Source organism: Jaculus jaculus, chromosome 14 (genome assembly GCF_020740685.1).
Source record: "Jaculus jaculus isolate mJacJac1 chromosome 14, mJacJac1.mat.Y.cur, whole genome shotgun sequence".
Lineage (NCBI taxonomy): Eukaryota > Metazoa > Chordata > Mammalia > Rodentia > Dipodidae > Jaculus > Jaculus jaculus.
This window is the reverse complement of record NC_059115.1, coordinates 54,651-125,030: the sequence shown is the minus strand read 5'-3', so window position 1 is coordinate 125,030 and position 70,380 is coordinate 54,651. Positions and strand designations below refer to the sequence as shown.

The 70,380-nt window shown below is 45.5% G+C and overlaps 3 protein-coding genes across 5 annotated transcripts; all 3 read left to right on the top strand.

Moving 5' to 3' along the window:
* The first annotated feature begins 14,886 nt into the window (after window positions 1-14,886).
* On the top strand, window positions 14,887-33,720 carry Hnrnpl (heterogeneous nuclear ribonucleoprotein L). 3 transcript variants are annotated; one of them, XM_045133594.1, is made up of 13 exons: window positions 16,894-17,166; window positions 20,276-20,394; window positions 20,896-21,133; window positions 21,253-21,338; window positions 25,170-25,266; window positions 25,351-25,423; window positions 28,596-28,667; window positions 28,779-29,059; window positions 30,732-30,853; window positions 31,104-31,305; window positions 32,584-32,641; window positions 32,750-32,845; window positions 33,325-33,720. In XM_045133594.1, exons 1-13 carry the CDS (start codon window positions 16,909-16,911, stop codon window positions 33,381-33,383), a joined length of 1,761 nt encoding a protein of 586 aa, XP_044989529.1. In that variant the 5' UTR covers window positions 16,894-16,908; the 3' UTR covers window positions 33,384-33,720. The 3 variants fall into 3 exon arrangements, with proteins under 3 accessions (XP_044989530.1, XP_044989529.1, XP_044989528.1); XM_045133595.1 differs by lacking the exon at window positions 16,894-17,166 and adding an exon at window positions 14,887-14,911 and having other exon boundaries at window positions 28,596-29,059; XM_045133593.1 differs by having other exon boundaries at window positions 28,596-29,059.
* A 4,592-nt stretch (window positions 33,721-38,312) lies between these two features.
* Window positions 38,313-46,596, top strand: Ech1 (enoyl-CoA hydratase 1). Its single transcript, XM_004670351.2, has 10 exons — window positions 38,313-38,487; window positions 39,404-39,608; window positions 39,728-39,816; window positions 43,055-43,179; window positions 43,263-43,311; window positions 43,488-43,552; window positions 45,602-45,672; window positions 45,756-45,827; window positions 45,995-46,145; window positions 46,306-46,596. The coding sequence occupies exons 1-10, from the start codon at window positions 38,436-38,438 to the stop codon at window positions 46,408-46,410; spliced, it is 984 nt and encodes a 327-aa protein (XP_004670408.2). The 5' UTR covers window positions 38,313-38,435; the 3' UTR covers window positions 46,411-46,596.
* A 1,035-nt stretch (window positions 46,597-47,631) lies between these two features.
* On the top strand, window positions 47,632-62,239 carry Lgals4 (galectin 4). Its single transcript, XM_004670434.2, has 10 exons — window positions 47,632-47,676; window positions 48,500-48,588; window positions 49,858-50,062; window positions 58,449-58,583; window positions 60,788-60,814; window positions 60,946-60,984; window positions 61,143-61,172; window positions 61,640-61,728; window positions 61,856-62,018; window positions 62,093-62,239. The coding sequence occupies exons 1-10, from the start codon at window positions 47,632-47,634 to the stop codon at window positions 62,237-62,239; spliced, it is 969 nt and encodes a 322-aa protein (XP_004670491.1).
* Window positions 62,240-70,380: the final 8,141 nt, after the last annotated feature.

Here is a 70,380-nt window from a genome sequence, read left to right as displayed (position 1 = left end):
ATCCTGCTTTGACAAGTCTCCTGACTCAATGTGTTTCTCTCCGGTGACTAGGAGAGGGTCTGGGTCGTTGACACCATCCCACTCAGCCGCAAGGAGAAACCAGTGGGACCAGCTCTCCTACAGCCCTACCTGCCAGAGGACCCAGCAGACTGGCGCCCAATGTGGGGCCTCTCTCCGATGGAAGAATGCTGATGGGCTAATTCATCTGCAGGTGAGTGTACCCTCATAAATTATGGGGCAGTCCTTGTCCAACCCAAATCCCTCATGCTCGCCTGAGCACTTGTATCCATTCCTAGACCCCTTTGGAAGCGCTCCTTCACCCTCTAAGGGTCCTACACCTCCAGATCCCCCTACAAATCCTTTTCAGACCCCCTCTGCACTCCGTCCTAGTACAGGGATGGCACCCCCCCCCCAGAAACAACCAACCTCTTCCCTGTCAACGTTAACCCTGGCGGTAATCACCCTGCCACTTGGTACCCCTGGGAGGCTCATGATCTAAAGGACCTTAAAAAGGCTGTGTCAGAGGATGGACCTAATTCCCCCTGGGCAGAAACCACCCTCCAGGGTTTTGCTCATCATCAGTGTACCACCCAAGATTGGAAAAACCTTGCTAAATCTGTTCTTTCTGGCCCCCTGTACATAAAATAATGTGCCTTCTTTCAGAATGAGTGCCGTACTCAGGCTGAACAGAATCAGGCCGCCCAGCCCCCAGTCCCAATCACCTTTGGCATGCTCTCAGGCACCACTGATGTGTTTCCCACGGGCCTCCAGCAAACTGCCATCCCTGATCCATACTGGGATCAGGTGCGGGCTTTGGGAATGGCCACATGGAGGAAACTGGAGGAAGGCCTATCTGGGCCCCCCCATCACAGGAATCACACAAAAAGCTAGTGACGACTTGGCTACCTTCATAGAGAGGGTTGAAAAAAGTCTAGAAAGAAAGATTCCCCCTGGTCCCCTGCGAGACCAGTTCATTAAAATGCTTGTCTGGGAAGGCATGACAAGTAACCATAAGTTGGCCTGCACTGGGCTAAAAGATCACTGTATAAGTAAATGGATTATAGCCACCAAAGATGTGGGATCCAGCTCCCATCAGGCGAGGGCCATGGCGTAGGCCTTACAAAACACCCGCGGTGAGGATATGGCTGCCCTGGTCTGTGCCCTCCAACAGACCTCAGGGGGAAAGGGGAAATCTTGTTTTGGGTGTGGCAAAGAGGGTCACTTTAAAAGGGAGTGCCCCAATCAGGCAAAAAATACCCCAACAGTCCCTCTGGCCCCTAACGAGCCTCGCACCCTTTGCCCCAGGTGCAAGAAGGGGTTCCACTGGACCAAGGATTGCAAATCCAAGTTCAGCCTTCTGGGTGAGCCTTTAAACTCCTCCAGGGGCTATCCCCAGCCCCATTAAATAAGGGGAAGAAGGTGGTTATGACACATTGGACCATACCCCTGACTTCAACAAGTCTCCTGACTCAAGTGTGTTTCTCTCCGGTGACTAGGAGGGGGTCTGGGTCATTGACACTCACCATCTTGCTCAGCCCCAAGGAGAGACTGGCGGGACCCGCTCTCCTATAGCCCTACCTGCTGGGGGACCCAGCACCTCCAGACACAAAGTGGCCTGAATATCCATGACCTCACAGTGCCTGACATTACCTACACAAGACCGTCATAATAGGAGAACAAGATGATGACATCAAAATAAGAGAGAGACTGGTTGAGAGGGATAGGGGATATGATGGAGAGTGGAGCTTCAAAGGGGAAAGTGGGGGGAGGGAGGGAATTACCATGGGACATTGTTTACATTATGGAAGTTGTTAATTATAAAAAAATTGACAACAGTAAAAGGTTTCTGAATGTGCAATGATCAGTAGTTAGTTCAAAATTAAACACATAAAAATTGTGAGTTGTTTCTGATAGCCTTTGTTCATTTTGCATTTCAAGACTTCATTGCAGCCTTTGTTTTTGTTCAAGATAGAGTTTCATTCTAGCCTAAGCTGACCTGGAACTCACTCTGTAGCTCCAGGCTGGCCTTGAACTCACAGCAATCCCCTCCTGAGTGCTGTGATTAAAGACACGTACCACCACACCCTGTTATTTTTTGAATATATTTTTACTTATTTATTTGCAAGCAGAGAAAGAGAGAAACAACAGACAGAATGGGCATGCCAGGGCCTCCAGCTACTGCAGACAAACTCCAGACACATGTGCCACTTTATCCATCTGGCTTTATGTGGATACTGGGTAATCAAACCCTGGGTTGTTAGGTAAAGGTATATGCCACCACCCCCGGCTGCTCTGCTACTTTTGTAGAGAGGAAAAAAAAAAAAAATGAATGGGCATGCCAGGGCTTCTTGCCACTGCAAACAAACTGTGGATGCATGAAACACTTTGTGAATCTGGGCAACCTTGGTTCTGAACATACAATAAGTGTACTTTGCAGTTCACATGCCACCTGCCATGCAATGCCAACAAACACTACATTTTGACTCAGATTTGAGACTATAGGGTGATATTAATTACAGTGTTTTAAACTGTACACATCATTTTCTGCTGTTATAACAACATAATGCTTTCTAGAAAACAAAGACTTCTAATATTTACCTACCATCATTCTTCAGCATATGTATTAGTGCGTCTTTGGATTGGATTGCATTGTATCAGACAAGCACATCCATCAATTTGTCTTGTCTTTCATAAATGTAAAACTATATGCCAAAATTGCTTTAAATTAAACTTCTTGGGGCTGGGGACGTGACACGGCAGGTAAGAGTGCCTGCTGCACAGGTTTGAAGGCCTAAGTCGAATCCCAGTACCCAAGTAAAAAGCCATGTGTGGCCATGCTCATCTGTCACCCCAGTCCTGTAGAGACAGAGACAAGAGTATCACCGGGGCTTACAGGTCAGCCAGTGTGACTGAAAAAATAACAGCTACAGGTTCATTGAGTCAAGGAAACAACAGGGAAGAGCAATATAGGACATCCACCATTCTACTTTGGCCTCTGCACATGTGCATACAGAGTATATGCATCTGTACACAATATGTATATGCTACACACATATGCCATATATACTAGACATATATACACAAAATTAAATTTTGTTTTTATTTTATTTTAGTGGTTTTTCGAAGTAGTGTCTTATTCTAGCCCAGGCTGACTTGGAATTCACTGTGTTGTCTCAGGGTGGCATTGAACTCATAGTGATCCTCCTGACTGTGTGGCTTTTGGCCTTTTGAAACTGATTTTCAGGAGGAATGTAGATGAATTTGAAACCTTGGCTTAAGAGATGCCTTGCAGTGCTGTGAGTACAGCTTGATGGACTATTCTGGTCAGAGGTGAAAGACCTAAATGCAATAAGAACTATGGACTGTGAGGTTTGGCTTGTGAGGGTAAGAGCTTTGTCTGGACTGGGTTAGAAGCAGTCTGTGTGGAAGGCTTGTTACATTCTGCTTGCTACATTCTGCTTGCCTGTGTCCTGGGAAGTGAAGGGTTGTACTGCATAGAAATCGACTGGCTTGAGCAGTTTTGGCCTAAAGATTTCTTTAGGGACAACACACAGCTTTAGGGACATTGGCTTTACTAGATTATCTGTTTAGTTTAATCCCCACACTTGTATAAATACTCTGTGTTGGTTTTGATTGAATGTCTATACTGCTTAGTTGAATTTTAGAATTTGCCAGTAATTTGCTTCACACAATTTACTACAACATTTGAATAGTAGGCAAATTCAACATCTAGGGTCACTTCTGTTGTTTCTCTTGGAATATAAAAGCTATATCTTGACACCTTAAACTCCTACACTGAAGATAAGGTCAGATTCATATGGCTAAGAACACTGAAGATAATTAGAAAACACAAGCATCAAATTAACTAAAGATGCAAAAATCTCTATATTAAAGCTGGGTGTAGTAGTGCACACCTTTAATCCTAGAACTTGGGGGACAGAGGTAGGAGGGTTGCCGTGAGTTCAAGGCCACCCTGAATCTACAGAGTGAATTCCAGGTCAGCCTGGGCTACAGTGAGACCCTACCTCAAAAAAAAAAAAAAAAAAAACCTTTACATTATAATACAAGAAACACAAAAAATCAAGACAATACAATCCCACAAAAATCATAAATCCATCAGAAATAACCTCCAGTGAGACTGCTTTAGATGAAATGTCTGACAAAGATTAAAAAAAAAAGATTAGCTGGGCACTCAGGAGAAGGAGATAGGAGGATTGCCTTGAGTTTGAGGTCACTCTGAGACTACATAGTAACTTCCAGGTCAGCCTGACCTAGAGTGAGACCCTACCTCAAAAAAAACAAAAAACCAATACTACCTACACAAGACCATCATAAGGGGAAGAAAAGATCATGACATTAAAATAAAAGAGAGGGGCTGGAGAGATGGCTCTAGCGGTTAAGTGCTTGCCTGTGAAGCCTAAGGACTCCAGTTTGAGGCTTGGTTCCCCAGGTCCCACGTTAGCCAGATGCACAAGGGGGCGCACGCGTCTGGAGTTCATTTGCAGAGGCTGGAAGCCCTGGCGCGCCCATTCTCTCTCTCCCTCTATCTGTCTTTCTCTCTGTGTCTGTCACTCTCAAATAAATAAAATTATAAAAAAAAATAAATAAATAATAAAAAAATAAAAGAGAGACTGATTGAGATGAGGAGGTGATATGATGGAGAATGGAATTTCAAAGGGGAAAGAGGTGGGGGAGGGAGGGTATTACCATGGGATTTTTTATTTATTTATTTATTTATTTATTTATTTATTTATTTGAGAGAGAGAGAGGAAGAGGCTGAGAGAAAGAGAGAATGAGCACACCAGGGCCTCCAGCCACTGCAAATGAACTCCAGACACATGCGCCTCCTTGTGCTTACGTGGTTCCTGGACCATGGGATATTTTTATAATCATGAAAAATGTTGATAAAAATTGAGAAAAAAAAAAAAGAAAACTTAAAACAGGGGTAGTCATGAGCCCTAGGGGTATAAGTTCTGCTGCTGTCTGGCTAAATGTATAATACTATGCTTATCAAACTGCCCAGTAAGCACTTCTCTTAATGTTCATACCCTTATATTAATGCTACTCTCACTTTTGGTACAGAATCTTCTCTTTTCAGAAGGCAGTGACCTTGGGATGATTCAGAAGGTACTATGGTGCTAGAAAGAAGTGACTGGAGTGCTCAGTACTGTAGTATCTTTATCACACCTTCCAAGGCTCAGGGTCTAATGCGGAAGAGGTGGCGGAAAGAATGTAAGAGCCAGAAGAAAGGTAGAACTCCTTACAATGTGCTCCTCCAGACACAAAATGGCCTGGGTAGCCATGAGCTCACAGTGCCTGACACTACCTACACAAGCCCATCATAAAAGGAGGAAAAGATCATGACATCAAAATAAAAGAGAGACTGATTGAGACGGGGAGGGGATATGATGGAGAATGGAGTTTCAAAGGGGAAAGTAGGGGAAGGGAGGGTATTACCATGGGATATTTTTTATAATCATGGAAGTTGTTAATAAAAACTAAAAAAAAATAAAAATAGAAAAAAGAAAAAAAAAAAAGAAATCAGCCGGACTGGATGTGGTAGGGCACACCTTCAATCCCAGCACTTGGGAGGCAGAGGTAGGAGGATCCCTGTGATTTTGAGGCCACCCTGGGACTACACAGTGAATTCCAGGTCAGCGTGGGATAGAGTGACACCCTACATCGAAAAGTCAAAAAAAATTAACTAGAAAAGTTTCAAGCAAACAACTTAATGCTTTGCCTTAAGGCCTTGGGAAAAGAAGAACAAGGTAAGTCAAAAATCAGTAGATGGAGCTGGGCGTGGTGGCACACGCCTTTAATCCCAGCACTCGGGAAGCAGAGGTAAGAGGATCACCGTGAATTCAAGGCCACCCTGAGACTACATAGTGAATTCCAGGCTAGCCTGGGCCACAGTGAGACCCCCACCTAGAAAAACAAAAAAACAAAACAAAACAAAAAAATCAGTAGATGGGAAGAAATAATAAAGATTAGGGCAGAAATAGAACCCCCCCCCAAAAAAATCCAAAGAATTAATGCAACAAAGAGTTGATTCTTTGAAAGGGTAACGAAGATTGATAAACCTTTAGCAAATCTAACCAAAGAGAGAAGAGACACAAATTAATAAAATTAGAGATGAAAAAGGCAACATCACAACAGATGTCAGAGAAATTCAAAAAATCATAAGGACATATACTCTACTAAGTTTGAAAATCTGAAAGAAATAGATGATTTCCTTGACTTATATGACCTACCAAAATTAAATTAAGATAAGATTAACCACTTACATAGAACAAGAACAAGTATGGAGATCCAAGCAGTTATGAAAAATCTCCCAACTAAAAAAAGTCCAGGTCCAGATGGATTCACTGGTGAATTTTACCAGACCTTCATGGAAGAACTAAAACCAATACTTTTCAAACTTTTCCAAAAAATAGAAAAGGAAGGAATCCTACCAAAACTCCTACAAAGCCAGCATTACCATAATACTGAAACCAGACAAAGACAGAACAAAAAAGAAAATTACAGACCAATCTCTCTCATGAACATAGATTCAAGAATTCTGAACAAAATATTGGCAAACAGAATACATCAGAAAGATCACTCATCTTGACCAAGTAGGCTTTACGCCAGAGATACAGGGTTGGTTCAACATATGCAAATCGATAAGTATAATATACCATATAAATGGACTGAAGGACAAATCACATGATCATCTCAATAGATGCCAAAAAACATTTGACAAAATCAAACATTCTGGGGTTGGAGAGATGGCTTAGCAGTTAAGCGCTTGCCTGTGAAGCCTAAGGACCCCAGTTCGAGGCTCAGTTCCCCAGGTCCCACGTTAGCCAGATGCACAAGGGGGCACACGCGTCTGGAGTTCATTTGCAGAGGCTGGAAGCCCTGGCGCGCCCATTCTCTCTCTCTCCCTCTATCTGTCTTTCTCTCTGTGTCTGTCTTTCTCAAATAAATAAAAATTTAAAAAAAAAATCAGACATTCTTTCATGATAAAAGTACTATAGAAACTAGGAATAGAAGGAACATATTTCAACATAATAAAGGCCATTTATGGACAAGCCTACAGCCAACATAATACTAATTAGAGAAAAACTAGAAGCTTTTCCATCAAAATCAGGAACAAGACAGGGTATCCACTGTTCCCACTTTTATTTAATATACTACTGGAAGTCTTAGCCATAACAATAAGGCAAGAGACACACATAAAAGGGATGCAGATTGGAAAGGAAGAAATTGAGTTATCATTATTTGCAGATTATATGATTATATACATAAGGGACCCTAAAGACTCTACCAGCAAACTGTTAGAGCTGAAAACACTTATAGTTGTGTAGCAGGATACAAAATAAACACATAGAAATCAGTAGCCTTCCTATATTGTCTATATGCTAAACAACAAACACACAGAGGATGAAATCAGAGAATCACTCCCATTCACAATTGTCTCAAAAAAATAAATAAATAAAGGACCTTGGAATAAACCTAACCAAAGTAAAGGATCTCTACAATGAAAACTTTAAAATACTCAAGACAGAAATTGCAGAAAATGGAATGACATCCCTTATTTGTGGATTGTAAGAATAAATACTGTGAAAATGGCAATTTTACTAAAAGCAATCTACACATTTAATGCAATCCCCATGAAAATGACAATGGCAAGCCAGGCATGGTGGCACATACCTTTAATATCAGCACTTGGGAGGTAGAGGTAGAAGGATTGCAGAGAGTTCAAGGCCACCCTGAAACTACATAGTGAATTTCAGGTCAGCCTGAGCTAGAGTGAGACCTTACCTTTGGGGGGGGGGGGATAAAAAATAAAGCAGACTCTCACAGAAATAGAAAAAACAACTCCAAAATTCATTTGGAGATACAAAAAACCTTGAATGTCTAAAACAATCTTAAGAAACAAAAATAAGGCTGGTGATATCACCATACCTGATTTTAACCTATATCACAGAGCCATAGTAACAAAAACAGCATGGTACTGGCACAAAAACAGACATGTTGATAAATGGAACAGAATAGAAGACCCAGATGTAAGTCCAGGTAGCTACAGCCATCTGATCTTCAACAAAAATACTCATTGAAGAAAAGACAGCCTCTTCAACAAATGGTGCTGGGAAAACTGGATATGTATCTGTAGAAGGATGAAAATAGATCCTTATCTCTCTCCATGCACCAGAATTTAGTCCATATGGATCAAAGACCTTAATATCAGACCTGAAACTCTAAAATTGCTAGAGGGGAAAGACTTTCTGAATATAACTCCAATTGCTCAAGAAATAAAACCACTAATCAACCACTGGGACCTCATGAAATTGCAAAGATTTTGTACGGCAAAGGACACTGTGAATACAGCAAAGAGGCAACCTACAGAATGGGAGAAAATCTTTGACAGCTATATATCTGAAGAGGAGTAATATCCAGGATATACAAAGAACTCAGAAAACTAAATAATAAGAAATCAAAGAACCCAGTTAAAAAATGGGCTATGGGGGCTGGAGAGATGGCTTAGCGGTTAAGCGCTTGCCTGTGAAGCCTAAGGACCCCGGTTCGAGGGTCGGTTCCCTAGGTCCCACGTTAGCCAGATGCACAAGGGGGCGCACGCGTCTGGAGTTCGTTTGCAGAGGCTGGAAGCCCTGGCACGCCCATTCTCTCTCTCTTCCTCTATCTGTCTTTCTCCCTGTGTCTGTTGCTCTCAAATAAATAAATAAAAAATGAACAAAAAAATATTTAAAAAAAAAATGGGCTATGGAACTATACTTCTCAAAAGAAATACAGATGGCATGTAAACATCTAAAAAATGTTCTACTTCTCTCACCATCAGGGAAATACAAATTACAACTAATACTGAGATTCCATCTCACTCCTGTCAGATTGGCTACAATCATGAAAACAAATGACCATGAATGCTGACAAGAATGAGGAAAAATAACTTTTCTACATTGTTGGTGATAATGCAATCTGGTCCAGCCATTGTGGAAATCTCTGTGGAGGTCCCTGAGACAGATAAAAATAGATTTACCATATGGCCCAGCTATAGCACTTCTAGGCACATATCCTAAGGACTTGTTGCACTACCTTAGAGATACTTGCTCAATTAGACATGTTTATTGCTGCTCTATTCACAATAGCTAGGAAGTGCACCATGACTAGATGTCCCTCAACTGATGACTGGATAATGAAGATGTGACACATTTATACAATGGAGTTCTATTTAGCAGTAAAGAAAAATGAAATTTGCAGGACAATGAATAGATATGGAAAGGATTACACTTAGTGAGGTAACCCAGGTCCAGAAAGCCAAATGTCACATTTTTTCTCTCATATGTGTATCCTAGCCACAAATGTTTGGACTTCTGTGTGAATTGGAATAAAACTCAGTAGCAGAGGCCAATAAGCTAGAAAGGGGATATCAAAGGAATAGAAAGGGAGGGAGGGCAGACTCAATAGGATGATATTGTATGTATGTAAGTAGAACAGATTAATGGGGGTGAAAAGGCCTAAATGAGGTCAGGGGAAGAGATTGAGTAAAACAAAGGTGGAGGGAAGGCTAATCAAAATCTAAGAGGGTATGAATAAGTTATATGGAAACCTACTTTTTTTTTTTAATAATGGAACACCCTAAAGCCATAGATTGTTACTAGAAAATTTTCAGTGCCAGGGATAAGATACCTTCCAGTGAGTTGTTGCCCAGAGAGATTCCTGATGCCCCCAAAACATTATAGGCCATTGCCAAGGCTCTTGCTTTCCCACCAGGAATAGATGGTAAGACCCTATTGCTGAAGACTCCACATACTTGGGCTGCAAGGTCACTGAGAAATCTTTCTGGAGCTGAGCTGCAAACCTCCTCCAGGTAGAATAGCTGACAGAAAGCTGGAAAAAGCTACAATGCATGCAGATCAAGGGGAGAGAAAGAAATTACCAATGGAGATACTCAACAATGGACACTGCAAGCCTTAAATTTGGTCAGCCAGGCCAAATGAGCCAACGGGTCCAACAGTGGCATGTCTGTTATGGGGGAAACCAACTGCTCTCTAATTGGAATGGAGGCCCGCTCCATGGAAGGGAATACATCCCTGATACTGAAAACCCACAACAGGGCTAGTAATGAGCTCTAGGGGCATGTCTGTTGCTGTCTAGATAAATGTATGTACTATGCTCACCAAACTGCCCAGTAAACACTTACCTTAATGTTCATATTATTAATATTACTCTTACTTTTGTCTGGAGAAGCTTCTCTTTTCAGATGGTGATGACCTTGGGATGACTCAGAAGGAATATTGGTGTTGTGAAGAAGTGACAGAGGAGTGCTCAGCACTGAAATATCCGAATCACACCTTCCAAGGCTCAGGGTCCATTGTGGAAGAGGTGGCAGAAAGAATTTAAGAGCCAAAGGGTAGGACTCCTTACAAAGCACTCCTCCAGACACAAAATAGCCTTGATCTCCATAACCTCACAGTACCTGACACTACCTATACAAGACCATCATATTAGGAGGAAAAAAATGATGACATCAGAATAAAAGACAGACTGATTGGGAGGGGGTAGCAGTGGGATGGAGAGTGGAGTTTTGAATTGGAAAGTGGGGGGAGGGAGGGAATTACCATGGGTTATTGTCTATAGTTATGGAAGGTGTCAATAAAAAAGTAAAAAATTATGAATTGGGTGAGGTGGCACATGCCTTTAATACCAGCATTCAGGAGGCTGAGATAGAAGGGTTACTGTGAGTTCGTGGCCAGCCTGAGACTACATAGTGAATTCTAGGTCAGTCTGAGCTAGAGTGAGACCCTATCTCAATAAAACAAACAATGGCAACAAAAAAGAAGTCAAAGAAGGTAGAACACAGACACCCTGAAATTGTTCACAGACCTTTACACACACACATAGCACACCCATCAGTCAATTTAATAGGGAAGGTAAATTTATTAACAAGGCCAAATACCTAGTGGAGGCTGCCCATACCAAGAGTGCTGCTCTGACATGCTGCTACTCTACCCTCCCCCCACACTATCACTACAGGGGGAGGAGCTTAAATTTTATTTGTTTGTTTTGTTTTTGGAGGTAAGTTTTTGCTCTAGCCCAGGCTGAACTCAAGGTCATTCTTCTACCTCTGCCTCCTGACAGCTGGGATTAAAGACATGTACCACTATGCTGGGATAAACATTTGCTTTTAATTTTGGGGCTGTGGATGGAACCCAGGGCCCTGTTCATGTTAGGCAAGTGCTTTATCACTAAGCCAATTCCCCCTAGGCCTTCACTGTGAATTTTAAGCAAGGGCTCTACCACTGTAACACATCGCTAGTCTTGGGAAAGGCTATTTGTTTATTGAATAAGGTCTCATCTCTAAACTGAACTCATGATTCTATCTTCCAAGTGTAGGGTTTCTGGCATGTACTTCATGCCTAGCTGGGAGAGGGGCTGAAAAGGTTAGACTACATAAGCAGTGACCTTAGTTTTTCTGCTTTGTCTTCCAACACCAGAATTCTAAGAAAAAGATAACTTAGCTTGCAGGCAGAAGAAAGAGGTAACACTAGTTTTTCCCAATGTATTCCCTTATATGAAAGGGAGTCTGAAGCCCTCCAGATAACCCTTATCCCAAGGTTTGGTTCTCAGCTTGCTAGGCCCACTACCATTGTTATCTTGGCTGAGCTAGAACCTTGGAAATGAAAAAGGGGAGTCTAAGGGACATGAGTCATAGTTAAACTCTGTATAAAGATAACTAGGGTGGAGTGGTCAGGATGTAAATATTCATATAAAAGGCTGTCAGATCAAAAAGGAAAGATTTAGAAGAGCATCCATGCAGAGGGATCAGCCAGTACAAAGGCCCTGAGACAAGAATGAGCTTGGAAATTGGGTGTGGTGGCACATACCTTTAATCCTAGCACTTGGGAGGCAGAGATAGAAAGATCACCATGAGTTCAAGGCCACCCTGAAACTACATAGTGAATTCCACCTGGGCTAGAGCAAAACCCTGCTTAAAAAAAAAAAAAAAAAAAAAAAAAAAAAAGTGCTTGGAGCATTTGGCAAATAAAAGGCAAAATAGTTTGTGCCATGTACAGAACAAGCAGAATGCATAAGTGTGGGTGCTTTGCAGGGTGTTAAGAATGAGAGCAGTTATGTGTATGTGTATTAAGTGTTTGAGGAGGTATACATATATATTTTTTAATTTTATTTATTTATTTGACAGCGACAGACACAGAGAGAAAGACAGATAGAGGGGGAGAGAGAATGGGCGCGCCAGGGCTTCCAGCCTCTGCAAACGAACTCCAGACACGTGCGCCCTCTTGTGCATCTGGCTAACGTGGGACCTGGGGAAGCGAGCCTCGAACCGGGGTCCTTAGGCTTCACAGGCAAGCGCTTAACCGCTAAGCCATCTCTCCAGCCCTTGAGGAGGTATATTAATATGTAGACCAGGCTGGTCTCAAAATGCCACACTGTAATGTCTCAGTGCCCACAATGACATCACAATGGCCTATGGTCAAATCACAATACCTACAGTGATATCATAACATCACACTATGATGTCACAATGCCCAACTCTCCCATCACAATGTTTCACTATCCCATCACAATTTCATGCTGTTCATCACAGTATCCCACTGTCATATCAAAATGCCCTAGTGTGACATCACAATGTCATGGTGATGTCACAATATCCTCTACCTAGTATAATGCCCCAATTTGATATCACAGTGCCTCACTGATATCAGAATATTCCAGTCTCATCACAATGCCTCACTGTGACATTCCAAATACCCTTCTTGTGACATCACAGTGGCCCACTGAGACATCAAAATGTCCTCAGACTGGGCATGGTGGTGCATGCCTTTAATCCCAGCATTTGGGAGGCAGAGGTAGGAGGATCACTGAGAGTTGGAGGACACCCTGAGATTATATAGTTTATTCCAGGTCAGCTTGGCCTAGAGTGAGACCCTACCTCGAAAAACAATAAAACAAAACCAAAAAATGTCCTCAGCCTTCTGACTCTGGGGATTACTGGTGTGGTCCAGGTGTAATTTACTCCTTTTTTTTTTTTTTTTTTTCAAGGTAGGGTCTTACTCTAGCCTAGGCTGACCTGGAATTCACTATGTTGTCTCAGGCTGGCCTCAAACTCACATGGATCCTCCTACCTAGGTCCCCTGAGTGCTGGGATTAAAGGTGTGTGCCACCACGCCCGGCAGTAATTTACTCTTTCGGATGCTGCAGTGGGTTATTTCCAGCTGTTCTTCCCACTCTGCAAGCCTGTTTTAGGTCATCTGTGAAATAGTGTCCCTGTTTGCAGACGTTCCCCATGACTGTCCTAAGGAAGTTGCTATTTACTGCCCTTTAATGGGTAAAGAAATTGACACTGGAAATGACTCTGATAGGAGATAGAAATTGGCTAGGCAGTTAGGGTAACTGAACACCAAAAATGTTTTTTGTTTTTTCCTTGACTAAAACTAGGAAATGTCACTAAATTAGTACAAATATGGATGTTACACCTTCTAGTAAAGATTTCTAGCTTAAGCTTGCACCCTTCCTAGAGGACAGAAACTTTGACCTTTACCTAAGATTACATAAAAAATTGTAAAATCTGTCCTTTGTTCATAGTAACCTGCCGACCTAATCTTCCTCAGATAGTCACTCCCCATAAAAAATCCCAGATGAGGCTCAAGATGGGCTTCTCAACCCCCTCTCGCCTCCCTGAGTAAGAGCATCACTTTGTTTACTTCGCTTATGTTCTAGGCTTAAATCCCCTTCTCTTCATCCTTCTAAAGCTTTAAGCTACAATAAAATCTTTCTAAACCTTATCCTCTGGTCTGTAGATTTCATTCTTGGAATTCATAGGACAAGGATTCGGGAACACCCCAAATAATTGGTATAAGGTTCAGGAGTGACCAAGGACCACAGAGAGCACTCTGAGGCAAAGATAGCTTTATTGGGGGGGGGGGGGAGAGAGACACGAGCTCCCAGGACTGACTCTCAAGAGTGGGAGCGGTTAGTTTGGGGGTTACAGATAGTGAGCTTGAGAGGCTTTACAATTGGGGGAAGGTGAGAAAGGGAAGGAATTTTCTTGTTAGGGCAGTAAATCTCTGTTCTTTACATTAGCCATATGGTGAGACCAAGAGGGACCCGGTGAAAGATAAGGGGGAAGCAAATCTCTGTTCTTAGGGTGAGACCAGAAGTGACCTGTGAGAGATGGGGGGGCAGTAAATCTCTTCTTGGGGCATCATTAATGGTTAATTTCTTCAGGAATGTGCATAATCCATTAACTTATTTCTTTCTGTAGCCATCCCTGTTTTCTTTTGGTGACTCCCTTTTGGGAAGCCCATTTCGACCTAACAATTGGTACATTGACGCACAAGGAATCCAAAATTCTTATATTAGCTCCATATTTCCCAAAGTCACAGATCTCCTATGCATCCCAATCCGTAGGGAGGAAGAGCTCACGTGTTTAACCCGGGTTGACCTTCCACCAGAACCACAGGAATTGCTGTTACTGGTTGTGCACCAGCTCTGACATCAGACAACCCCTGAATTACTGTTTACTAGCTGGTGCTTCTTGGGTTTCTCAATTGCAATCCCTGGGCCTGAAATGGGTAACCGATCTGTACAACATACACCCTATTTAATTGAACTAACACTTGGCTAACCAGGAAAAATGACCCGTGAACTCCGAACAAACGACTGGTGGAGGGAGGATGGGATTGGAGGCAACCGGGACAAAGAGTTCGAACGTTCTTCCCATTTCTGTTCTAGTTTTAGTACTCACCCATCTCATCGTGCCCTTACTTTCCCCCCCAGGCTGAAAAGAGGTCGTGGTCCCTTTAAGAACCGCCCCTCCCTCCCCCAAAACTTCCCAGAGTCTGCTCTTTTCGATCCCTGACGGCCGGTCAGGCTCGCCGCCGAGCTGGTAGGATACCAGGGCGCGGGGTCCGGGAGGGGGCGGGAGGCGCCACCGTGGCGGACGTGGCCGTCTGCGCAAGAGGGCAGGGGAGGGGCGCAGGCGACACCCGCGCCCACCTCGGAGCCCCTCCTGGGCGCGGACCAGACAGCGGCCTGCAGCGTGCCGTGCCCACGGGTCAGGCGCATTCAGTCCGCACGCCGACGCGAAGGACTTGGGGCGGGGCGGGGCGCGGGGGCGGGGCGGGCCTGCTCCCCTCCCCCACCGCGTGCCGTGACGTCGCACGCGCGACCCGCCCTTCCGCCGAGTCCCGCCCACCCCCTAACGCTCGGCTGGCCGCAGGTCTTTGGGTGTGTAAACGGGGGCTCATTTTGCATTATTCTTTCTTCCAAAACTTTTTTTTTTCTTTCGGTGTTTTGAGAATCTGGCTCTGTGGCCCAGGCTGGCTTCTAACTCATGGCATTCCTTCTGCTTCTGCCTCCCTTATGTTGGGATTACAGACGTGGGTCACCAGTCACCTCAGGACTTTATTTCCCCAACGTTGTTCTGTTCTTTCCTACTCGTGGTCACATTTCAAACAGCTCTGTGGATCCCTACTTCTGGAAGCCTTATAAACCTGGTGGAAAGGTGTCTTTCCTATGACCGTCCTCTTTTGGGGGGTGTTGGAGATAATACCCAAAGCTTTACGCTTGCTACAGTCTAGTGTTCCCATAACGCCCTTGGACAAGCTACCGGGTAGGCACTGGTCTGAGTCTGGCCAGTGGGCTTCCCTAGGGCAGCCAGTCCCCAGAGAGCGAGCCCGTCCCTGACCGAAGTGGTTAAACGAGAGGACCGGTGATTTGAGCTGCAAGTGACAAGCCCAGGGAAGGGGCTGGTAGAGACCTGCGAAATAGAGTGCCACTTGGAGGACTCAGCCCTTAGTGCCTGCAGGAGGGGTAATGGAGGAACTGTATGCATCAGACAAGAGCCTTCCTTTTTGCAAGCTGCAGAAATTGTGAACTTACAGCTGGATTGATTAAATGCGTGGGAACTATAAAGGCCCACCAACAGACAGCACCAGTGGTTTTGTATTGAGAAAGGGTCAGGTTTTTAACTGGCTCAGGAATTCCTCGGACATCTGCGGCTTGGAAACGGGCACGCAAAAGATTGAAGCCAGGCACGGAGGCGCAAGGCTTTAGTCCCAGGATTTGGAGGCTAAAGTAGGAGGGTCGCCTAGAGCTTAAGGCCAGTCTGGGGCTACAGAGTGAGGCCCAGGTCAGCCTGGGCGAGGGTGAAACCCTGCCTCATAAGCAAACAAAAAAAATCATTTGGGACCTCCAGTACCCGCTTTCTAAGAGTCACATGGTCTCCGGAGGCCCACCTGAAAGTCAGGCGCGCATGCGCCCTCAGTCAGATCCCTTCCTAGATTGCGCCAAAAAGCGCCTGTGGGCTTTTCACCCAATCAGAGCCATCAGGAGTCCTGATCTGGCGAGAGCGTACTTTCCACTCTTGATTCACCAACTGAATGGTGACACAAAGATGAGCGTCTGTGGTTACTACGCCGAGACACAGAAGGAAAGGCCTCTTTTTCCCCCTGCGGAGTGACCCGCGAAGGTAGTCGTGACTAGAGGCTAAAGACTTCCAGTTTGACGGAGTATGGAGAAAACCAATAAAAGCAGGAAGGAGGCGGAGCTTCTCAAGAGTTTTGCCAAGTTGCTTCCATTTGCTGTTTGGAGAAAGGCGGAACAATACCAAAAACCAACCTATCAAGCTGGAGTTTATTTTAAGGCGGTGGGGTTGGTAAAATGATTGGCAGAAAGCGTCCACCAATTAAGAGAGATGTAGACAAATGAGGGTGGGCTTTTGAGTAGAACGGCGCAGGCTCTAGCCAATAGGCGAACACGGCGTGCAGAGCCTACCCCTCCCCCACGACAGGGCCAGTGGCTCCCCCTATCGGGTGGGGGCGGCGAGTGACGGGCGTGTCCCTCCCCCAATGAGAGGCGGGGGGAGGCGGGTTCTGCGCCGCCATGTCGCGGAGGCTGCTGCCCCGGGCGGAGAAGCGGCGTCGGCGGCTCGAGCAGAGGCAGCAGCCGGACGAGCAGCTGAGGCGGTCGGGAGCAATGGTGAAGATGGCGGCGGCAGGCGGCGGAGGTGGCGGTGGCCGCTACTACGGCGGCGGGAATGAGGGAGGCCGAGCGCCTAAGCGGCTGAAGACTGAGAACGCCGGTGACCAGCACGGAGGCGGTGGAGGCGGAGGAGCCGGAGCGGCCGGCGGCGGCGGCGGGGTGAGGCCTAGGCTTTAGGCATGGGGAAGGGAGGGAAATTTTGTACTTAGAGGGCTATATTTTGGGGAAGGCTCTATGCGCACGCGCTCAAGCCCTCGCTTTTTGGGCGGTGTGGGGGAGGGGTAGGCCTTGAGCAAACGGCGGGGTTTGCTCGAGGACTTGCGCGTGCGCGCAACCCAGGGGATTGTGGGGGCGGAGGAAGCCGCTTCGCGCTGCGGGGGTCACCAGTGCGCAGGCGCGCCGGATGGCGTGTGGGGGTCGGGCACGCGGTCGGGCCGTTTTTTCCCCCTTTATCGTTTTCTTCTGGTGTCTCTTTGCGCAGGCGCGCTTCTTCGAGCAGGCCCCGGGCGATTGGTGCGAGGGGCACCGTGGTTTTATGAAGGGGGAATTTGGGCCCATCACGATTTAATCTCAACAGCATCAAACCTTAATTCTACGTAGAAAAATACAACCTTAGGCTGGTGAGATGTCTCAGATGTTAAAGGCGCTTGTTTGCAAATAATATAAACTTGGAACAAAATACCACGCCGTTTTTGTGCGCATCGAAAATCGGGAGACCAATTTGTGAAACGCTGTGTTAATGTTTGTGAGTTGAGCCAAGCTTTGAAACTATTTATTTTCGTAGTCTTTTACTCTAAAGACCACCACTTGTGTGATTTGGGTTGAGGCCCAGTCCCCACTCCATAAAAGTTTTGAAGACCTGTGCTTTCAGAATTTAGCAACTTTGCCTTACAACAACTTTAGAAGGTGTACGTGTTTAAGAGAAATTCCCTCTTCCTGAGATGGGGATGAGGTCTAGGAGTCGTGATTTACAGAGCAGGGAAAAAGTAAAGGTTAGGTAAATTACATCATATAGCCAGTGAGGGACAGGGCAGGGTTATGGGAGTCAAAGTTCAGGGCTGATTCAGAGGTTGTACCTTCTGTGGTTTTGTAGTCCCCCGTACTCACCCCCCCTCCCGAAATAGAATCCGGTTCTGCCCCTGTTCCATAGGCATCAGTTCACTAATTCTCAGACAGGATACTTGGCCCAGAGCCCAGGAGATGGCGAAAGTTAACATTCCTCCTGAGGCCCAGAAGCTTCTCTGTAGGTGGAAAGATAACTTCCCCCGAGAAGTTGTCTTGGTTCTTAGTGGTTGGATTTGCTGCATTTTCTTTTTTTCTTCTTTTTTTTTGGTTTTTCGAGGTAGGATTTCCCTCTAGCCCAGGCTCACGTGAATTTCACTATGTAGTCTCAGAGTGGCCTTAAATTCAAGGCAATCCTACCTCTGCCTCCCAAGTGTTGGGATTAAAGGCGTGTTCCACCACGCCTGACTTCTCTTCGTTTTCATTTTATTTATTTATTTTGAGGTAAGGTCTCACTTTAGCCCAGGTATTTTATTTTCATTTATTTGCAATCAGAGATAGAAGAAAGGATGGGCACGCTAGACCCTTCAGCCACTGCAAAGGGACTCCAGGTGCATGCTCCATTTTGTGTGGCTATCTTTACATGGATACTGGAGAATTGAACTCAGGTAGTTAGGGTTTGCAGGCAGTGTCTTAACTGCTGAGCCATCTCTCCAACTCAGGTATTGTATCTTACTTGTTTTTCGAGGTAGGGTCTTATTCTAGCTGAGGCTGACCTGGAATTCATTGTCATGTCAGGGTGGCCTTGCACTTAACGGTGATCCTACCTCTGCTTCCTGAGTGCTGGGATTATTGCTATTTTGGTTTTATTCACTCTAGTCTCAGGGTGATCGTCCTACTTCTATCTCTGGGATTAAAGGTGTGTACCACACCTACCTTAGTCTCATAGTTCTTAAGTGACAAAAAAAAAGTCAAATGTTGTTAGAGAACCAATTACTTACTTTACTTGTTACTGTGACAGAATACTTGACAGGCTTTTTTTTTTTTTTTTTTTTTTTTGGTTTTTCGAGGTATGGTCTCACTCTGGTCCAGGCTGACCTGGAATTAACTCTGTATTCTCAGGGTGGCCTTGAACTCATGGCGATCCTCCTACCTCTGCCTCCCGAGTGCTGGGATTAAAGGCGTGCACCACCACGCCTGGCTGACAGGCAATTTAAGGGAAGAAAGACTTATGCTGGCCACAATTTGAGGGGACGTAAGTCCATCATGCAGGAACAGCATTGCAGTGGAACAGCAGCATAGCCTGCTTTAAGCAGACCATTGGAAGGAATAGGAAGGGAGGCCAAAGTATAAAACTCAAGGCTTGTGCACAGAGATTGTCTTTATCTGGCAATATTTCATTTCCTAACAGTCCCATCCATACACTCCCAAAATGGTACCACCAGCCCAGAAGCAAGTGATCACACACATTAACCTCACCTATAATCCTAGCACTTAGAAGGCTGAGGCATGAGGATTACTGCAAATTAAAGGCCAGCCTGGGTTACATAAGTAGCAGGCTAGCTACTACATGCTACAGGCAAGATCCTGTCTTTGAAAAAGAAGGGTGGTGTGAGTTGGTGATGTAGGTCAGTAGTAGAATACTGCCTAGAATGCACCTTATTTATTTATTTTGGCTTTTTGAGGTAGGGTTTCACTCTAGCCCAGCTGACTTTGAATTGACTATGTAGTCTCAGGATGGCCTTGAACTCAGGGTGATCCTATCTCTGCCTCCTAAGTGCTGGTATTAAAGGCAACCACACCTGGCTCCTATTTTTTTAAAATACATTATTTATATGAGGGGAAGGGAGGGAAAGAAGAGGAAGCAGGTAGAGAGAGAATGGGCATGCCAGGGTTTCCAGCCACTGCTAATGAAATCCAGATGCATGCACCACCTTGTGCTTTGGCTTTGGTGAGTACTGGGGAATTGAACCTGGATCCTAAACTATGCAGGCAAGTGCCTTAACCACTAAGCCATCTCTCCAGCTCTTGAACTGGTGATCCTCTTACCTCTGCCTCCCTAATGCTGGGATTAAAGGTGTGCACCACCACGCCTGGCTTTAGCCCAGGACTCTTAATAGGGAATGACTGATTTGTAGCAATGTTTCTGCTCTGTCTTTTCTGGGTGATACTTTACTGAGTTATCCAACAGAGTTTCCAACAGTACAGAGTACACTGACTATCATTCTTGTAAATCAGAAAATGAATTTTTGTTTATCTTTCTCAGGAGAACTACGATGACCCCCACAAAACTCCTGCCTCCCCGGTTGTCCACATCAGGGGCCTGATTGATGGTGTAGTAGAAGCTGACCTTGTGGAGGCCTTGCAGGAATTTGGACCCATCAGGTACAGAGTCTGAGGCTAGGGTTAGATAGATCTCTGAAAGCCAACTCCTTAGTCTTCTCATGTCCCTGGTTCGGTACAGGGTTCTTTGGCTAAATCTTCTAACTCCTGTACTTTGGAGTTAGCCATTGAACTTCAGTCATGTTACAGCAAGTTATACATCCTTTTTTTTTTCTCTCATGATTTCTAGTCAACATTCTTAGCTAACCCACTATTTCTTGCATAGCTGGTTGTGCTAGATACTGGGAATACAAATGTGACTGAAAGAGTTCTTTCTCACAGAAAGTTACCCAAGTAGAATGATTAGCACTGCAATACAGTCAACTCAGGGTCTCTGGGAGACTTTCTGACATATATGAGGGAGGAGGATGGGGTGTTGGGTTAAGAAACTCCAGCAGGTGTTTTGAGGAGCCCAGTTGCTGTGGAGGAGTTGGTTTACAGAAAGCTGAAGGGATTTTGTTTCCATTTCCCTGAGAGGATTGCAATCTTTATTCTCTCTGTCAGCTATGTGGTAGTGATGCCTAAGAAGAGACAAGCACTGGTGGAATTTGAAGATGTTTTGGGGGCTTGCAATGCAGTGAACTACGCAGCTGACAACCAAATCTACATAGCTGGTCACCCCGCTTTTGTCAACTATTCTACTAGCCAGAAGATCTCCCGCCCTGGGGACTCTGATGACTCCCGGAGTGTCAACAGTGTGCTTTTATTTACCATTCTGAATCCCATCTATTCTATAACCACGGTGGGTGCCAGCAGAAATTTCTGTAGGCTTCATTGAGATTTCCTTCCCCTTTCCCTAGTCCCCAAGCCAGAGTGGCCTGTCAATAAGAGCCTTTCATCTTGCCTGTCTTTGTTTTGTAGGATGTTCTTTACACTATCTGTAATCCATGCGGTCCTGTTCAGAGAATTGTCATTTTCCGGAAGAATGGAGTCCAAGCCATGGTGGAATATCCTTTGTTGGGAAACTAGAAGCTGATCTTCATTGAGAAACTGGAGACAGGTGTTAGGTTGTGGAATCTCATACGGCCAGGCAGGGGGATAGTCATTCTTTATTTTGCTTCCTGGTTTTTTGAGGTAGGATCTCCCTCCCTTTATACCAGGTTGACTTGGTATTCACTACTCAGGCTGGCCTTGAACTCACAGTAATCTTCCTGTCTGCCTCTTGAGTGCTGTGATAAAGGATGTGTGCCACCACCTGGACACTTATTTTTATTAACTTGTAGCAGGGTCTCACTCTAATGTAGCTCAGGCTGACCTGGAATTCTCACTAACCCAGGCTGGTGGCCTCCACACCTTTTTTTTTTTTTTTTTTTTTTTTTGGATTTTTGAGGTAGGGTCTTCTAGCACAGACTGACCTGGAATTCACATTGACTCTGTAGTCTCTGGGTGACCTCAAACTCAGATCCTCCTATCTCTCTGCCTCCCGAGTGCTGGGATTAAAGGTGTGTGCCACCACGCCCAGGTTTCCACACCCATTTAAAAAAAAATTTTTTTTTTTTTTTTTTGAGGTAGGGTCTCACTCTAGCCCAGGCTGACCTGGAATTCACTATGTAGTCTCAGGGTGGCCTTGCACTCACGGTGATCCTCCTACCTCTGCCTCCCCCCCAAATTTTTTTTTTTATTAACAACTTCCATGATTATAAATAACTCATGGTAATACCTCCACTTACCCCTTTGGAACTCCACTCTCCATCATCCCCCTCCCCATCTCAATCAGTCTCTTACTTTTGATGTCTTGATCTTTTCCTCCTCTTATGATGGTCTTATGCAGGTAGTGTCAGGCACTGTGAGGCCATGGATATTCAGGTCATTTTGTGTCTGGTGGGAGGCATGTTGTATGGAGTCCTGCCCTTCCTTTGGCTTTTACATTCTTTCCACCACCTCTTCTGCAATGGACCCTGAGCCTTGGAAGGTGTGATAGAGATACTACAGTACTGAGCCACTCCTCTGTCACTTCACCTTCTGAGTCATCCCAAGGTCACTGCCATCTGAAAAGAGAAGATTCTCTTCCTAAAGTGAGAGTAGCATTAATATAAGGGTATGAACATTAAGAGAAGTGCTTACTGGGTAGTTTGATAAGCATAGTATATACATTTAGCCAGGCAAAGGGATCTTGACTACTCCTGTTTTAAGTTTTCAGTATCTGGGATGTATTTCCTGCCCATGGAGCAGGCCTCCATTCCAATTAGAGGGAAATTGGTTTCCCCTGTAACAGGCATGCCAGTATTGCACCCGTTGGCTCATTTGGCATGGCTGGCCAATTATAAGGCTTGCAGTGTCCACTGATGAGTATCTTCGCTGGTGATTTCTCTTTCTCCCATTGAACTGCATGCAGAATGGCTTCTTCCAGCTTTCTGTCAGCTGGTCTACATGGAGGAAGTTAGCAGCTCAGCTCCAACAAGATTTGGCCTTGCAGCCCAAGTATATGGAGTCTTCAGCAATAGGATCTATTTATTTCTGGTGGGAAACAAAGGGCTTCAGCAATGGCCTATAATGTTTTGGGGGCATCAGGGATCTCCCTGGCCAACAACTCACTGGAAGATATCACATCCCTGGCACTGAAAATTTTCTAGCAACAATCTACGGCTCCTGAGTGTTCCATTGTCCAGAAAAGTAGGATTACATATGTATATATCTTAGATTTTGATTAGCTGTCCCTCCACCTTTCCTTTACTCAGTCTCTTCCCCAGACCTCATTTTGGGCCTTTTCACCCCCGTTAATCTATTCTTCTACTTACATACATACAAGACCATCCTATTAAGTACCCCCCCCCCTTCCTTTCTCTTCCCTTTATATCTCTTTTCTAGCTTACTGTCCTCTGCTACTGAATTTTTTTCTTCTCACACAAAATCCCAGTCATCTGTAGCTAGGAGCCACATAGGAGAAAGAACATGAGATGCTTGGCTTTCTGGGCCTGGGTTACATCAGTATAATCCTTTCCAGATCCATCCATTTTCCTGCAAGTTTCATAACTTCATTTTTCTTTACCACTGAGTACAACTCCATTGTATAAATGTGCCATATCTTCATTATCCATCAGTTGAGAGATATCTAGGCTGGTTCCATTTCCCACCTATTGTGAATTGAGCAGTAATAAACATGGTAGAGCATGTACTTCTAAGGAAATGAGTCCTTAGGATATATGCCTAGGAGTGCTATATCTGGGTCATACGGTAGATCGATCTTTAGCTGTCTTAGGAACCTCCACACTGATTTCCACGATGGCTAGACCAGATTGCATTCCCACCAACAGCGTAGAAGGGTTCCTCTTTTTCTACATCCTCGCCAGCATTTATGGACATTTCATGATGGTTCTACACCCATTTTTGAGGTGGTTTTTATTTTAGTTTTTTCCCCGTGGAAAGATCTCACTCTGTTTCCAGGCTGTCCTTCAACTCACTGTGATCCTCTGCCTCCCAAGTGTTGGAATTAAAGGTAGCTCTGAGATTATGTCTACAGAATGCTTGCTGTGTACCAACTGCCTTTACAGACATGAAGTGGTTTGATGATTGTGACAGCAGAACAAGGAACCAGACATACACTGTAAACATTAGGTTATGAGATATCTAGGTAAAGGAGTGTAAAGATGCCATCTAGGCAGGTCCCAAAGTGATACTGTTCTTTTTTTTTTTTTAAGGTATGGTCTCACTCTAGCCCATGCTGACCTGGAATCACTATGTAGTCTCAGGATGGCCTTAAGCTCTGCTTTCTGAGTGCTGGGATTAAAGGTGTGAGCAACATGCCCAGTTTAGGTTTTTTTTTTTTTTTTTAAGAGAAGAAAAGAGGCAGAGTGTGAGAGACAGAGATTGGGCATGCCAGGGCTTCTAGCCACTGCAAGCGAACTCCAGATGGATGTGTCACCTTGTGCATCTGGCTTGTGTGGGTCGTCGTGAGGAATAAAATTGTGGTCCTTTGTCTTTGCAGGCAAGCCACTTTAACCACTAAGCCATCTTGTTTTTGTTTTTAAGGTAGGATCTCTAGCCCAGTTTGATCTGGAATTCACTTTGTAATCTCAGGGTGACCTCGAACTCATGGAGATCCTCCGACCTCTGCCTCTGGAGCACTGGGATTAAAGGCATGGGTCACCCTGCCTGGCAGTCTTTTTTTTTTTTTTTTTTTTTTTAAGATGGGGAGTGATAGGGAGAATCCACTGCAAATAAACTCCAGATCCATGTGCCACTATGTGCATCTGGCTTATGTGAGACCTGGACAATCAAGCCTGGGTCCTTAGGCTTCACAGGCAAGCACCTTAAAGCCATCTCTAGTCCTGTTTTAGGTTTGTTTTTTTTTTTTAATCAAGGTGGGGGTCTTTATTTGAAAGCTGGGGGAGAGACAGAATGGGTGTGCCAGGGCCTCCAGCTGCTGCAAATGAACTCCAGATGCATGTGCCACTTTGTGCATCTGGTGTTATGAAGGTACTGAGAAATTGCACCTAGTTGCAGGCAAGCACCTTGACTGCTGAGCCATCTCTTCAGCCAATCACTTTTTTGAGATGGTTTAGCCTAGCCATGAAAGGCATTTGCTTTTTTTTGCTTTTTTTTTTTTTTTAATTTGCAAGGGGACAGAGAGAGAATATGAAAGAATGGGCATAGCCACTGCAATTTTTTTTGTATTTTGTATTATTTTTGCAATTTTTTTTTTAAAAGAGACATAGTCCCACTGTTTTTCTGAGTTGCCTTAAACTTAAGATAGTCTGCCTGCCTCAAACTTACAAGTGCTGGAATTACATGTTTGGGCCAGTGCACTGGCTTATATTACTTTCCTTAACTTAGCTCACATTTGACTCTGTGCAAAGTGCCCAGCGGGCCAAAGCCTCACTGAATGGGGCTGATATCTATTCTGGTTGTTGTACTCTGAAGATTGAATATGCGAAGGTGGGTCTGGGAAGTGACTTTCTCCTGTCAGTTTCTAGGTGAGATGGGGCATGGCCAGTCTTAGACTTTGTCTTGTCCTTGCAGCCTACACGCCTGAATGTGTTCAAGAATGATCAAGATACTTGGGACTACACAAACCCCAACCTCAGTGGACAAGGTAATCCTGATGGTCACTTTGTTCTAAACATACCTGCTTCACCTTCACTTGTGTAGTGCACTTCATAGACCTGGGCTCAATGTTATGTAATGCCATTGGGCTCCCTATGGACATGGAGGGGCTTTGGGTCAGTTCTAGAAAAGGTTCTCCAATTATAGAGGGTGAATGGAACCTCTTGATGCTGCTGAGAGTACAGAGACGAGGCTGGGACTTGGATGGCGTGGGAGCAGGGCCTCACCAAGAATCAGGCAATGTACAAGGGGTCTAGAAATCAGTAGCAGCTTCAGATTGAATTTTACTGCTTTCATTTTAGAGCCCTGTTAGGATCACTGATACCATTCTCATTCATTAAAGATCCTCTTTCTGCTGTCAAGAGGGTCTGATGGTGGGGCTAACAAGGACAAGGTGGTGAGGGCTGCTGGGATCTTGAAGCAGAGACTGACCATGCTGACCTTGTGGTGGCCTGGCACTTGGGATTGAACCAGGGCGGACATGGCCTTGCCTCATTCGTAGAGTGAACTGAACATCTTCAGAGTCCCACATGGACTATCCCATTCCTAGTATTGTCAAGAATGGTTTGTTTGCCTTTGGTAGGTGGGGAAGGTGAAAAAATTGTCTGAAAAACAGCGACACCCCCTCTGAAAATCTGCAGGACCATACATCTCTTGGTCTAATACGTCGAACTAGGCCATGGGCTGAGGGAGGAGGCTGGCTGCTGACATCGCATAGGCCCTGGGAGGCCAGAGACCCCCAGTCCTAGGCAGGCCTGTCTTGCTTGCCTTTGCAGCTGGCAACCATGGGCAGGGTGAGCTAGACTTCCCCAGGACCCTCACAATGGGACCTTCTGGGCTTGGCTTCTCCCTCCAAAAGTGAGAGGCAAATTGTGACCAAGTGAATGTACCAGAGCGGGCAATGGCATTACATGACTGCTAACAGAAACATGGCAACCAACCATTTCTTCTCCAAGGAACATAATAGAAGATGTGCAGACCATCAGGGGCTAGTGCCAGGGGCTGTCTGTGCATTTGGTTTTGATGCCTATCAGCTTTGGCTGCCCCAAGGCAGGGGCCCAAAAAAAACCGAGGGCTGATGAGGTAACCTGGAGTGAGGGCGGTGCTTCGCCACCCCCTCAGGAACCATACTTCACCGGCTATGCCTCTGCACATTGTTCACCAACACACAGGGCACAAAACCACTAGCTCTTCCTGGAGAACAGAACATGCAGCCTCCACTACGTCCCCAGAAACAGCTGCAGATTGAGCTCACTACATCAAGAACACCACACCGTGCTCCAAGGAACAGCTACAAGTACAGAGACAGAGGCAGACAGAGACAAAGAAAGAGACGCAACATGGCAGCAGACACAGCTTTTTAATTAAACATAAAAAAGTCAAAATCCAAGCAATCTTGAACCCGAGAATGTACACAGAAGTAGGAAACACAGAGAACAGAGCTCTCCCAGCCAGCCAGCGGTGCTCTTTTCGGAGAACGATTCATAGACTGGAGTAGATCATGGGCCTCCAAGACAATAGGATCTCTCTCCATTCCTCGCCATGTGGGTTTTGTTTTTTAAATCTTTTGATTTGGGGAGGGCCTTTTTTTCTGTTTGATTTTTTTTTTTCTGCAGTCACCGGCTGCCAACACAGTCTGCACCAACTGGAAATAAGAAACAAACTTAAACCACAACAACAACAACAACAACAACAAAAACAAAACAAATCTAAAACCAGGCAGCCAAACAGCTCAGAGGCACACAGCTACCTGCTGGTGGGTAACCAGGTGTGCTCCCAAGGCCAAAAGCGCGGGCATAGTGGGGCAACTGGCACACTTCATACCAGGAGACATGTACATGGAGCGCTACACAGCCAGAAGCACTGTATTGCAGCACACAATGTGAGGAGGTGACAACATGGAGGGACACTACCCACTTCATACACCTTTATTCCCACTTTTCTGGTATCTTCTGAGGACAGAACATCTGTGAGCCAATTTTGATTTAATCAGAACATTGACTTTTAAATCAATTCTTTTAAAAAATGTAGCGGATATGTACCGTAACTTGTATTTATGACTGTAAAACCATGTGATGCAGGGTCGCAGTGTATGTTTGATGGGACGCCATCTTTCAGAACTGTGCTAACTCACTGTTGAAGCGTCCAATGGTAAGAGAAAATACAGATTTTTTTTTGTGACAAATGGACATTGTACTCTGTACTTCTGTAAGTAGCCCCTTTACATCTTTGTAATGACTGTTGAAAAACAAACCTAGGAGGCAGGAAAGGGCAGTGGTTTCAAGCTCTGGGTTTGGTGCTCAGCCACTGACTTGCTTTGTGACCTTAACTGCTCAGTGAAAAAGTACTCAATTTTCTTATCTGTAAGATGGGGTTAACTCATTAGAACCTACCTCATAGGGTTGTTGTGAGGAATTCAAGAAGCTGTAATGTCTGTAAAGTGCTTTCCAGTGTCTGCCACTTAAGCACTGAACTAATGGTAATGGTTAAAAACTTGCAGCTGGAATTGGGTGGGAAGGGTGTCTGCGCCATCGTTGGGTCTGAGAATGTTAATGAATTGTATATGACTGCTTATTCAAAATGATTCTGCCATTGCCCTGTTTGTCAGCTCCTACAAATCACTTCTGGCTGGATGATGGGACTTGGGGTCAGGAAGGGTAACTGCTCTGGGTTCAGAAAGAAGGGGCCTAGAGCTCGTAGAAATTGGAGGTTTTGCAGGCTAAGTTTTATCTTGTTTCTTCCTATCCTGGGTAATTTTGCTGCCCTTATTAGCCTTTTCTCCCTTCATTGGGAACTACTTTACATAGCTGCTTTGGCCTACATAGTATAAAGTACCTTGCAGGTTCTCCACATGGCCTGCAAGCAGGGCTTCTCCTTGGGTCTCCCCTCCCATACACACATGACCAGGGCAGGGGTCACAAGTGAACACAAAAGCTGGTATCTTTAGAAAAGCAGCCCTTTAATATGGGTAAGGGAAAGTGCACTAGCTTTGAGGCCTGAGCTTTATGCTGACCTATAGGAAGGAGGAGGCCCTAGCAGCCCTTGTAAGAAAAGGGTTGCTGCCATGCTCAAAAGAGCCAAATTGTTCTAAGATTAGTCTCTAGTTAGGAAGGGGAAACTCCTCCTTGAGTTCTATTCCTAATTCTTCTCTCTGTCCACAGGTGACCCTGGCAGTAACCCCAACAAACGCCAGAGGCAGCCCCCTCTCCTGGGAGATCACCCCGCAGAATATGGTGAGGGCAGGGGGTTCCCCTCCGTGGACTCCCGTGGCTCATGTGCCCCTGCCCGTCGTCCGCCGCGCAAATTCTCACCCGTCCTCCCTCTCTTTCCTTCCCACCCCCCAGGAGGGCCCCACGGTGGGTACCACAGCCATTACCATGATGAGGGCTACGGTCCCCCCCCACCTCACTACGAAGGGAGAAGGATGGGCCCACCTGTGGGGGGTCACCGGCGGGGCCCAAGCCGTTATGGCCCCCAGTATGGCCATCCCCCACCCCCTCCCCCACCACCCGACTATGGCCCACACGCTGACAGCCCTGTGCTCATGGTCTATGGCTTGGATCAGTCTAAGATGAACTGTGATCGAGTCTTCAATGTCTTCTGCTTGTATGGCAATGTGGAGAAGGTGAGTTCCTATTGAAACAGCTGATTTCCTTGTACACTTGGATGGAGGTCCTGAGAGAGGCTCCCCAGCCTCAGATTAAAGGGCAGCAGAGTGGAAGAGCCAGCAGGTTGCTGGCCTACCTGAAGTTGGTGACTTCAGCATCAGCGTTCTGCTACAGGCAGATATTCTTTGTTCCTGAATGTTTATTGCTGTTTCAACTTTTTCAAGGTAGGGTCTCTCTCTAGCCCATGCTGACTTTTTTTTTTTTGAGGTAGGGTCTCACTCTGCCTCATGCTGACATGGAATTAACTATGTAGTCTCAGGGTGGCCCCGAACTCCTACCTCTGCCTCCCAAATGCTGGGATTAAAGGCATGCACCACCACACCTGGTTTACCAAGCTGACTTCTTAATTTTTGAAATACCAGTGTTTAAGAACCCAGGACTTCCAGGTGTGGTAGTGTACGCCTTTAATTCCAGCACTCAGGAAGCAGTGGTAGGAGGATCACCAAGAGTTCAAGGCCATCCTGGAACTACATAGTGAGTTAGTTCTAGGTCAGCCTGGCTAGAGTGATACCCTACCTCAGGGGGGGAAAATCACACACTAAAAAACCAAACCCAGAACTAAGCTGGGCACGATGGACACACCCTTTTAGTCCCAGCGGGGGTAGGGGAATTGCTGTGAGTTGAAGTCCAACCTGGGGGCTACATAGTGAATTTCAGGTCAGACTGGACTAGAGTACAATTTACAATGATTTAAGACCATGTATGCATTTCTGATGGAAAATTTTAAGATGATCTGGCAATATGGAACCTTCCTGGATTTTGTGTTGAACATAGGCTTAGGTTAGCTGGTGGCTGGCTGTCCACCTTAATTGAACCCAGTGTTTATTTATCTATCTATTTATTTGAGAGAGGGAGGGATGGAGAGAATGGGCATGCCAGTGCCTCTAGCCACTGCAAATCAACTCCAGACATGTGTGCCACTTTGTGCATATGGCTTACAAGGGTGCTAGGGAATCAAACCTGGGTCCTTAGGCTTTGCAGGCAAGTGCTGTAACCACTAAGCCATCTCTTCAGCCCACCAGTGTGTTCTTTCTTGTCAAACCCATCTGGTTTTAGAAGCCTTTCACGTATGTATCCCCAGGCTTGACCTACTAAAGATAGTAGCAATAACCTAGTGTGGAACTAAGCCTAATTAATTTTTATGTGTAATTGTATGGTTGTCCATAGTAATCCTTAATACAAAGGGAAAGGAAGGACAGATTAAATAACTGACTTGGGTCCATACATACTTTGGGTAGAAGCAAGATTTGGATAGGTAGCCTGGCTTCAAAGCATGTACCACTATTTGCAGTACTTATATTCAATAATATGTATAAAGATCTTTCAATGCTGAGGAGTGGCTCAGTGGTAGAGTACTTGTCTAGTATCTGTGAGACCTGGGATCCCATGCAGCACAAAGAAAAAGTACTTCATATTGTGACAGGATACATGGTCTGTGCTTTCTTGCATGCTGTTGTGCTTCAAGAAGTGACCCCCTTGTGGGGTCTGTCTAGACTGCAGGCCACTCTGGATTGGGCTTGCATCTTGGCCAGGCATGTTTTGGGGGTGGGGTTAACCCTTCTAACTTGAGGGGAAGGAAAAGGTCCTGACAGATGGAAATAGTGCTGACTGCATCTGCTCTCCCCCAAGGTAAAGTTTATGAAAAGCAAACCTGGGGCTGCCATGGTGGAGATGGCTGATGGCTATGCTGTGGACCGAGCTATTACTCACCTCAACAACAACTTTATGTTTGGGCAGAAGATGAATGTCTGGTAGGTGCTATGGGCCCAGGAAAAGGAGGTTTGGAGAGCTAGACAGTAGTGTGGGTCAAACTTGGGAGTCTTGAGTTTCTCATCTAGATAGCGATTGGGGTTTTGGGGGGTTTATGTTCTCTGCCTTTCCTCAGAAGCCATAGGAGAAAGTAGGTAACTTAGTTGTGAAGCAGTGTTCCCTAAAGTGCACAGCATTATTAGTCACACGAGGGCAGTTTAAGGTCTGACAAAGGCTCCCCTTCTATCCCAGTGTCTCTAAGCAGCCAGCCATTATGCCCGGCCAGTCATATGGGCTAGAAGATGGGTCCTGTAGTTACAAGGACTTCAGCGAGTCAAGGAACAATCGGTTCTCCACTCCAGAGCAGGCAGCCAAGAATCGCATCCAGCACCCCAGCAATGTGCTACATTTCTTCAATGCACCACTGGAGGTTACTGAGGAGAACTTCTTTGAGGTCAGTACCATTAAGCTGCTCAGACAGCTGGTCTTTCACCCCAGCCATATGAATAGGTCACTCATTTTTATATTTATTAGAAACAGAGAAAATGGGGCAGGAATGCTAAGGCTTTGAGCCACTGCAAATGAACTCCAGATGCCTATGACACCAGTTTTCTTGGGACCTGGAGAATAGAACTTGGGTCCTTAGGCTTCACAGGAAGCGCCTTAACTGCTAAGCCATCTCTCCAGCTCAGCTACTCTTTTTTTTTTTTTCTCCCGAGGTAGGGTCTCACTCTGGTCCAGGCTGACCTGGAGTTAACTCTGTTATCTCAGGGTGGCCTTGAACTCATGGCAATCCTCCTACCTCTGCCTCCCTCCAGAGTGCGTGTGCCACCACGCCCAGCTTCAGCTACTCATTTTTAAATTTTTTTTTTTTTTTATTAGAGAAAGGCAGATAGAATGAATGGGTGCACCAGAGCCTCTAGCCACTACAAACTTCAGACACATGTGCTACCTTGTGAATATGTCTTATATGGGTACTAGGGAATTGAACCTGGGCACTTCGGTTTCATAGGTGAGCACCTTAACCACTAAGCCATTTTTCCAGCCCTTGTTTTTAAAATTAATATATTAGAGGGAGAAAATGGGCTTGCCAGGGTCTCTAGCCACTGCAAAGTAATTCCAGATGTATGTGCCACCATGTACATCTGGAGAATCAATCCTGGGTTCTTGGGCTTTGCAGGCTAGCGCCCTAACTAACCACTAAGCCATTTATTCAGCCCAGGCCACTCATTTTTGTTGAGTAAATGATCTTTGGGGTTTGGGGGCTGACTTTGCTGTGTCCAGGTTTGGTGGAGAGATGGGACACACAGGCTCCTGCTTATAGTTGAGACAAGATGAGAATATAGCCACATTAGGAATGATTGAGTTTGCTGTGTTCCTTTGCTCTTTTGGCAAGTTGGATGGAGCTGCTGCTGGTTTGCCATGAACCCAGTGGTTCGAATGGAGTTCTGAAACAGCCAGGTTGTTGGCTGCAGGAGGCCAACTTGGACTTTGGACCTTGCTTATACCAGTGGAGCTGCTGGGGGAGGGAGTTTAAAAAACGTTTCCCGATCATTGACAGTCTAAATAGCAGTGTTTTCTAACCTTTTCTGGCATAGGATTTCCTTATGTACATGAACAATGTTTCTTTTTCTGAAACTTTTAAGCATTCAATCTTGGGGAGCTTGGACTACTTGAATTCTCACTTGTGCAATCCTTGTGTTTCTGAATTTCTTTACTGTTCATGCTGCAGATCTGCGATGAGCTAGGGGTGAAGCGGCCAACCTCTGTGAAAGTATTCTCAGGCAAAAGTGAGTCACTGCCCCCTTTCTTTGCCCAGTCCTTGGTTGTCAGTGGGAGGCAATTAGGGGTCTCCTGGGTTAGTCTAAGACCCTAATCGTTCCTTGCTTTCCAATTAGGTGAGCGTAGCTCTTCTGGACTGCTGGAGTGGGAATCCAAGAGTGATGCCCTGGAGACCTTGGGCTTCCTCAACCATTACCAGATGAAAAACCCAAGTGAGTATCTGTGTGTCCTGCAGGCATTCCCCTAGTGGCTTGATGGGTTGGCTGGCTTCATGCCAGGGAGATCCATCCTGCCCTCAAGATAGGACTCTGGAGGTTATCTCTCTCGGAGACACAGGCAGGTGAGACTTGGTTGCCATGAAAGCAGCCTGGTGTTTCTCCTGGAAGGCCATCAAGCTACTTGGTGCCACCCATCTTGCCAGCTTGGGAGCTGTTCAGGCTTGCCCCCAGAGAGCCGAAATTCTCTTTATGTCAGAGACTGGTGCAGGCAATATGGGCCACCTCCATGTGTGAAAAAAGAAAAAAGGAAGTGCCAATATACTTGGCTAATTCTCATTTTGGACAGTGATAAGTTTAGTTCCCTGAAGTTGAACTGCAGTGAGGGTGGGTTCAGAGTAAGTGTAGAATGAAGGGGGTTGGCCTGGGAGCTCCCAGGGGGGCCCAGCCAGACTTTTCTGTCCTCTCATTTGCAGATGGTCCATACCCTTACACTCTGAAGTTGTGCTTCTCCACTGCTCAGCACGCCTCCTAATTTAGGTGCCCAGGAAGAAGACCATATGAGCAGGAAATTCTCTTTATGCTGTTTTGGTTTGGGGGTGTTTTCTTTTCTTTTTTCCTTGTTTTTTGTTTTGCAAAAGTTCTTGTATTCCTTTTTTTAATGCTAGGTTAGTAGAGGCTTAACCATAATGGAAATGCTGGAAGTCTGGAGGGGGTGGGAGAGGGGAACCGATATCTCCCAGGATTAACCTTCACTTTTAAAGAATTATTGTAAATGTGATTTTTTCCCCCCGTTCATACATTCGTGCTGCCTGTGTACTCTTGGCACATTTCAATAAATTGTTTGGAAAATAAAACAACACTTGCCAGGATTCCAGAGTGTGTGCTTCCCTCTCTTCTACTGCCTTCCGAGAGTAATGTAGGTAGACAAGGAGTAGTAGCTCCAAGCCCTCAGGAGACCCAGCTTTGAGTAGGGTGGGCCAACAGACAGAAAAATGGTGTACACGTCTTTAATCCCAGCACTTGGAGGCAGAGTTAGGAAGATTGTCATGAATTCCAGGCCACTCTGAGACTACAGAGTGAATTCCAGGTTAGCCTGGACTACAGCAAGACTGCTTCAAAAAATCAAAAAGGGAAAAAAAAAATCTGCTGGGTGTGGTACTGTACACCTTTAATTCTAGCACTTGGGAGGTAGGAGGATCATTGTGAGTTCCAGGGCAGCCTGAGACTGTAGCTAGAGTGAGACCCTACCTCGGAAAAAAAAACAAAATGGAGTTAACATGAGGGTGTGGTAGTGCTCACCTATACCTGGGATCTTAGAATAGGGTTACTGGAGGCCATCCTGCACGAGAAGGTACTGTTTTACACAAAAAGTTAGAGGGATGGGGGGAAGTATAAGCTTACAAAGTCTGCTGACCCTGATTCAATTCCCCAGCTACCCACATAAAGCTGATAGGCATTAGTTTGCAGTGACAAGGAACCCTGATGTGTATGCACACAACACAAATGCGTTGCAGAGTTGTTACTGGAAGACCTCCAGAAATGAACCCTGTACCCTCTAAAATGTCTGGCCTTTTATAAATTAAAAATAAATTTTATAAATTAAAAAGCAAAACTCCAGAATGACAAGTGAAAGTCCCTATCCTTTTATGTAATCTTTCTACAACAATGTGTAAGGCTTTTATTTTTTTTAACTTCTTGACAAATCATAATTCCCTCCCACAACCCTAGTGTTCTCCTACATTTGCCTCCCAAGTGCTGGGATTAAAGGTGTGCGCCACCATGCCTGGCTAAAGAAAATCTTTTGTGCTATACCGTGTATCCTGTCATACAATAGGACCTCCTTAGCTTAGCCTCTGCATTATCATTGTGTGGGTGTATCTCAGTCTACTTTCCAGGTCTTTTTTGCTATATTTATTTTTATTTACTCATTTGTTTTTTCGAGGTAGGGTCTCACTCTAGCCCAGGCTGACCTGGAATTCAGTATGTAGTCTCAGGGTGACCCCAAACTCTCAGTGGTCCTCCTGCCTCTGCCTCCTGAGTGCTAGGATTAAAGGTGTGCTCCACCACACCCAGTTTTATGTTTATATAAATGTTAGCCAATTTTTCTGATGCTATAATCTGTAAGTAAATTCTTTGCAGAGTAATTGAAGGCTGTAAATAATTGAAGCATATGGTATGTGGCCCTGCGTTTTATTTTTTATTTATTTTTTGGTTTTTCGAGGTTGGGTCTCAGTGACCTGGAATACTCTCAGGGTGGCCTCAAACTCAAGATGATCCTCCTACCTCTGCCTCCCACGTGCTGGGATTAAAGAGGTGCACCACTATGCCCTGGTAGTCCCTCCTTTTATTTTTATTTATTTACTTATTTTTAATTTTTATTATTATTAGTATTTTGTTTGTTTTTCGAGGTAGGCTCTCACTCTAGCCCAGACTGACCTGGAATTCACTATGGAGTCTCAGAGTGGCCTCGAACTCAAGGGAATCCTCCTACCTCTGCCTTCCAAGTGTTGGGATTAAAGGCGTGTGCCACCACACCTGGTTTAGTCCCTCCTTTTAGATGGGAACCAGTGAAGGTGACTCCAGTAGAGGCTGGGCCTTAGGAGTCTGGTTTAAGGATGCTGATTAATCTTGTGGGGAGGAGGCAACCTGCAAAGAAGGTCATGCTCAATGGCACCATGAGTTTGAGGCTCCTTAAGACTACATAGTGAGTTCGAGGTCAGCCTGGGCTAGAGCAAGATCCTACCTAGGAAAACCAAAAGTAATGTGTTTGAGAGCCTTCTTTAGGAATTCAATCTTAAGATGTTACATCTTGCCATGCATGGTGGCTCACACCTTTAATCCCAGCATTTAGGAGGCAGAGATAGGAGGATCACCATGAGCTCAAGGCCACCCTGAGACTACATAGTTAAAAGTTATAGCTACTAAAATCACATGGTATTTACCAGCTTGAGCCAACATTTAAATCAATTTGGGTTTGTTGATGATAAAAAGAATTTTCTTAAAAAAGCAAGGATGGGGGCTGCAGAGATGGCTTAGCAGTGTAGATGCTTGCCTGCAAAGCCCCAGTTTGACTCCACAGAGTGGCCACAAGCATGCCCTGGTGCACCCATTCTATCTGCATTTATTTTTGAGGCAAGCCCCACAAAACTGGCCTTTTTATTTTTTCGGGTTTCTTTTTGAGGTAGAGTTCACTCTAGTCCAAGCTGACCTGGAATTCACTATGTAGTCTCAGAGTGGCCTTGAACTCATGGCGATCCTCCTACCTCTGCCTCCCAAGTGCTGGGATTAAAGGCGTGTGCCACTACACCCAGCTTTATTATTATTATTTTTTTATGCAAGAGAGGGTGGGAGAATTGGCCTCAGGGCCTTCCAGTACTACAATTGGATCCAGATGAGTGTGCCCCCCTTGTGTGCATGTGCAATAGTGTACTGTGTGTGTCTGGCTTATGTGGGACCTGGAGAATAGAGCATGAGATTTTAAGCTTCACAGGTAAGTGTGTTTGTGAGCAATCTCTGCCCCATTTTTTTTTTTGTGGAGGGGGAGTGAGGTAGGGTTTCACACTAGCCTAGGCTGACCTGGAATTCACTATATAGGCTCAGGGTGACCTCACACTCACTGTGATCCTTTTACCTTTGCCTCTGGAGTGCTGGCATTAAAGACCACCATACCAAGCCCATTTTATTTTTAAAGAAAAACCAAAGAGCTGCTGGGTATGGTGGCACATGCCTTTGATCCCAGCACTTGGGAGGCAGAGGACAGCCTGAGACTACATAGTGAATTCCAGATCATCCTGGGCTAGAGAGCAAGACCCTATCTCGAAAAAACAAAACCCCAAAAAGTTGGACTTGGTGGCATGTGCATTTAATCTCAGCATCTGAGAGGCTGAGGTAAAAAGATTGCAATGAATTTGAGGGTGTCCCTGGGCAACAGAATGAGTCCCAAGTCAGCCTGGGGTAACAGTGAGACCCTACCTCAAACACAAAACAATTTTCAAGCAGGATGTGGCGGCACATGCCTTGAATCTCAGCACTCAGGAGGCAGAGGTAGGAAGATCGCTGTGAGTTTGAGGCCACCCTGAGACTACATAGTGAATTCCAGGTCATCCATGGTGCTGAGAATGACAGAGTGCTTACCACTGAAATATCTCTTAGCACATCTACCAAGGCTCAAGGTCCATTGTGGAAGAGGTGGCGGAAAGAATGTAAGAGCCAAAGGAAGGGTAGGATTCCTTACAATGTGCTCCTCCAGACAAAATGACTTGGATACCCATGACCTCATAGTGCTTGATACTACCTACACACGACCATCCTAATAGGAGGAAAAGATAGTGACATCAAAATAAAAGAGACTGGGGCTGGGGAGATGGCTTTGTGGTTAAGCACTTGCCTGATTCCCCCAGGACCCAAGTAAGCCAGATGCATAAGGGGGCGCAGGCCTCTGGAGTTCATTTGCAGTGGCTCAAGGCCCTGGCGTGCCCATTCTCTATCTATCTGCCTCTTTCTCTTGTTCTGAAATAAATAAATAAAAATAAGCAAAATAATAATAATAATAATAATAATAATAAAAGACTGAGAGGGAGAGGGGGATATGATGGAGAGTGGAATTTCAAAGGGGGAAGTGAGGGGAGGGAGAGAATTACCATGGGTTATCTACAATTGTGAAAGTTGCCAATAAAAAATTTTTTTTTAAAGATTCACAAAGTGATGCATGCATCTAAATTCCACTTGCAGGGGCTAGAGGCCCTGTTTGAGGCTAGCTTGAAGCTACAGTGAGACCTTACTTCGAAAACCAAATAATAATAATCATAACAACAACAATAAATAAGTAGGAAGACAAGATGGGGAAGGGGTTATATGATTAAATGAGAAAGGCCAGCAGTGCTGGGGATGTATATAGGTCTCAAGCTGAAGGAATGGAGAGAGAGACTTCTGTAAGTGAAGGGGAGAATAAAGAGAGCAAGGAGGCTGTTCTCATGAAACTGGACAGAAGAAGTCACGTTTTCTTTTTGTTACAAATACGCTGTTGTGAAGAGCTTTATACAGACAAGTACACAAGTGTAAATTTTTTGTTCTTTTGATTTTTCGAGATGGGGTCTCGCTCTAGCCTAGGCTGACCTGAAATTCACCATGTAGTGTCAAGGCTAGCCTCCAACTCACGGCCGTCCTACCGCAGCCTCGGTAATGCTGGAATTAAAGGCAAGCGCCACTCCCGGTAGAAAAGGCTTAATTCTAAACTAGTTAAAAACCTGCAAGCGAAGCCATATGTGGTGGTGCACGCCTTTAATCCCAGTACTCGGAAGGCAGAGGTAGGAGGATCGCCATGAGCTCAAGGCCACCCTGAGACTACATAGTGAATTCCAGGTCAGCCTGAGCTAGAGTGAAACCCTACCTCGATAAAAGAAAACAACAACAAAAAGCAAGGGAAATGCGAACGCTATTTCCGGTTGCCCTTAGTAAAGATGGCGGAGTTGGGGCGACATTGCTGGTTTAGGAAGTGGTTTCGGTGCCCTCATCCAACATGGTGGGATTTTGTGCTGGCCCTTTTGTCTTCCTCTGATCCAGCTACTCCATAGACTAAAGATCAATGGCGGCGACAATGGCGTTTTCTCAAAGATTCCACAAGTTGCTGATACAGCGTGAGTTACCACTTGACTTCTGGGGGGTCGGTTGCTGTGTCACCGTGTCATAGCGGCCATAACACAGGGAAGCCCGACTCAGCCCATGAAACTCTGGTCTGGCCATTCGTGTTGATTCAGCACGCCTTTAATTGAGAAACAGAGGTAGGAGGCTTGTTGTGAGTTCGAGACCAGCCTGAGACTGCCTTGTGAATTCCAGGTCATCCTGAGCTAGAGATCTTACCTCGAAAAACCAAAGGGGGAAAAAAAACATATATATATATAATTTTTTTTTTCAGGTCTGGCATAACCTAATGAAGCATAGGACAGATTTGGCCGTCAGGAGTCTCTGAGAGCCAGGTGTCCCCAAGATTGGGCTATTCCCATGATTGAGTATAAAGTAGTCTCAGACTGAAGCTACAAAGAAGTGCACTTTGATCTTAAAATCTGGGGCTTGGGCTGGAGAAATGACTTAGTGATTATGGCACTTGCCTGCAAAACCTAAGGACCCAGGTTTGATTCCACAGGATCCACAGAATCCAGATGCATAAGGTGGAGGCCCTGGCGCACCTATTCTCTGCCCCCCCCCATCTCACCCTCAAAAAAAAAAAAAAGTAAATAAAACAAAACCTGGGTCTCTGAGGAACTTGTGTTCGTTCTTAATATAGTGTCCCTGAGGTGTGTGTCTTTTATTCCTTTTTGTTTGCTTGTTTTGGTTTTTTGAGTTAGGGTCTCACTGTAGCCCAGGCTAACCTGGAATTCACTATGTGGCCTCAGGCTGGCCTCAAACTCATTGCGATCCTCCTACCTCTGCCTCCCAAGTGCTGTGATTAAAGGTGTGCGCCTCACCTCTGCCCTTGTGCCTGTCCTCTATTCTTGAAGGTGTTGTCATGTCCCTGTTCTAGGGTCTCAAAGGTCCTTCCTTTTCTCTCCCCAGATCTGACAGCCCCCACCAAGCTGGGTTTCAACGTTAGTTTTTGCCCCCTGAGTTCTTCTGCACAACAAGCTTCCAGAGGATATCCCTGTGAGGCCTCAGACCACAACTATGAGTCTCTTAGGGTGACATCTGCCCAAAAGCACATTCTCCATGTGCAGCTAAACCGTCCAGAGAAGAGGAATGCTATGAACAGAGCCTTCTGGAGGTCTGGCCTGCATATACTGGGAACTTACCTGCAAGAGAAAGCACAGGAGGCTGGGGACAGAGGCAGGAAGGTTCCCACTCCTTGGTCTTTGTAACCCTTCACTCCTTGGTATACTGCAGGGAAATGGTGGAATGCTTTGAAAAGATAGCAAAAGATCCTGACTGTCGGGCTGTTGTGATCTCCGGTGCAGGCAAAATGTTCTCAACAGGTACTTCCTCTTCAATGTAGAATTATGCTTTCTTTTCTTTTCCCCTTCCTTCTCTCTCTCTCTCTCTCTCTTTCTTTCCACCTTTCTTCCTTTCTTTTCTTATTTTTGGTTTTTCAAGATAGGGTTTCACTCTAACTCAGGCTGACCTCGAACTCATGGTGATCCTTCTAACTCTGCCTCCTGAGTGCTGGTATTAAAGGCATGCACCACCACACTTGGCTTTCTTCCTTTCTTTTTAGGCAGGGTCTTGCTATGTTAACTAGGTTGGCTTTGAACTTGGCAGTAATTCTATCTCAAGCTCCCGAGTGCTGGCATTACAGGTGTGCATGCCACCATGCTTGACTATAGTACTTTTCTTCTTTTTTTCTTTTTTTCTTCCCTCTCTCCCCTACCCTTGCTTTCTCTTTTCCTTCCTTCCTTCTTTTCTTTTTGGTATTGGGATTGAATCTGGGACCTCACGCCTACTAGGCAAGCACTATACTACTTTGTGATATCCCTAGTTAGTAGTTATTTATTTATTTACTTATTTATTTATTGAGGTAGGGTCTACTCTAGTGCAGGCTGACCTGGAATTCCCTATGTAGTCTCAGGCTGGCCTTGAACTCACAGCCATCCTCCTACTTCTGCCTCCCAAGTGCTATGATTAAAGGTGTGAGCTACCATGCCCACCAGGCCAGTAGTATATTTGAAAAAAAAAAAATTAAGCTGGGTGTGATGGTACACACCTTTAATTCCAGCACTTAGAAGGCAGAGGTAGGAGGATTGCCATGAGTTTGAGGCTACCCTGAGACTACATAGATAATTCCAGGTCAGCCTGTGCTAGAGAGACCTTACCTTGAAAAACCAAAATAATAATAATAGTAATTTTATATGAACATGTGTGTGTGTGTGTGCCAGAGTCTCTTGATGCTGTAAATGAACTTGAGATGCTTCTGCTACCTTTTAGGTCTGGCTTTACATGGTTGCTGTAGGATTGAACCTGGGCCAGCAGGGTTTGTTAGCAAGATCCTTTAACCATTGAGCCATGTTTCTGTGTGTACTTTCCGTTGGTGCTTGGATAAATGAGACATGGACACACAACATGTAAAGTATTTAAATGGGTCAGGGGGATGCATTCTAGTGCTCCCCAAACTGACTGTACTTGCAGCTTTTATTCATTTTCAGGCAGTCAAACCTGTGGGGAGTCTGAGCATAGGACAGATCACGAGTTTGCATCAGATCAGATCATGAGTGGTTTAGGTTTATTTCATCAGGAAATCTTTGAAGAAGCTGTGAGTTCCTGTCTTTAGAAGCTCCACCCAAAGCATATAGTCTTCCATGTCCCCAAGTCTTAGTTTGTGTAAAGATTAGCCTTTTTCCAATTAGCTTGATCTTCACATCTCCACAGCCCCACAAGTGCCTCTTAGAGTTTTAAAATATTTATTTATTTGCGAGAGAGAGAAAGAAGCAGATAGAGACTTTAAATTATTTATTTATTTATTTGAGAGGGACGGACACAGAGAGAAAGACAGATAGAGGGAGAGAGAATGGGCGCGCCAGGGTTTCCAGCCTCTGCAAACGAACTCCAGACGCGTGCGCCCCCTTGTGCATCTGGCTAACGTGGGACCTGGGGAACCGAGCCTCGAACCGGGGTCCTTAGGCTTCACAGGCAAGCGCTTAACCGCTAAGCCATCTCTCCAGCCCCAGATAGAGACTTTAAACTTAGAGTTTTAAATAGCTTTTTAAAAATAGTTTTTGGGGACTGGAGAGATGGCTTAGTGGCTAAGGTGCTTGCCTGCAAAGCCTAAGGACCCAGGTGTGACTCCCCAGTACCTACCTAAGCTAGATGCACAAGGTGGCACATGCATCTGGAGTTTATTTGCAGTGGCTGGAGGCCCTGGCATACCAATTTTCTCTCTTTCTTATTAAAATGAAAAGAATAAAATAAATCATTTTCCGGGCTGGAGAGATGGCTTAGGGGTTAAGGCACTTACCTGTGAAGCCTAAGGATTCACATAAGCCAGATGCACAAGGTGGCACATGCGTCTGGAGTTTGTTTACAGTAACTAGAGGACCTGACATGCTCATTCACTCTCTATCTGTTTCTTTCTCTCTCTTTCTCTCAAATAAATAAATACATTAAAAAATTTTTTTTTTCCGAGGTAGAGTCTCACTCTAGCTCAGGCTGACCTGGAATTCACTATGTCGTCTCAGAGTGGCCTCGAACTCAGGGTGATCCTCCTACCTCTGCTTCCTGAGTGCTGGGATTAAAAGCATGCTCTGCCATGCCCGGCCCTAAATAAAATATTTTAAAAAATCATTTTCGGAGCTGGCCATGGTGGCGCACGCCTTTAATCCCAGCACTTGGGAGGTTGTGGTAGGAGGATTTCTGTGAGTTTGAGGCCAGCCTGAGTTTATATAAGATTCTTTTTAAATTTTAACTTTCCTGGGGCAACAAAAGAGACAGGTAATTTTCTGCAATATTCAGCTCCTTAAAAAGTTTTTTTGGGGGTCTGATGAGATGGCTTAGTGATTAAGTGCTTGCCTGTGAAGCCTAAGGACCCTGAGTCGAGGCTCAATTCCTCAGTACCCACATAAGCCAGATGCACAAGGTGGCGCATGCATCTGGAGTTCGTTTGCAGTGGCTGGAGGCCATGGAGCGCCCATTCTCTCTCTGCCTCTTTCTCTGTCTCTTTCAAATAAATAAATAAAAATAAAACAAAATTAAAAACATTTTTTTGACATAGGGTCTTGCTGTAGCCCAGGCTAACCTTGAATTTACTACATAGTCTCAGGGTGGCCTTGAACTCACAGCTATCCTCCTACATCTGCCTCCTGAGTGCTGGGATTAAAGGCATGCATCACCATGCCTGGCTAGACTTTTTACATTTTGTTGTTTGGAATAGGAGGCAAGAAAGGTCCACAGATTCCCCCTTTATGTATGTGAGGAACATTTATGGAGAATGTCTGGTTGGAGAAATACTGCGGCCACAGTGGCTCATGCCAGCATCCCCAGTAGTCATCACAAGGCTGAGGCAAGAGGATCTCCAAGTTGAGGTCAGCTTGAGCTACATAGTGAGAAACAAAATGATGAGTGTCAGAGCTCATCTATTTTGTCTCTCCAAGTCCTCTGTGAGTTGCTTTATCTTCTGTGGTGCTTGGTGGATTCTGACCACTGCACCAAAAATCTGAGCCCTGGCTGGGGTAGTAATAGATGGGACCTGAGAAGATAGGTGAGCCCCCTACACCTTCTGGACAGGTCTTGACCTCATAGACATGGCACCAGAATTCATGCAGCCCCAAGGAGATGATGTGGCTCGCATCAGCTGGAAACTCCGTGACCTTATCAGCAGATACCAGAAGACCTTCACTGTCATTGAGAAGGTGACTCTAGGGTCTGGAGAGCACCCATTGCTCAGGTGTCTCCTCTGTTAGCCTTGACCCCCAACCTTCCTGTTCTCTTCCAGTGCCCCAAGCCAGTGATTTCTGTTATTCATGGAGGCTGCATTGGTGGAGGTGAGTCTGCAGCCACTGGCCAGCCACCACTGGCTAGGCTGCCCAACCCTTCTGTTCCAGCTAGTGGCTTCCGCTTAGCTCTGTTGCTACTTAGACTTGGTTCCTAGATGCAACCACCTGTCTGCGGAGATGGGATTGAATTTTGCCAATACTCAGGCTTGGCTTCTTCTTCCCAGGTGTGGACCTCATCACAGCCTGTGACATCCGGTACTGTGCTCAGGATGCTTACTTCCAGGTCAAGGTGAATAATACTTGAGCTCTTCTGGACAACTATATATAGTGATAGGACAGAATGGGGTTCAGGAGGAGACAGGCCACCAGTCCTAAGGACTTCCTAGAAGAAGTCAGAAACAAACTACAAAATGAGATGGCCTCAGCTGGGTGTGGTGACACACACTTTTAATCCCAGCAGTGGTAGGAGGATTGCTGTGAGTTTGAGGCTACCCTGAATTCCAGGTCAGCTTGGGCTAGAGCGAAACCCTACCTTAAAAATCGAAACAAAACAAACAAACAAACAAAAAAGGCCCAGGCATGGGGGTACAGTTCAGGAAGCTGAAGCAAAAGAATCACCAGTTTAAGGTAAGCCTGGGCTAAGAAGCAAGTTCTGGGCCAACCTGAACTATATAGTGAGACCCAGTCTTAAATAATGGCTTCAGTGGTAAAGTACATGAGCAAAAGTCTCTTGAAATTTCTTCCCAGCACCACAAGGGAGAAAAAGTCAGGTTCAGCTATAGAAGAAGTCAGGGTGGGCATTCCAGGGAACTAGTAAGGGTGTGCTGTGTGCCAGAAGGTGCTCTGTGGGATAAGGAAGGATGGCTGTACTCAAAAGAGATGTAGCTGACCCTGAAGAACTGGGGCTGTCAGGCTTGCTGGTACACACATGTAACCTCAGTATCCAGGAGGCTGAGCAGGCATATTGACACGACTTCAAGGCATGGGCTTGACAGGTTCCTGGGCTACATAGTGAGAGTTCCAGGTCTGTTTAGGTTTTGAGTGTGACCCTATCTCCTACAGACAAACAACAACCACTTGGAGAGCTGGAGATGTATTTCAGTTGGTAGAATGCTAGCATAGTATACACAAAGCCCTAGTTTCAGAAGTCCTAGGTTTGACTCCAGCACCACAAAAAGTGAGCATGTTAGTGCATACTTACTATCTCAGCACTGCAGAGGTCAAGGCAGAAGTATTAGTTCAATGTCATCCTCAGCTACTAGACAAGTATAGGCTATCCTGGGCTAGATGAAACTCCATCTAAAATAAAGAGAAGTGTGGAAATTCTTCCAACATGCTGAAACTAAGTAGACTTGTTCAAAATCCACTGACCAAAGGGAAAAAAATTAGCTGGCCATGGTGGCACATACCTTTAATCCAGCACTTAGGAGGCAGAGGTAGGAAGGATCATTGTATGACTTCAAGGCCAGCCTGAGACTACATAGTGAATTCCAGGTCAGTCTGGACTAGAGTGAGGCCCTACTTTGAAAAACCAAAAAAGAAAAATAAATAAATAAGACAAAAACAAGAAGAAAAAGGAAAGTATATAGCCAATTCTTCAGTTTTTTCCTTAAGCTACAAAAATGGGGAGGGGGAAGCTGGAGATATGGCTTAGTGGTTAAGTGCTTGCCAAAGGACCCAGGTTCAGTTCCCCAGTACCCACGTAAGCCAGATGCACAAGGTGGCACATGCATCTAGAGTTCTTTGCAGTGGCTAGAGGCCCTGGAGTATCAGCTCTCTCCCTCCCTCCCTCTCTCTCTCTGCCTCTTTCTTTCTCAAATAAATAAATTAAGCCATGATGGTAGCATGCATGCACCTATAATCTTCAAATTCAGGAATTGGAGGCAAAAGAATAAAGAGTTCAAGATCAGCCTGGAGATATATAGTGAGACCCTGACTCAATATATATATAGATAGATAGATAGATAGATAGATATAGATATAGATATAGATATAGATATAGATAGATATATAGATATAAATATTATAGGGCATGGTAGCATTTCAGTAGTTTAGAGGCAGGAGAACCTGAAGTTCAAATTGCACTTGGCTACATATTGATTTGATACATGAGACCTTTCAAAAATAAGGACTAGAGGAAGAAAAATTGGCCAGCCAGCCATTCTGTGCAGACTTTACAGGGTAGCAATAGCATATTGATGGTGATGGGACAGGGGTCTGGAGGGAATCAGTGTGCAGGGTGGGCAGGTGGGACCTCTGCAGGACTTGCAAAATACTTCAAGCTTGCATGGGGACCAATACCAGACAGAGACCAAACTAATATGACTGCTCCCCACAGGAGGTAGATGTGGGCTTGGCTGCTGATGTGGGAACACTGCAGCGACTGCCCAAGATCATCGGGAACCAGAGGTGAGGGGCCATTGGGAGCCCCAGGAAGGGGACGGACTCAGGATGCTGACATAAGTCTCCTGACCTTCCTTACCCTTTTGCAGTCTAGTCAATGAGCTGGTCTTCACCGCCCGCAAAATGATGGCTGACGAGGCCCTGGTCAGTGGGCTTGTCAGGTAGAGTAGCCCTTGTATCCTCCTTCCAAGGCTGCTAGAGGCTGTCCCCACCCCTGGTGTGGGGGGGGGCCAGGGAATAGTGTTCTGCCGTAGTTCGACCTTTTGACTAGGTCTTTCATCTTTGTGTGGTGTGCTATCCCTTTTCATCTGCCTTCCTGCCCTGGCAGCCGCGTGTTCCAGGACAAGGATGTGGCGCTGGACGCTGCCTTTGCCCTGGCAGCTGAGATTTCCAGCAAGAGCCCTGTGGCTGTGCAGAGCTCAAAAATCAATCTACTGTACTCCCGCGACCATCCTGTGGATGAGAGCCTCCAATACATGGTAAGATGCTGCCTAGAATTCCAGGTCAACCTGAACTCGAGTGAGACCCTACCTCGCAAACACGGAAAAAAAAAAAAAAAGATGCTGCCTACACCAATAAAAGCAACCAATCAGAGCTTGGCACTCAGCTGACTGACTTTCCTATGCCTTCTTTATCCAGGCCTCCTGGAACATGAGTATGCTACAGACCCAGGACATCAGCAAGTCCATCCAGGCCACGATGGAGAAGAAGGACATGAAAAGTGTTACCTTTTCCAAGCTCTGAGAACATTTTGGGTACCTGCCTGGCCCAGGTGTCAGCTTTTGTGCCTGTTTCCTTACCTTGCAGAGAGGAAGAATCTATGAAGATAGTTATTTTGCTCTGGCCTTCTCAATCTCTTAGTTTATAACTTTATGACAGTCCTTCAATATATGCTTACTTTCAGTGGAACAATAAAGCTTTCTAAACAGTCTGGTGCCTTTATTGCTGGGAGTGTGGCTAAGGTGCGTGGGGCTCTAAGAAGGGCAGGAGGACATTGGGAAGGTGCAGATCTGTCTAGGGGAATAGGACTGAGGCTGGGCATTTAGGGAATCTGGGAGTGATGAATCCCGAAGTTCCTGGACTGGACTGGCTGCCTCTGCTCAAAAGCCACATCTGGTCCCTGTGCCTACTATTAGGTCAGGGTGTGTCCACCCTGCTAAGTACTTCTCCTGGAACCTCTTCTGCATAATACAGTGGGACCCCTGGGGTGCTGGAGTTGGGCTGGGTCTTTTGCTACCAATCTTGAACCAACTGTCTCATTTGTTTTGTTGTGGTGTGTGAGGTGGAAGTTTTTGTTTCAGCCCAAGCTGGCCTTTTACTCGCTCTATAGCAGAAGATGAGTTTTGAATTCCTAATCCCCCTATCCCTACCTCCTGAGTGCTAGGATTACAGGTTTGTGAAACCATGCCTAATTTTGTTCTGTGCAGGGAATGTAGCCCAAGGCTTGGGCATGCTAGGCACTCTAGCAACTGACCTATATTCTTACCCCACTTTGCTTTGTGTGTGTATGTGTGTGTGTGTGTGTGTGTGGTGTAGGCACATGGGTAGGCTATGTGTGCTGTAAGCCCCTGTGCATACGATACAGTGCATGAAGTCAGGAGGTGCAGGACACACTACCAGTCTAGGTCTTGGCACATCCTGCTTTCTCATCTGTTTCCACTGTCCACATGTTTAGCCACCACTCCTGCAGCCCTGCCCTGCCCTGCCCTGCCCACCTACTCTCATCCTCCTTCTGCCAACAAAGATTAGGGCAAGGTTTTATGGGCTCTGATAAGGCCTGGACAAGGTCGAAGTCCATGAACACACTTCCTCTTTGCAGGAGGACCTGGCAGGCTAGGGTGTGCCTTAGGGATCTCCACAAGAGAAACCTCATGAACCCTCCTCATATAAGGGCCACCCACCACCTGCCAACATTTTCTACTTCTGCACTCTTCATAGGACAAGCCACCAGCTCAGCCTCTCAAGATGGCCTATGTCCCTGCACCAGGCTACCAGCCCACATATAACCCGGTGAGATATCCACCTAAACTTCTCGCTGATTTAATTAATTCCTTCCTTTTTATTTATTTATTTGAGAGAGAGGGGAGGAGAGGGAGAAAATGGTTGCACCAGGACCTCTAACCACTGCAAACAAACTCCAGACATGTGCATCACCTTGGCTTTATGTTGTTACTGGGGAATTGAACCTGGGTCCTTTGGCTTTGCAGGAAAATGCCTTTAAGTGCTAAGCCATCTCACTATCCCCTCTTTTTTGTTTGTTTTTCAAGGTAGGGTTTTGCTCTAGCCCATGCTGGCATGGAATTCACTGTGTAGTCTCAGGGTAGCCTCAAACTCTCTGCAATCTTCCTACCTCTGCCTCCCAACTGCTGAAATTAAAGGCTTGTGCCACCATGCCCAGCTTTCATTTATTCTTTCTTTGTTCCTTTCTTTTCCCTCCTTCCTTTATCTTTCTTTTTTAACTTTTTATTTATTTATGAGAGAGAGAAAATGAGTGCACCAGGGCCTCTAGCCACTGCAAACAAACTCCAGATGCATGAGTCATCATGTGCATCTGACTTATGTAGATCTGGAGAATCAAACCTGGATCCTTAGGCTTCTCAGGCAAGTGCCTTAACCACTAAGCCATCCCTCCAGTGCCCCTCCTCCTTTTTTTTTATGGTGTTGAGGATCAAATCCAAAGCCTTGCACATGCTAGGCAAGTGCTCTATCACTGAGCTACATCCCCTGCCCTGCATCCTGAATTTTATCTCCCCTGCTTAAGGGGCATTTAGGTGGGGGGAAGGTCTGTAACAGGTGGATGGCTTCTGAGGCTCCCTACTGATCCCTTTGACAGAGTCTGCCCTACAACCAGCCCATCCCAGGTGGCCTCAGCATTGGAATGTCTGTTTACATCCAAGGAGTGGCCAAGGAGCATATGAAGCGGTGAGACTCTCCCTACCTTCTCATTCTGGGGGAAAGCCTCTCTTTCCCTATCTTTGTCCATAAGCCAGATAGACTGTCCAATGTTGGGAAGAGGCCCTTCCAACTGCATATAGAGGATATAGACAGAAAGGAACAAGGCGATTCCAGTTGAGAGGAAAAAGAAGGAAAGGATGAAAGGTAAGGAGAAGGGCTGAGTGGTCCTATCAGGATTGGTGGGGAAAGGTCAGAGAAGGATCAGCACGAGAAGTCGCCCCAGAGTTGGTATGATGCACTGGAAGAGACGGGTCTGAGAACATGAGTCCAGATCAGAAGTTCAGAACCATGTCCTGAGTTAAAAAAATTCATTTAGCAGCTGTGTGCCCCCCCAGGCTATGTACTGTGGTTGTTTCCCATCTGTAAAATGGGATAGTTCTCAGGATTCAATGTGCAAAAGAGTGAGAAGGGGCCTGGACTAGTCTTAAACTCACAGTGATCCTCCTACCTTAGCCTCCTGAGTCCTGGGATTACAGGAATGAGTCACCAAACCCAGCCAACATAGCCTAATTTATGAATTCTAGGTTCAGAAAGAGACCCTATCTCAAGGAATAAGGTGGAGAGCAACTGAGGAAAACAAGCCTCTGGCCACCACATGCACACATACACATGCACATGCACCAGCACACATGGTGCCCACATGCATGCATACTGCACACATAAACATGCAAAAAATAAAAATAAAGTGAAGGTGGCACATGCTTGCAATCCCCGTACTCAGAAGGCTGAGGCAGAAGGATCAACAGTTAGTGGCCAGTCTGATCTACACAATCAGACTTTGCCTTCCTTCTTTATTAAAAACAGAGAGAGAGAGAAATAAAAAAGAAACATAAAAGAGATATAAGAAGCCAGGCATAGTGGGTGCACACCTTTAATCCTCGCACTGGGAGGCAGAGTAGGAGGATCACTGTGAGTGAGATTGAGGCCACCCTGAGACTACATAGTAAATTCCAGGTCAACTTGGGATAAAGTGGAGACCCTACTCGAACAACCAAAAGCAGAAAGAAAGAAAAGATAAGGTAAGAGACTCTGGAGAAAAGCAGGAGAGGGACATTGAGAAGGAGAAGCAGAGAGGAGGGTTGGCTAAAGGGATCTGCCTCCTGGAACTCAGGGCAATGACTTCCCTTCTTGCCAGATTAATGGTGCTAAGGGCTGATCAGGGAACATGGAGAGAGGGTGAAGACAGAGCTTCCTGAAGGAGGTCCTATGGTGAACCAGCCCTTAATGTCCCACCAGATTCCACGTGAACTTCGCAGTGGGGCAGGACGAAGGGGCAGACGTTGCCTTCCACTTCAATCCCCGCTTTGATGGTTGGGACAAAGTGGTCTTCAACACTAAGCAGGGCGGCCGATGGGGTGATGAAGAAAAAAAGAGAAGCATGCCCTTCAAAAAGGGGGACCACTTCGAGCTGGTGTTCCTGGTCATGGCTGAGCACTACAAGGTCTGACCCCTCCCCCCCTGCCATCTTCCCTCCCTGATGATTGAACCCAGGGCCTTGGGCATGTTCGGCAAGGCTCTACCACCAAGCCATACCCTAAACCCCTCACTGGTGGTTTCTATCTAGGCTAGTGCTCTACTGCTGAGCCATGTCCCCAGCCCCTCACTGACTGGTGGGTTCTAGACAAGTTCTCTACTGATTAACCATGTCCTCAAGTTTTCTTCTTACTTTTTTTATTTTCCCAAGGTAGGGGCTTGCTCTAGCACAGGCTGACCTGAAATTCACTATATACTCTCATGGTGGCCTCGAACTCACAGTAATTCTCCTACTTCTACCTCCTGAGTGCTGAGATTACAGGTGTGTACCACCATGCCCAGTTCTTTTTACCTTCTAAAACAAGATTTCACCAAATTACCTAGGCTGTCTTTGAACTTGGGCTCCTCCTACCACAGCTTCCAGAGTAGCTGGGATTATAGATGTATACCATCACACTCAGCTTCCATTTTTTTCTTTCTTTTCTTTTTTTTTTAAATTTAATTTAATTTTTATTTTTATTAACATTTTCCATCATTATAAAATATATCCCATGGTAATTCCCTCCCTCCCCACCCCCACACTTTCCCATTTGAAATTCCATTCTCCAACATATTACCTCCCCATTACAATCATTGTAATTACATATGTACAATATCAACCTATTAAGTATCCTCCTCCCTTCCTTTCTCTATTTTTCTTTCTTTTCTTACTTCCCTCACTCCTTTCCTACCTCACCTTTTTTTTTTAGCATGTTTTTGGAATACATGTGTGTGTATATATATGTTTGCATGTGTGGGGGCTAGTGTGTATGAAGGCTAAAGATTGATCAAGGGTGTTCTTCCATTGTTCTTTGCCTTATTTACTGAGGCAGGGTCTCTCGCTTGAACCCAGGGCTAATAAGATCCCCTCTCTCCACCTACCAAATACTGGAATTAGAGGTGGTTGCCACACCCACTCAGCATATATGTGGGGTCTCGGGAATCTAAGCTCTGGTCTTCATACTTATGTGGCAGATATTTTATCCACTGAGCCATCTTTCTAGCACTCTTTTATTTTCCCTTCTTCCTTTTCCTGACTGTTCCAGTTTTTTTTTTTTTTGAGGTAGGATCTCACTCTAGCCCAGGCTGACCTGGAACTCACTCTGTAATCTCAGGCTGGCCTCAAATTTACGATGATCCTCCCACTTTATTGCCTCCTGAATGCTAGGATTAAAGGCCTATGCTGTTCCAGTTCTTGTGGCTCTTTTTCTCATCCCTTCTCTCAACTATGGAGTGCTTCCTAACCCATGTTATGCACATGATCTCATCCTTTGCTTCCTTGAAAAATGCAGGCTTTCTCTGCATTTGATCTGAACTCTGGGCACACACAGAGAAAAACATGGAGCACAAATGAGCCCATGCCTCCCATGCTCCCACACCCTGCAATAGTCCACCCTTAAGGTCCCTCCCCTTTATCTCTATAGCAATTCCTCCTCCTAGGTTCTATAAGCAAATTTCCGATGTGCTACCATTTCATTCACAAACGTTTCCGTGTTTGTTTTTCTGAGGTCCTCAGAGTCTCACTCTAGCCAGGCTGACCTGGAACTCACTCTAGTTCCAGGCTGGCCTTGAACTTATAGTGATCCTCCTACTTCTGCCTCCTGAGTGCTGGGTCTAAAGGTGTGCACCACTACAGCCAGCTATTTGCATGTTTTTAAAAAATATTTCTAATTTATTTATTTGAAAGAGAGAGAGAATGGGTGCTCCAGGGCCTCCAGCCACTGCAAATGAACTCCAGACACATGCGCCCCGTTGTGCATCTGGCTAATGTGGGTTGTGGGGAATTGAACCTGGGTCCTTTGGCCTTGCAGGCAAATACCTTAACCACCAAGCCATCCCTCCAGCCTGCATGGTTTTAAAAGCAGAGTCACTGCTCTCCCTTAATGTCATGACCTGTCCGGTTGTGTTGCAGTCATCTCATCAAGGTCAGTGTTTTTTTTGTTTTTTTTTTTGTTTTTCAAGGTAGGGTCTCACTTTGGCTCAGGCTGACCTGGAATTCACTATGTAGTCTCAGGGTGGCCTTGAACTCACAGCAATCCTCCTACCTCTGCCTCCCAAGTGCTGGGATTAAAGGCGTGAGCCACCACGCCCGGCTCAGTGTGTTGTTTTCCACAGTGTGTTTGAATCCGAGTCCAAATAAGGCCCACACAGGGTGATGAATACTAAAGTATTTCTTTTCTTTATTTTTTAAATTTTTATTTATTTAACAGAGAAAAAGAGGGAGAGAGAGAGAGAGGAAGAATGGGCATGCCAGGGCCACTGCACATGAACTCCAGACACATGTGCCACCTTGTGCATCTGGCTAACTTGGGTCCTGAGGAATCAAACCTGGGTCCTTTGGCTTTGCAGGCAAATGTCTTAACAGCTAAGCCATCCCTCTAGGCCAATACTCAGGTATTTCTTCATGCTTTCCTGAAGTGAAGCCAGATACGGAAAAGGCATACTATGTGCCTTCAGCTTGCTGGCCTTTCTTTTTTTTTATTGTTTTGTTTATTTTTATTTAAGAGTGACAGAGAGGCAGATAGAGAGAGCAAGAGAGAGAGCAAGAATGGGCGTGCCAGGGCCTCCAGCCACTGCAAACGAACTCCAGATGTGTGTGCCCCTTGTGCATCTGGCTAACGTGGGTCCTGGGGAATTGAGCCTCGAACCGGGGTCCTTAGGCTTCACAGGCAAGCACTTAACCGTAAAACCATCTCTCCAGCCCGCTTGCTGGTCTTTCACAAAGAGAACACCACTCCAGAACACTCAGTCCAGAAACAACCCTTCCAGTCCCCAGGATCCTTCATTCCTGCCCAGTTCCTTCTTCCTAGAGGATGACCTTTACTCTCAATTTTCTTGGCCCAAATCTGCATATTTCTTTCATCATGTTGTATTGCTCTGATCATAGCCTGCCTGGGTAGTGGCATCTGATGGCTGTCCAGCGCCTTTGGCTCTACTTTGTAAGCTGACCCCACCTCCTCTGGAGCAAACATCTCTCTATATTTACCAATGGTGCATCAGTGGGTCTCTAAGGTAAACTTGTCAGTAGGAAAACCTGTTAGACTGCTCCTGACCTTGGGTGGGCATCAGACTTCTAACATCCTCACCAGAGGGGTTGATATTAGACAGCCTCAAGTTTGTCTAAAATCACACTTTGTTGTTTTTGGTGGTCCTGGGAATTGAACCCTGGCCCTTGTGCATGCTAGGTGAGTGCTCCATCATTGAGTTATATCCCCAGTTCTTTTCTTGTTTGTTTTGTTTTTTGAGGTAGGGTCTCGCTGTAGCCCAGGCTGTCCTAGAATTCACTATGTAGTCTCAGGCTGGCCTCTAACTCACGGTGATCTTCCTACCTTAGCCTCCCAAGTGCTGGGATTAAAGGCATGCACCACCATGCCTGGCTCTCTCTCTCTTTTTTTTGGGGGGGGGTTGGGTCTCACTGTAGTTCAGGCTGATCTGGAATTCACTGTGTCATCTCAGGATGGCCTCAATCTCATGGTGATTCTCCTATCTCTGCCTTCCGAGTGCTGGGATTAAAGGTGTGCGCCACCATGCCTGGCTTTCTTTTTGTTTTTGTTTCATTTATTTATTTATTAGGGAGAGAGAGAATGGGTACACTAGGGCCTCTAGCCACTGCAAACGAACTCCAGAAGCATGTGCAACCTTGTGCATCTGGCTTACATGGGTTCTGGGGAGTCAAACCTAGGTTCTCAGAAAAAAAAATTATATGTGTGTGTGTGTGTAAAATTCCAAGTTAGGGCCTTATTCTAGCCCAGGCTGACCTGGAATTCACTGTTGTCTCAGGCTGGCCTCCAAGAAATCTTCCTACTTCAGTCTCCAAAGTGCTGGGGTTAAAGGTATGTACCACCATGCCCTGGAAGTTTTTCTTTTCTTTTCTTTCTTTTAGAGACTTCTTTAGGTTAAGAAAAGGAAAGAGGGCTGGAGAGATGGCTTAGTGGTTAAGGCACTTACCTGCAAAGCTTAAAGACCCATGTTCAACTCTCCAGATCCCACATAAGCCAGACACACAAAGGTGAGGCAAGCACAAGGTCATACATGCACACTAGGTGGCGCAAGCATCTGTAGTTTGATTTCAGTGGCTGAGGCCCTGGTGTGCCAATTCTCAATTCTCTCTGTCTCTCTCTTTTTTTTTTCTTCTTCTTCGTCCTTTTTTATTTTTATTTTTGGTTTTTCGAGGTAGGGTTTTACTTTAGTCCAGACTGACCTGGAATTCACTGTGTATTCTCAGGGTGGCCTCAAACTCATGGCAGTCCTCCTACCTCTGCCTCCTGGGTGCTGGGATTAAAGGCATGTGCCACTAAGCCTGGCTAACAATACTTTTTAAAAAACATTTTATTTTTTTTTATTTATTTGAGAGAAAGAGAGAGAGAATGGGCATGCCAGTCACTGCAAACAAACTCCAGATGCTTGTGCCACCATGCATCTGGCTTATGTGGGTACTGGAGAATCAAACCTGGATCCTTTAGCTTTTCATGCAAGTGCTTCAACCACTAAGCTATCTCTCCAACCCTAAACAATAATTTTATTTATTTTAGCTTTTGTGTTTTGTTTTGTTTTTCAAGGTAGGGTCTTGCTGTAGCTCAGGCTGACCTGGAATTCACTATGTAGTCTCAGGGTAGCTTTGAACTCATGGCAATCCACCTATCTCTGCCTCCCGAGTGCTGGGATTAAAGGCATGCACTACCATGCCCAGCTTTATTTTTTTTTAACATTTTATTTTTATTTCTATTTATTTATACATTATTTGAGAGAGAAAGGCAGAGAGCATGTCAGGGTTTCCAGCCACTGCAAACAAACTCGAACTTACTCTCTCTCAATTAAATTAAAAAAAATTTTGTTTTGGTTTTATTTTCAAGGAAGTTTCACTTTTGCCCAAACTGACCTGAAATTCACTATGTAGTATCAAGGTACCCTTGAGCTCTCAGTCATCATCCTGTCTCTGCCTCACCACAAGTGCTGGGATTAAAGATGTGTGCCACTACAACCAGAAAAAATATTTTTTTGAAGATGAGTATAAATATATATTAGAGAGAGTGTGTGTGAGACATAGAAAGAGGCAGATAGAAAGAGGATGGGCATGCCAGAGTCTCTAGCCACTTCATATGAACTGCAGAAGCATGTGTCACCCTGTGCATCTGGCTTACATGGATGGGGAATATAACCTGGGTCCTTAGGCTTCGCAGGCCACCGCCTTAACCACGAAGCCATTTCTCCAGCCCTAAACGATATCTCTCTCTGTCTTTTGGTTTTTCAAGGTAGGGTCTTGCTGTAGGCCAGGCTGACCTGGAATTCACTATGTAGTCTCAGGCTGGCCTCGAACTCACCTCTGTCTCCCAAGTGCTGTGATTAAAGGCATACACCACCATGCCTGGCTCAAATGTGTAGCCCAGGCTGGCCTCAAACTCCTGATCCTCCTGCCTCTGCCTCTGCAGCAATTCCCTTCAGGTGTGTGCTACCACAACTGGCCTAAGCAATATATTTTTATTTATTTATTTATTTGAGAGTGACAGACAGAGAAAGAGGGAGAGAGAGAGAATGGGTGCACCAGGGCCTCTGGCCACTGCAAACAAACTCCAAATGAGTGTGCCCCCTTGTGCATCTGGCTAATGTGGGTCCTGGGGAATCGGGTCTTGAACCAGGGTTCTTAGACTTCACAAGCGAGCACTTAACCACTAAGCCATCTCTCCAGCCCGGCAATATATTTTATTTATTTATTTATTTTTTTTGGTTTTTCGAGGTAGGGTCTCACTCTGGTCCAGGCTGACCTGGAATTAACTCTGTCATCTCAGGGTGGCCTTGAACTCATGGCAATCCTCCTTCCTCTGCCTCCCGAGTGCTGGGATTAAAGGTGTGGGCCACCACGCCTGGCTCCGGCAATATATTTTTAAAAATACATTTTATTTATTTACGAGGGGGGGAGGGAGAGAGACAGAGAGAGAGAATGGGCATGACAGGGCCTCCAGCCACTGCAAACGAACTCCAGATGCATGTGCCTCCTTGTGCATCTGGCTTATGTAGGTCCTAGGGAATTGAACCAGTGTTCTTTGGCTTTGTAGGCAAACACCTTAGCCATTAAGCCATCTTCTCCAGCCCCTAAGCAATATTTTTAACTGGACTGGAGGGTCAGCTTAGTGGTTAAAGGTGCTTACTTGCAAAATCCTAATGGCCCAGGTTCCATTTCCCAATACCCACATAAGCCAGATATGCAAGGTGACACATGCTTTTGGAATTGGTTTGCAGTGGCTAGAGGCCCATTTTCTCTATCTGCCTCTTTCTATCTCTCAGATGCTCAAGGTGGCACATATGTCTGGAGTTTGTTTGCAGCTAAAGGCTCTGGCACACCCATTCTCTCTCTGCCTCTTTCTCTCAAATAAATAAAATAAATTTTTAAAAATGTAATTGACTAAGTGAGGTAATCCAGGCCCAGAAAGCCAAGTGCCACATGTTCTCTCTCATATGTGGATCCTAGGTACAGATGATTGGGCTTCTGTGTGAGAATGAAAATACTTAGTAGCAGAGGCCAGTAAGTTAAAAAGGAGACATAAAGGGAAGAGAAAGGAAGGGAAGAGGGTACTTAATAGGTTGATATTGTATATATGTAATTACAATGATTGTAATGGTGAGGTAATATGATGGAGAATGGAATTTCAAAGGGGAAAGTGTGGGGGTGGGGAGGGAGGGAATTACCATGGGATATATTTTATAATCATGGAAAATGTTAATAAAAATTAAAAAATAAAAATTTAAAAAAAATGTAATTGAGAGAGTGAGTATGGGTGCACCAGGGCCACTTCCAACTGCAAATGAATTCTGGATGTATGTGCTACTTTGTGCATCTGACTTTCTGGGAGCGGGGGTTACTGAGGAAATTGAATCCAGGGCAGCAGGCTTTAAACCCCTTACCCATCTCTTCAGTCCCCAATCCTTTTTTTTTTTGTTGTTGTTGTTTTGAGATAGGGTCTCACTCTAGCCCAGGCTAACCTGGAATTCACTATGTAGCCTCAGGGTGCCTCAAACTCACAGCAATCCTCCTACCTCTGCCTCCCAGGCATGTGCCACCACACCTGGCTCCCAATCCTTTTTTTTATTCTTAATTTTGAAGCATAGTCTTACTAAGTTACCTAAACTGGACTTAAACTTGAAATCCTCCTGCCTCAACTTTCTGAGTCCTTGAATTATATCATGCCTATCTTGAAAAACATAGGTTGGGCCAGGTGTGTTGACCACGCCTTTAATCCCAGTACTCAGGGAGGCCAAGGTAAGAGGATTGCTCTGAGTTCAAGGCCAGCCTGAGACTACATAGTGAATTCCAGGTCAACTTGAGTTACAGGGGGACTCTACCTTGAAAAAACAAACCAACAAACAAACAAGCGCATTTTGACATCACTATGGCCGACACTTACATGTGGGACACCCACAGTCCCTCAGGGCTGGCTCCATGGTCCAGGCCTGTTACTAGAAGCCTGATGTATAAAGCACAAGAAGCTTTGGATGCAAGGCTCAGGGCTGAATTCCATATGTCTCTGACATGCCTGGCAGTATTTTCATCCTCTTGACAAAGTCAGAAATGAACAAGCCCCCATTCCACAGAAGGAGAAAGAGAAGTAAAAGCCCAGGGAGGTAAAGTGACTTACTTGAGGTCACACAACCAGGATAATGTCAGAACTAGACCTTTTGTTTTAGGAGGGGTTGTTTTGTTTTTAATTTTTTAAAAAATTATTTTATTTGAGAGAGAGACAGAGACAGTGGCAGTTAGAGAGAAAGAGAGAATGGGGCATTCAACTGCTGCAAATGAACTCCAGACACATGTGCTAACTTGTGCATCTGGCTTATGTGGGTCCTGGGGAATTAAACCTGGGTTTCACACGCATGTGTCTTAGCTCTGTTTTTTTGTTTTGTTTTTTTGAGGTAGGGTCTTGCTCTAGTCCAGACTGACCTGGAATTTACTATATAGTCTTGGAGTGATCCTGAATTCATGACAATCCTCCTGCCTCTGCCTCCTGAGTTCTGGAATTAAAGGCATGTTTCACACACCCACACCCCCCTTGGCTCAGAACTAGATCTTTTACTCTAACTCATTTGTTGTTAATACAAGCTCTCAGGCTTGGTTCTCTCTTGACTTTCACCCTAAGGCTAAATTCTCCATTCTCTACCACATACCACTGCCAGCTGACTTTTGACCTCTGGTTTCTGAACCCCAAGGTTCTGAGGCTCTGCCAGTACACCCTAAAGACTTTGGACTCCAGATTAACATGATCTCATTTCTACCTTTCCCAGGTCATGCTGCTGTCATCTAACCCTTTGTCTTTGCCCTCCAGGTAGTGGTAAATGGAAACCCCTTCTATGAATTTGGGCACCGGCTGCCCCTACAGATGGTCACCCACCTGCAAGTGGATGGGGACCTGGAACTTCAGTCAATCAATTTCCTTGGAGGCCAGCCTGTGCCACATCAGGTATGGGTTGTCCCTGCATTTGCCTCCTTCTTTCCTAATCCATTCCTACCCTCATTATGGCCTATGTACCTGACCCTTTGCTGGTTTGGGCCAGGGATTCTGCAGTGACCAAGACAGCTGCCCCTCCCAGGAAGACATATATTACCACACAGAGATTTTCAGGCTTAGGAATATGATGGGAAACTCAGGCTGATCCTGGGGTTGGGGATTTACAGGGGTTTAAGAGTCTAAAGAGGGCTGGAGAGATGGCTTAGCAATTAAAGAACTTGCCTGCTAAGCCTAAGGACCTATGTTCGATTCCCCAGTACTCACATAAGCTAAATGAACAAGGTGGCACATGCATTTGGAGTTTGTTTGCAGCGACTAGAGACCCTGGTGCACCCATTCTCTTTTTCTGTCTGTCTGCACCCCCTCCCACCCCAATAATTAAAAAAAAAAAAGACTAAAGGAAAGGGTTGACTTTGTCAGGGGCTGGGAAGGGTTTCTCTGAGGAAGAAGAGGTGTATAAACTGACTCAGGAAATGAAGATAAGGAAAAGATAGAAGATAAGGAGTAAATAATTCATGACTATCAGTCTCACTCATGACAGTCTTCCTAATGCCATTAGTCACTTGGAAAATACAAAGCAGCAATGAGTGGCCACCACACACCTATCAGAACTGTAATGGAAAAAAGCAACACAATACTAACTGCTGCCAAGCAAGTGGAACAGCCAGCACTACAACCATCGGGCTGTTGGTGGATTGGTGCAATCACCCTGGGAAGTGGTCAGGCAGCTAGGTCTGAAAGCAAACATTCACCTCGGTGGCCTAGAAGCTCCCCACCCAGACACACACCCAACAGCTAGCCTCCAACAAATACCTACTGCAATACTGTAGCATACCAGTTTCAAAAGCCTGGAGCTGAGGTATGTCTCAGAGGTAGAGCTCTGGCCTAGAAGTCACCTTCTGGGGCTTGGGACCTGGCTTAGAAGTAGGGCACTGGCTTTGAGTGACATTGTGGCAAAATGCTATCTTAGCATGCAGCTTCAGTACCAAATAACCAGAGTATCAAAGTAAAATCTATTAGTCTGTTCTTCAACAAGTGAATGAATAGAAATGATTAATTTATAGAGTTCATCACCAAAGTTGAGAGGGAACAATTTACAGCTATATACATCTGCAGGAAGGAGTTAGGAGTTTCAGCATCAAATCATGGACTCCAGCAGATAAGTGGTGGGGCCTTCCAGTAATCTCAGTATTGGGGAGGCTGAGACATAAGGATTACTATAAGTTTGAGGAGAGAGGGAGGGAGGGAGGGAGGGAGGGAGGGAGGGAGGGAGGGAGAGAGAAAGAGAGAGAGAGAGGGAGAGAAAGAAGAAGAAGAAGAAAAGAAGAAGGAGGAGGAAGAGGAGGAAGAGAAGAAGCTCATTTTACATGTCTTTCAGAGTAGGAGTTAATCAAAAAGAGAAGGACACAGACTGCAAATAATGACTATGGGACAAGAGAAGAAGTGTTCTAGACAGAAGGGATAATCTGTGCAGAGATGTAACTGAGAGAAAGATAAAGTTCCAGAGTGAGACAGAGAGACTGGAAGAGATATACATCTGGCCAGGTGTGGTGGAACATGCTTTTAATCCTAGCACTCAAGGGACAGAGGTAGGAGGATTGCTATGAATTCAAGGCCACCCTGAGACTACATAGTAAATTCCAGGTTAGCTTGAGCTAGAGCAAAACCCTACCTCAAAAAAACAAGGAAAAAAATAAAGAGATGTGAATCCAGTAGAGACTGAACTTGGGCTAATACCCAGGACCCCTGCCTACCATAATACAGGGTACACAGAGCAACAGGCCAATGGTGGCTGGAGATAAGATGACAGGACATGGGGCATTATGAGAGCCTCGGGAGAAATACCAAGGTACTTCCACTTGTGGATTTACTGCTGGGCTGATGGGGTAGAAAGGGATGAACAAGGGATATAGTAAAGCAGAAAGAATCCCAGGGAAAAGAACAAAAAAATAGAATTTAACAGGCATCTCATCTCAAAGTACTGAGGCTCTGATGGTCCCTAAACATGGCAGGTCCTTCCTGTGAGCCTGTCATTTGGTCCAGCCATGTGTGCCAGTAATCCCCTCCATTGTGGAAGTGGCTTCCCTAGGGAAGACATTGCAAATACCCAATCCAAAATTGGGGGCCTTGGTTTATGATTTCTTCTGTGTCCACAGGGGCCCATGACTATCCCAGCTTACTCTGTAAGTACCTTTTGGAGGAATGACAGTTTTGTTTTCCAAGGTGAAAGATTAATGGCAGAGGTAGTCCTTGAGTGATCCGAGCATCCTTGCTCCCCTCACCACTCCTGTCTTCCCTCTGTCCATCTATGTAGGGTCCTGGATACTACCCTCCACAAATGAACAGCTTGCCTGTAAGTAGGAGGATTATGTGGGCACCTAGGGAGATGGTGACAACTGGGGAAGAGGAGGGTTTGAACCCAATTGTACACCTGGAGAAACACCTGCATAAAGCAGGTGTGGCCAGGTATTTGTCAACTACTGCAGGGTAATATCCCTTCTTACTTCACAGATGATGGTAGGACCACCAACCTTCAATCCGGTAAGGTTGTTCTGGGGGTTTGGAGATCTGGGGAAGTGAACAGAGGGGAAGCAGGAACATGTTATAGAATGTTATTTGTGGGAAGTCTGGAGAGGATAGACAGTGGGCTGAGGGTGTTTGAGGTAGCAGATGGGGAGAAGCTAGACTTGGTGGTCAAAGTTAGGGAGGGGACCTGGTTGGGGATAGTTCACAAAAGAAATGTTGTGCTGGGCATGGTGGCGCACACCTTTAATCCCAGCACTTTGGAAGCAGAGGTAGGAGGATTGCTGTGAGTTCCAGGTCAGCCTGGCCTAGAGCAAGACCCTACCTTGGAAAAGAAAGAAAGAAAGAAAGAAAGAAAGAAAGAAAGAAAGAAAGAAAGAAAGAAAGAAAGAAAGAAAGAAAGGTTGCTTCTCTGTGATAATGTATCCCTGTGCCTGGGTTCTGTAATCTGAAAGGTGGTGGGACCCCATCTTCTTTCTCCACAGCCTGTGCCATATGTTGGGAGACTGCAAGGAGGGCTTACAGCCCGAAGAACAATCATAATCAAGGGCTATGTACTCCCCACAGCCAAGAGGTACAAAAGCCAGACTGAGGTGGAGATCTTTAGCCCTCCTCCCTCAGACCCAGAGGTCCAGGTCCCAATTTCTCTCCCTTCTGGATCCAGGTACTGGACCCTACTTGACTCCCACCTTTGTCCCTAGCTTTGTCATCAACTTCAAGGTGGAGTCCTCCGGGGAGCTGGCTCTGCACATCAACCCCCGCATAGGTGAAGGTGTGGTTCGGAACAGCTTTCTGAATGGCTCATGGGGCTTTGAGGAGAGGAAGATCGCATACAACCCATTTGGCCCTGGCCAGTTCTTTGATGTGAGTCTGGGATCCCCTCCTCATCTCCCCGCAGCCCATGTCCTGCCCAGCCTCACCTTGCCCCTCTCTTGCAGCTGTCCATTCGCTGTGGTATGGATCGCTTCAAGGTTTTTGCCAATGGCCAGCACCTCTTTGACTATGCCCATCGACTTTCAGCCTTCCAGAGGGTGGACATGGTAGAAATCCAGGGTGATGTCACCTTGTCCTATGTCCAGATCTGAGTTATTCCTGGGAAATCAGAAAGATCCTCAGAGTCCCTTTCTAAGCCCTAATAGAATGTCTGATGGGGTCTTATGTGTGTCTGTGACTCATTCACCCCCTTGCTACCCGTTCCCCTTCACTTGCATCCTGTGCTGTCTACTTAACCAACAGAAACCTTCCCACACATTCCTCCCCCATCTTTTCTTGAGGTAGGGTCTCACCCTAGCCCAAGCTGACCTGGAATTCACTATATAATCTCAGGGTGGCCTCAGACTCACGGCAATCCTCCCACCTCTGCCTCCTGAGTGCTGGGATTAAAGGCGTGCGCCACCACACCCTGCATCCCTCCCATTCAATAAATCTGGTTATGCTCTGATCCCTGCTTTTGTTTGTATCAACCTATTTACTCCTTACAATATGCTCCAAGAGGTAGAAACTGTTATAATTCATCAGTAACAAATGGGAAAACAGACAGAGGGAAAAATTGAAAAATTGAAATTATACTTCAACACTGAGGAGCAAAAACTCCAGCATGCACATGTGAACACACACACACACACACACACACACACGAAAGGCTTTTCTCCTTGCTGTCACCAAATACCTGACAAGTTGCAACATAAGGAAGGAACAGTTGATTTTGGCTTACAGTTCTGGAAAATACAGTGTCTCATGGTGGGAAAGGCTTGGCAGCAGGCAGAAGGTAGTGTGTCACATTTGTATTCACAAGGCAGCAGAGAGTGGTGAATGCTGATACTCAGCTCTCGCTCTCTTTTCTGTCTGGGATCTCAGCCCATGAATGGGGCTTCCCACAGTTGGAGTGGATAGTCCCACCACAATTAACCTAGTCTAGAGAATCCATCATAAATAAACCCAGAGATTTGTCTGCTAGGTGATTCAAAATCCAAATAGGTTGACAATCATCATAGCTGGGCATCATGGCTAATGTTTGCACCTTTAGCACTCAAAAGGCTGAGGCAGGAGGATTGTCATAACTTCAAAGCCAGCTTGGGCTACATAGTGAGTTCCAGGTCAATCTGGCTAAAGCAAGATTTTATTAAAAAAAAAAAAAGGCAGCATGGTGGGCATAGTGATACACACTTTTAATCACAGCACTCAGGAGGCAGAGATAGGATTTCCATGAGTTCAAGGCCACTCTGAGACTACATAGTGAATTCCAGGTCAGTTTGTGCCACAGCAAGACCTTACCTCAAAACAACAACAAAAAATAAAAAATGAAACAAATAAATAAATAGGGGCTGAAGAGATGGCTCAGCAGTTAAGCCGTTTGCTTGCCAAGCCTAATGACCTTGGTTGGATTCCCTAATACTCACATAAAACCAGATGCGTAAAGTGGCACATGCGTCTGGAGTTTGTTTGCAGTGACTGGTGTCCCTGGTGTACTTATTCTATTAGTCTGTGCTCTTTATCTCTTTCTGCTGCAGCCAGTTTGCAATAGCCCAGGCTGACCTGGAATTCACTACGTAATCTCAGGCTGACCTCAAATCCATGACAATCCATCTACCTCTGCTGGGATTAAAGGCATGTGCCACCACTCCTGGCTGTTTTTTGAGACAGGGTCTTGCTATGTAACCCTTTCTGGCCTGGAACTTACTTTAGCATGTTTTTTTCAAACACACACACACACACACACACACACACATATAATTTATTATTTAGTTTTTCTTTTTCTTTTCTTTCTTTTTTTTTTTTTGGTGTTTCGAGGTAGGGTCTCACTCTGGCCCAGGCTGACCTGGAATTCACTATGTAGTCTCAGGGTGGCCTCAAACCCATGGTGATCCTCCTACTTCTGCCTCCCAAGTTCTGGGATCAAAGGCATGCATCACCACACCTGGTGTGCACAAATATTTTTTGTTGCATGTATGTGTGTGCATGTGTAAGAGAGATGTGGTATTGGTGTGTGCAGTGTATGCATGTATATGTGCTCTTGCAGTGCCCCATGTGCTTGCTCGCAGTATGTTCACTTGTGGTGGCAGGTGCAGAATCTGCCCCCCCCCCCTTTTTGTTTTTCGAGGTAAGGTCTCACTCTAGCCCAGGCTGACCTGGAATTCACTATGTAGTCCCAGGGTGGCCTCAAACTCATGGCAGTCTACCTACCTCTGCCTCCTGATTGCTGGGATTAAAGGCGTGTGCCACCACACCTGGCTTCAAATAAAGTTAATTCACAATTCAGATCAAACTTAGTATCGCTGAATAATCTCACGATATATATTTGTAACTTTATAGCTACTTTTGGAATCGCTTGACTTTGCTACGGTGCTAAGTTGATAGATCTAAGTGTTCAGCAAGGCGGACGTCACAGCTGGCCCCGACGTCCCAGCAGCCCTGCTTCTGTCACCACGTTAACCTGATAAACCTCAGCAGCAAAAGTACCTATTTTTCTAAGATTCCATCGTGCACCTGTCTGCACTGCAGACAGTCTCCCAATGCCCTCCTGCCCTTTGGTCTGACCTGTAGCCTTACCTCGCTCAGAGACAGGGCAGAGTGAACCTGCGTCAGATGGATGTGTCCATGCGTTGCATTTCACTTCTGCCAAGCTTCATGTGACATCAAAGGCCGAAGTTTATTTTTCCAGCATGAACACAGGATCAGTTAGTGGCCGGTCCTGTCGCGCTTTCTTAGCAGCAGGCAGAGCTCCTGCAAAGTTGTTTTCACAGCTGCCGAAGCTAGAAACCAGGTGCATCCGGCTGGCAGCGGCGGGACCAGTCTCCCAGTTCTGGGTCTCGCTAGACACCATTTTCTACCTATTCTTATTTGACCCAGTCTCTTATCTTACTGATACCAGGCAATTCCTTGATCTCTGCTCTCCCCTTTGCAGGACTGGGGTTACAGGCACTTGTGGCCACACTCAGCTGTTTATATGGGATCTGGACATTCAACTAAGGTGGTTTCAAACCCCCTTAGGTCCTCATGCTTGCCTAAAAAGAGCACTTAACCAAACCATAAATCTAGCATCCCACTGCACATATTTTAACCATTTCAGATTGTCATTTGCATTTTAATAGGTTTGTCTAGAATGCTTGAGGTCCTTGGTTTCATTCTCAAATCACACACACACACACACACACACACACACACACACACACACACCATTTCCAGTCCTTTCCTGGTGCTTAGAAGCTTTTAATCTGTTTATTTTTATTTTGTTTTTTTTTCAAGGTAGGGTCTCACTTTAGCTCAGGCTGACCTGGAATTCACTATGTAGTCTCAGGGTGAGGTGGCCTTGAACTCATGGTGATCCTCCTACCTCTGCCTCCCAAGTACTAGGGTTAAAGGTGTGCGCCACCATGCCTGGATAATCTGTTTATTTTGATATTTTATTTTTATTTATTTGAGAAAGAGAGGTAGGGAGAGAGAGAGAGAGAGAGAATGGGTGTGCCAGGCCTTCTAGCTGCTGCATATGAACTCCAGATGCATGAACCACCTTATGCATCTGGTTTATATGAGTCCTAGGTATTCGAACCTGGGTCCTTTGGCTTTTCAGGCAAGAGCCTTAATCACTGAGTAATCTCTCCAGCCCTATCTGCTTATCCAGCTTTATATTCCCAAGTGCAGGGATTATAGGCAAGAGCCATCAAGACTTTTTTTTTTTTTTTAGTAGGGTCTCACTCTACCACAAGCTGACCTGGAATTCACTATGTAGTCTCAGGGTGGCCTTGAACTCACAGCAATCCTCCTACCTCTGCGTCCCAGGTACTGGAATTGAATACATGTGCCACTATGCCTGGCAAGACTTCTTTATTTTTTTTAGGTAGGGTCTTACTCTAGCTCAGGTTGACCTGGAATTCACTGTGTTGTCTCAGGGTGGCCTCGAACTCTCAATGATCCTCCTACCTCTGCCTGCTAAATGCTGAGATTAAAGACGTGTGCCACCATGCCTGGCAAAACTAGTCTTTTAAAGTTTTTTTTTAAAACTATTTTATTTTTATTTGAAAGAGAGAGATAGAGAATGGGCTTGCCAGGACCTCCAACCACCACAGACAAACTTCAGATGCATGCGCCACCTTGTGCATCTGGCTTATGTGGGTCTTGGAGAATCAAACCTGGGTCCTCTGGCTTTGCAGGCAAGTGCCTTAAGCACTAAGCCATCTCTCCAACCCCATAAAGACACACACACACACCACACACACACACACTCTCTCTCTCTCTCTCTCGTGTAAATATGTGTAGTATATCTGCATGAGCATATGCAAATCAGAGGCTGATGTCAGGTGTTTCTCTCAGTCACTCTCCACTTTTTTTTTTTTTTTTTTTCGCTTTTTGAGGTAAGATCTCACTCTAGTCCAGGATGACCTGGAATTCACTAGAATTCACTATGTAGTCTCTGGGTGGCCTCAAACTCATGGTAATCCTCCTACCTCTGCCTCCTGAGCACTGGGATTAAAGTCATGTGCCACCACACCTGGATTGTTTTTATTTTTTATTTTAGTTTTTGGCTTTTAGAAGTAGGGTTTTGCTATAGCCCAGGCTGACCTGGTATTCACTATGTAGTTTCAGGGTGGCCTTGAACTCATGGAGATCCTCCTTCCTCCCAAGTGCTGGGATAAACGGCACATGCCACTATGCCTGGCATCACTCCTCTTTTAAAGAAAAATACTTTATTTAGTTGCATTTGCATATGATGTTTGGGCACACCAGGGTCTCAAAAAAACAAAAAAGAAAAAAGAAAGAAAGAAACTTGGTCAATACTGGTTTCATCAAATATAAGAGGACCTTTAAACTATATAAAGACAGATGTGGTGCTAATGCATATATTGAAGTAGGGTCTCACTCTAGCCCAGGCTGACTTGGAACTGGAACTTATTCTGTAGTCCTAAACTTGTCTCAAACTCACTGCCATCCTCCTACCTTTGCCTCCCACCACACACTGTAGCCTAGGCTGATCTGGAATTCACTAAGTAGTCTCAGGCTGGCCTTGAACTCACAGCAATCCTCCTACCTCTGCCTCCCCAGTGCAGGGATTAAAGGCATGCACCATGTGCCACCATGCCTGGCTACAAATACATTTTATAAATGTTTTATTTTTATTTACTTATTTGACAGAGAAAGAGAGAAAATGGGAGTGCCAGGGCCTCCAGCCACTGCAGACAAACTCCAGATTCATGCACCCACTTGTGCACCTGGCTAACGTGGGTCCTGGGGAATCAAATCAGGGTCCTTTGGCTTTTCAGGCTAACACCTTAACCACAAAGCCATCCCTCTAGCCCCAAATATTTTTTTTAATTAACAACTTCCACAATTATAGACAATAACCCATGGTAATTCCCTCCCTCCCCACACTTGCCCCTTTGAAACTCCACTTTCCATCATATCCTCTCCCCCTCTCAATCAATCTCTCTTTTATTTTGATGTCATCATCTTTTCCTCTTATCATGATGTCCTTCTGTAGGTAGTGTCTGGCACTGCGAAGTCATGGAGATCAAGGCCATTTTGTGTCTGGAAGAGCACATTTTAAGGAGTCCTACTCTTCCTCTGACTCTTACATTCTTTCTGCCACCTCTTCTGCAAAGGACCCTGATCCTTGGAAGGTGTGATAGAGATATTTCAGTGCTGAGCACTCCTCTGTCACTTCTTCCCAGCACCATGATGCCTTCTGAGTCAATCCAAGGCCACTGCCATCTGAAATGAGAAGCTTATCTAATCAAAAGTGAGAGCAGCATTAATACATGGGTATGAATGTTAAGATAAGTGCTTACGGGGCAGTTTGGTGAGCATAGCATATACATTTAGCTAGACACCAGCAAGTGTTACACCCCTAGGGCTCATAACCTCCCTTGTTGTAGGTGTTCAGTATCAGGATGTGTTCCCTCCCATGGAGCAGGCCTCCAGTCCAATTAGAGAGTGGTTAGTCTACTCCATAACAGATGGGGCACTATTGTACCCATTGACTCATTTGGCCTGGCTGACCAAAGTTAAGGCTTGTAGTGTCCACTGTTGAGTATCTTCACTGGTGATTTTTCTCTCTCCTATTGAACCACATGCAGTGTAGCTTTTTCCAGTTTTCTGACAGCTGGTCTACATGGAGGAGGTTTTCAGCTCAGTTCCAGCAGGATTTCTCAGTGACCTTGCAACCCAAGTATGTGGAGTCTTCAGCAATAGGGTCTTACCATCTATTCCTGGTGGGAAGCCAAGAGCCTTGGCAATGGCTTGCAGTGTTTTGGGGGCATCAGGGAACTCCCTGGCCAACAACTCACTTGAAGGTATCCCATCTCTGGCACTGAAAATGTTCTAGTATCATTCTATGGCTTCTGGGTCCAAAAAGTAGGTTTCCACATGACTTATTCATATCTTCTTTGATTTTGATTAGCCCTCCCTCTACTTTTCCTTTATTCATTCTTTTCCCCTGACCTCACTTAGGCCTTTTCACTCCCATTAATCTGTTCTAATACTTACACATATAAAATACCATTCTATTAAGTACCCTCCCTTCCATTTCTATTCCTTTTATATCCCCTTTCTAGATTACTGGCTTCTGCTACTAAGTTTTATTCCATCTCACAGAGAAGTCCAATCATTTGGCTACAAATATTTTTTAGTAGACACTGCCAAATATAAATTAGCTCATTGTGTAGTTTTCCCTGTTGGACTAGTAGGGGTTTCCAGACAGACATTCTCAGGTCTCCAGATGATCATCATTACTGTGGGCGCCTTGTACTCATGGGCCTGGAAGGGAAGAGGCGGCCATAGAATCAAACCTCTTGGGTCCTGAAAGGGCTTGGTGCCAAAGGATCTGCCTACTGTCTCCACAGACAGCATAGAGAAATTTGTGCCTATTAAGGTAATGTTGATTTTGGCCAAGAATGGTAACATGCTGCTCTAAAACTCAGGCAGGCCCCTATAGGCAAGGAATGTTAAGAAATGTTAGGGACACTTTTGGTTAGAGAAACTTCTCTTTTCAGATGGCAGTGACCTTGGAATGACTCACCATAGTGCTGAGAAGTGACAGAGGAGTGGTCAGTACCGAAATATCTCTATTATACTTTCCAAGGTTCAGGGTCCATTGTGGAAAAGGTGGCAGAAAGAATGTAGTAGCCAAAGGAAGGGTAGGACTCCTTACAACCTGCTCCTCCAGACAAAATGAATGGACCTCACAGTGCCTAACACTACCTACACAAGACCATCATAATAGGAGGAAAAGATCGTAATATCAAAATAAAAGAGAGGAGCCTTGCGTGGTGAGGCACGCCTTTAATCCCAGCACTGGGGAGGCAGAGATAGGAGGATCAGCCTTGAGTTCCAAGTACCCCTAGGGCTACATAGTGAATTCCAGGTCAGCCTTGGCCAGAGTGGGACCCTATCTCGAAAAACCAAACCAAACCAAACCAAACCAAAACCAAAACAAACAATCAAAACCAAAAATAAAAATAAAAGAGAGACTGAGAGGGGGAGGGGATATGATGGAGAGTGGAGTTTCAAAGGGAAAGTGGGGGTAGGAAGGGAATTACCATGGGATATTGTTTACAATGATGGAATTTGTCAATAAAAAAAAAAGAAAGAAAGAAATGTTAGGGAAAGGTAGTCTGGAGACCTAAATGGAGCAGCTGCTTGTCTTTACCAGGGACGGGATTCCCATCACCAGCCTAGACCTGTGGAAGCTGCAGGGTGCCAACAACTACCCTTGGAGGCAGAGAACCACTGCTGGAGCCTAGAGCTGCGCTGGAGTGCTGTGTATGTCACCGCAACACTCCAGCGAGGGCAAGAGAACTTGTTCTGGGGTGTCCACTGTAGCTGGGCTCCAGCCGGGCGATCTGGTTTTCCAGTACTTGGCGTATCACCCACGCGTCTGCCCCCAGGACATGCAAGCAGCGACCTGTCCCAAGGCCGGGCTCCATGCCCAGCCCGATGCTACAAAGCGAAATTCTCAGACCTCCTGGCCTGGGCATACTCAGAAGTTAGGAGAAACCTAGTGGACACAGTGGAAGGAACATGGGCCCAGGTACACTACCTGCGTGGGCTTAAGGTGCCCACATGACCAGAATCTGTGACTCAGTCAGTCTCCATTTTCTCTCTCCTCCTCCTTCGACGTAGAGTCACTCTGTAGCCCTGAACTCACTGCAATCCTGTCTCAGTGTCTCTCTCCTGTTGCGATTACAGGTCACTACACCCAACATTCATCTTTTACAAAAGAACACTCTAGCGA

Bases quoted from the DNA above. Each gene is read 5' to 3' on its own strand.
- Lgals4 (XM_004670434.2), top strand. From the start codon at position 47,632: ATGGCCTATGTCCCTGCACCAGGCTACCAGCCCACATATAACCCG. The intron at 50,063-58,448 runs GTCTGACCCCTC...TTTGCCCTCCAG, and splicing joins TCATGGCTGAGCACTACAAG to GTAGTGGTAAATGGAAACCC. The intron at 60,815-60,945 runs GTAAGTACCTTT...CCATCTATGTAG, and splicing joins TGACTATCCCAGCTTACTCT to GGTCCTGGATACTACCCTCC.
- Hnrnpl (XM_045133593.1), top strand. From the start codon at position 16,909: ATGTCGCGGAGGCTGCTGCCCCGGGCGGAGAAGCGGCGTCGGCGGCTC. The intron at 21,134-21,252 runs GTGGGTGCCAGC...TTTGTTTTGTAG, and splicing joins CCATCTATTCTATAACCACG to GATGTTCTTTACACTATCTG. The intron at 32,846-33,324 runs GTGAGTATCTGT...TCTCATTTGCAG, and splicing joins TTACCAGATGAAAAACCCAA to ATGGTCCATACCCTTACACT.
- Ech1 (XM_004670351.2), top strand. From the start codon at position 38,436: ATGGCGGCGACAATGGCGTTTTCTCAAAGATTCCACAAGTTGCTGATA. The intron at 39,609-39,727 runs GTCTGGCCTGCA...GGTATACTGCAG, and splicing joins ATGAACAGAGCCTTCTGGAG to GGAAATGGTGGAATGCTTTG. The intron at 46,146-46,305 runs GTAAGATGCTGC...TTCTTTATCCAG, and splicing joins ATGAGAGCCTCCAATACATG to GCCTCCTGGAACATGAGTAT.